This window comes from Argopecten irradians, chromosome 14 (assembly GCF_041381155.1).
Source record: "Argopecten irradians isolate NY chromosome 14, Ai_NY, whole genome shotgun sequence".
Classification (NCBI taxonomy): Eukaryota; Metazoa; Mollusca; class Bivalvia; order Pectinida; family Pectinidae; genus Argopecten; species Argopecten irradians.
The window spans coordinates 14,623,584-14,695,672 of record NC_091147.1 but is presented as its reverse complement, the minus strand read 5'-3'; the positions used below and the strand labels follow the sequence as shown (position 1 = coordinate 14,695,672).

Here is a 72,089-nt window from a genome sequence, read left to right as displayed (position 1 = left end):
AAGTACCCAGGGGACTCGAATATTTTTTCGTATTACGCAGGTTTTCATATTAATGGATTCGTACTAAAAGGGTAATAAAAAGCGATATTGATGTAATTTTGCAAGGGGTATTCTATTCGTATATAAACGGGGACATTGTACTGTCGGAGTTTTCGTATTGAGTGTGTTGAATTGGTGTATAAAATGATTAGGATCTTATTCATCTCTCTTTTTATCTTTGGTTTTGGTTTTTTATTAGTTTTAACAGTCAGGGTAATGTAAGAACGTGCCAGGTTTGTTGGTGGAGGAAAACCGAGTACCCCGAGAAATATTCGACTCGCAACCCCCCCGGAGGTGGAGGGCTTGTGATAAAATGTCGAGGCATCTTTACTACACGGCCACCGCAGCCCCATCCTCTTTTTATCTACAGTAGCTTACATAACCTATCCACTTGGTGGCTCATAATGTGTCATATGTAGTCTCCCTTTGAAATGTATTTCAGGATATTATGAGACATTGCCTACTCTTCAACCCTAGAAGTGAGGACCCTCTATATACCTTCCCTCACTGTCAGTCCAGGTAAAGATGGTGCGCTTTACATTAGTGGATACCACGCCTGAAAGCAGTCAATATGCAGCCTTCTTTGCACAGAACAAGAATTACATCAATCCAAATATAGTATTTCAGGATGGGAGACGAATCACTCCCAAACAAAGTAAAGACCCAGTAGTAAACCGGTATCGTTTGTTGGCGATTCCAAAGATTTTCTTTTTTATGTACCAATTAAATAATGAATCTAATCTTATGACAACGGTCTCCCGTTATTAAACTTTTTTATTTTAAAACGATCGATCTCTCCTGGCAGATATGTGGTAAAATGCAATAATTAGGAAAGTTGTTCAAATATCTAAGCCGAAGCCACAGATTGTCATCGTGACAATAAACTACGAGTTCTCTGATTGGATAGATTTGCATAACAACCGTGTTGCTAGCAACGAGTTGGAAGGGTTATAGCACCATGTTTTGTCAAAATCGACAATTCGTTCAGATGATACAATTATATACTTGTAACTTAAATTTCACAATTTATATACATGCACTATGAAAATAATTCCTTTTGAAATGACACTGGTATCTTTTAGATGATTGTTGAAGTGAACACATATGAAGACAATACAGCGTATATTCCATTCGTCACTCAAAGACTACACCAACAGATCTTTGATGCAGAAGATTCAACCGTTGTCAACTGGTTCAGATATGATAGGGCTTTGGATATAAGAACTGGGGCTCATTATTGAACTATCTATCACAAAGTTCCTAAGTATGTAAAATTGCATTTGCATAATACATAGTTATCTGCCCTTGTTGGAAGGTATTTAATTATGACGTCCACGTGTTTAGAGCGTTACATCATATATTTCGGAGAAAAGAAGCTTGAATTGGGCCAAAAAATAATGACGTCACAATGGGATACCTAACGTAAATATGCAATGACGGAAGTTTTACCGATTAAGCTATTTCTAATACGGCGGTTTCGAGATACAAAAGCGACGTGCTTAAAGGTACAATTTAACGTGGAAATAGTCCCAACTGCCCGTGATTATGACGTCCCATCATTTGATGTGAAATTTGTGACGTCATAATCACCGGAAGGTGGGACTAATCGACATTAAATTTGTACTTTACTCACTTCGTTTTGGGTTCTCGGAACCCCCGTTTTGATGTAACACAGAGTAAATAATTCACACTAAATTGACGAAATGTTTTTTTCAACTACAGCAAAAAGGTTTTAAATATATATACAATCTTTGACCTTCTGTGGAGGTAATGCATTTAGAATTGTCTCCCTGGAAAGGGTTATTTTCTCGAGGCCGAAACCAACGTATAAGGACAATTATTCTACATCATACCGAATAAAATTACAATAAACCCATAATTTTTTTATATTCAACTTAAACACGTGTAAAAGTAACTCATAAAGGATATTTCTAAACAATGATGCTAAAACCACCAGCCTGCAGTTAATAAGATCAATATTATGTTCTGACGCAATGGTCATAATGGCTTTTCGACACAATTTATACATCTTTTGTAGCATCTTAATCGTAAAAAAATATCAACACTTCTTTTTTGCTTGACTTGCGGAGGTTCCAAGGAGTTCTTTCCCCGGAGTTATCTCCTTCAGATCTTATTTTCCCGAGTTTATTTTTCCCATCTTCAAATTGCGACGCAATATCTAACTTGCTTAATGACTTCCTGATTCTAAATGAAAGTGAAGTATAAAAACGCGTCATTTAAACATAACACAGGTAGAATTAATGCATACGGATCTCCCTGATTGCCATGCCTCACACTAAACGTTTTATCGAAGTTTATATTTCGTTTAATCGAAAATGTATTTCGGTTTATTGAAATATGATAACGTTTCTAAATAAATAATGTTTAACATTATATGTATATTGTTATTGCAATACCAAAAATAAAATAAAAATAAAATATAAGCTAAAAACAATGACTGTTATTCATAAAATTGCATGATTTACAGAAACCGTATTAAGTGGTACGTGCGAAAGTTTTCAATAAAAATGACAGAAAAAACTCAAATTTCGTTACGTTTACGTTCATATAAACAGCCAGGTTCATTTTCAGTACGGCCTCTCGTGTATGTGATGTCTTTCGGGGGTGTAGTTCGAGGTGCGTGTTTTTGGAGACTATGATATATTAATGGTGTGTTTTTCTTATATAGTGAGACTTTTTTGATAGTGCTAATATCACAGAAGCCTGCCATCCCAGTCACATTAATGCTGATAAATGGACGAACCAGTCCTGTCCCACTCCATTAATGCTGAGTGCTAAGCGGGGAGCAGAAACTACCACTTTATATAAAAATGTAATTTATTTATTTTTACATCGATTACGAATCAAGTTATACAACTTATAGACATCACTTTTTTCGATGGCCCCGGTTGAAAGCACCTTGATATCAGCTTTTGGATCTTTGATTGATATATTGACCCTCAGCCTGATAAAAGATAAAAATACTTAAACTTCCATATAATGATATCTTACAATTTTTCCTTTAAACGAATCACCATTTCGATAAATAAAAATAACATTTCGATACAACAAAATAATATTTCAATAAATCAAAATACTATTTCGATAAAACGATACAACATTTCCATAATACGTAATTTTCGATAAAAATGATATAACAATTTCAATAAAACGAAATATATGTACCATTTCGATTAAACAAAACACTATTTCAATAAAACGATATAAAATGCGATAAAAAAATATAGCATTTCGAGGAAACGAAAATTTTCGATAAAGCGATGTAACATTCTGTTGAAACGAAATACATGTACGCTATTTCGATAAAAAAATAGCATTTCGATAAAACGATATAAACATTTCGATACACAAAATACTGTTTCGGTAAAACCGATATATCTCTTCATATCGAATAACGGTACGCCTATATGATTGACTGTGGATGACGTGTGTGTAATAAAAGGTAACAGGGAGTCTATGCATTAACCTTCCTTCAGTTTTGCTATGACATATTAAGAGTGAATGAATTACGACTTATGTCCATAGTAACCTCCTAATTATAGTGAATGTGTCTGTTACGGTCAGTTGTTCAGTAAGTAATAAAGTGAATTATCCTTTCAAACTTTTTTTTCTCACTAGTGATATATTTGCCTATGGCACTGAAGGTCTCAATGGTGAATTACGGCAGTGGGTGATATCCTTGCACACAAAGGATTTCCTTCAAAACAACGTACTTCTCAGCTCTAAATCCAATACCCCACCTGTTATTCGTGAGTAATATGCACCCAAAATGTCTATGTTATATATAAAAGGTTAGCTATCGAATATGATGCGTGGGTACAAGCATGAATAAGGTTGACTTTAACTTTACTCAATTTCCCATATCTTTAGTGTACAGTTTTGATGAAGCAACATTATGGTATAAAAACGTTTACCGCCAAGTGACACGTACAAATTAATGTCTCCATAAAATGTATCTATATACCGACAACACAATTTTGAATAGTTCGAAGAAATCCCCAACTGTAAGTCCATTCTCCATAGAAGAAAATCGCGTGAATTGATTTATTATCCTATTGTTTGTATATTTTATAGTAAGACCAGCCTAGCAACTGTAGAAATGTGAAAATCATTCCGGAAAATAGAAAATTTTGTTGACGCAACTAGTGACGTTTACGCGGCGATTTTATTGCGTGATATGCAAATAGAGAACACACCACATGAGATAAAACAATATTAGAACTAACAGGTATAAAAAGAACGCAATTCCTCACTCACGCTCTGTTAATTAGACCTTTAGAACCTATGCATATCTAAACGCTAATGTTCGAAAAATAGAACATTTTAAAATGTTTTCTGAGGTTAGTATTCCCCAACGTTTTCCGCCGACGTTTTAATAATTAGATATCATCGGAAGGAAACCATCGTTTCCAACACATCAAACATTATATTGAACCATACAGAACATATTGGCAGACGATTATAATACTTATGGTATCGGTATACAAAAAGAAGCAATCGCACATGATAAAAACAAAAGATGTACTTACCTAAAACCAATCTTTTTGACAGCAGGCGATATTAGTTGCTGTCACCCACCCTCTTTGGGAAGACATAACGCAGACAGCAGCGATTAAGACGTATGAGGTCCATTGAAGGTGAATGAGCTGGGATTAGTACAGCAATGCAAATACATAAGGAGAAATCAATAATAAGCTATTTTTATTTTACGTTTATATATGTTTTGGACATGAAATAGTGAACAGCCTGACGCGCTTACGCGCGACATTTTAAAAGTTAAGTACGTTCATTGTAAGAAATATCTGTACCCAACCAAATACATTTGACCACACCAGTAATCAACGAAAAATATAAATTAAATCCTTAATAATATATTATCTTATACATTATCAACCGAACTATTTCTTTTAAATTTAAAAAAATGTTACCGTAGTAAAAAAAACTTTCGTTTTTTCAACGGTATAAACGATTTGATGTAAAATACGGTCAATTGATGGAATCCCGGAACAGGCTTGCTCCAATTTGACGAGAAATTTTGTCAAATTCAGAAAGTACACACAAATATAGTTCCACAATAACACTAATCTTTTTTATAATCACATTGAATGCAAATAAATGTATTTTTCCTACCACAATGTGTCCGAATTTTATTCCAACTCTCAGGCCATTGGTTATATGTACACACCCTTGATTATATATATTGATATTCCACTATTTTCCTACATAGTGGAATATAACCTTCCGGCGTTTTGATTGTTGAGAAATATTGACCTTTGACCGGTACTACTTTTCCTACCCCACGTGATCAATGTTTTACGTTCGTCTGCTTCAACGTCAACATCATGGCTGCGATGGACGAAGATTTGGTCAATATATTTTGGTCAGATTTGGGCGACAGAGTGAAGTCTATGTTGACGGGGAAAGGGGAGTAATCAAGTCTATTTCAAAGGCAGACACTAATTATGGTTTCGATCGATTTGAAAAATCATTTGATTCAGGCAAAATAGCAACTGAAGCCCGGTATCGGTTCGACGTCATACCGTCCATGCCCGGGTCGCGACGTTTACAATATCACAAAACAACATTAGATCTGTCACGATATCGGAAACCATTCAGAGTACATTAACACCCCCAGTTGATAAGCCCCATGATCCATATTTGTCAGACAAAGATTCATTAGAATATTTTGATGTTGACAGATTCATTGCTTCAGAGGTCAACAAAAACACTAAGAAAAAAACTGATTTAGATATGAAAAAAGTACGAGATTTTTTTTCAGAGTGTTCTCAATAAAAGTGAAAACAAGGCCCAATAGCAGAATCGAATTCCGGCCAGTTCAGCTGAACAAGTTACTTTGAAATCTATTTTTTAAGAATGTTAGAAACAATCATGGTAAGGAATATGAACCTGTTACCCATTATAAACATGGCAATTATCAATGATCCGGATTTGTTTCACATCAGTTTCATTCCTCAGTCCAACAGTCATTGGGGAAGCCCACAAGCGCTTGTGGAGATGTAAAGTGATTATTAACAATAATGGTAAAAATGATTTTAAAAAGTGATTTGCTTAAAATCCTTAAATGTAGTAGGTCCTTGGTTTATGTATAATGATACTGTCTTTCCTAGGTTGGATGGTGAACAATTTCTAAGGACCGATGGTATTTCCCAGTGCTTGTTTTAGGCCTATATTTGTTGAAAGAATATTCCAGATGATTTTCAGCCTCCTATTGACCACATTCAACAGGAGTCGAGAAGAAATCCATGACAACCACTATTCAACATTGCCCGCCTCTACTCTCTGCCAAAAACATCTACTTGCCGCGAGACTGAGACTGAAAAGGCTTTCTTTGTAGAGTTTTTTTTTTTATTTTGACGTCTCTTGTTACTGTTTGATCTCATTGGCAGTACTACATGTTCTCTACTTAGTAAACACTATCTCGGATTTTGTATTGCAAATTTTTGAATGGTCCTCCCATCATATCGGCCTTCTCAGTCTTCAATTATTCACAGTGTTGGGATACCCATGGTCTTCTGTCGTTCCTGGGGATAGGAGAGATCTTTGAGGTTTTTACTATTTCTTTATTTGCCTCTACGTTGGAACATTTTCGATGGTTTTTTATATTCTTTTTTTAATCCATGGGAGACCAAATCGAAAGAACATTATTCCGCAAAAAGATGATCCTAACGCAGAGGTTATAATACATGTGTTTTGTTCGACAAAGAAGTCTTAAGGTTTGTTCAAGATACTTGAACAGTTCTAAAATTGATTACCCATGATTTGGTTTTTTCCCTTGTTGTTGGAAGCTTTATTCCACGTGAATTTGTATATTTCAAGGGTATTATCTCTATTGTGAACTTCCCTCATAATCTTCTTTTCTCTGTTGGTTTTTCCCAAGTCGTATTCTGCTTCGCCGTGCCTTTAATGGTGTATTATCTGTTCTAATTGGGGATATTTGTTCCAAAATTTCCATATGCTCGCATTTTTTCTTTGTTTTAGTATCATGACCAGAGGGATCCGTTCCAATCAGAGAGTTCCTGTCAATATTTGTCTGTTAGCTCTTCACAGTCCTGTAATGTGTTGATTTTGATTAATACAATTTGGTATCATCGCCGCTAATAGTTTTTTAAGACACACAATTCACTATCTCTGGGATGTCATTGACAAAAATTTGAAATAAGTATGGCCCGAGTACACTTCCCTTGAGAGATACACCGCTTTTTACTTTTTTTGGTTTTTGGAGCTTTGTTCCATTTTTTAATAACCTTTTGGTTGGTAGTCCTTTGACAGAAATTGTTTGAATTCCATGACAGGAATTTTGCCTCCAATATCCATAGGCATTTTAATTTGTATATGAGGAGTCTTATGGATCACTTTGTCAAAGGTCTTTACTAAAATTCAAATAAAATAACTCTCGAAAGTGTGTTGTTTGTTGTCAAAGGGCCTGTGTCCATGTTTCTAATACCTCCCAGACGAGCTGTTGTCGTGCTATAGAACTTGCCTGGCCGTAAATCCATGTTGTTCTGTCGGTAGACAGTAAATTGTTGATCTTATATGGTGGTCCATGATATTGTCAGTGTAATTATCCTCTGCAAGATTTTAGCAGGGTACAGATGACAGAACTAATAGGACGATAGTTTATTTGGATCCTTTGTTGATCCTTTCTTTGTGTATTGAGGCAAATAAACAGTTTGCTGTGGTCCATTGTGTAATATTGGCACTACACTTTTCTTCAATAGATTTTTTGTAAAAGTGAAGGTTAAAATGCTTTTACTAATGGGTGATCCTTTAGTTTGCTATGTAGAAGTTTCGTGATGAAATCCGTCCGGAACCAGGTGATTTTATTTTGGTTTTTGCTTAGATATAGTGCCTTATAGGACTTATTCCCTCTCCCCCCGCCTCCGCTCTCGCATTTCACACACTCTAATCAGTGCGACTCGTTATTATTCCACCTGGGTAACGTGGGGTAGAAGTTGGAATTCCCCGTTTTCCCAACAAAAACAACACTGACAAAAAAAATCGTTTCCATAACTTCGGCTGATTTCTTGTAACTGTATCTGATAGGTCTCCATTTGGTATTATTGTACTCCTTGTGATGATTGAGTTTGTGGGCTGATGGTTTTAATCTTACCAAGATTAGATTAATTTCCAGAAGAGTTGTGGGCTAAGTCCTTGTTAGTTGTGCAGATCATGGATTATATTTTCGGAAAATCTTGGTGATTAATCGCATACAGTCTTGGGCTTTTGGTCCTTTCAATGTTGAATGATTGAGAGTGTTAGTCTTTTTAGCAATGAGATACGTTGTCCATTCTTGGAGTTTCTTCTTACACTGCAGAGTATTGGCATTCTTTTATTAATATATGGTTTGACGCTCGATCATTGGATGTCGCCTCTTGGTAGTATGGAACAAGTTGCTTTCGAGACTGGGTTAAATGACATATTCTTAAGGTGTATCCATGGGTGTCCATTGCGCACGCCATTAGTTGGTAGTAACTTTCTGATGCATGTTCCCAGCCTAGTCCTTTTGTTAATAGATACGTAATTTACGCTTTAAGAAAGTTTGCGTTGTAACGTGGTATTGTTCCAGGAATATTCAGCATAAGAATAAAATGGTCCAAATGTCCCGTTAACAATTATGTGATCACTTTTTTGGGCCTATGACTTGGATATGAAGCTTTATGTGTTTGTAATCATTCCTTCTTTCCTTTGTTAGGATGAGGTCCCGAGTAAAGATGGAAATCTGGATCCTTCCTAATTCATGTCGGTCCCCTTTTGACATGTTGGGTGTAAAAGCCAGACCCCTAGTTACCTCCAGACCAACCACGAGGCGATATGTACATCAGCCTACAGAGGTTGTGTTGGTATTGAGCCCCCAGTCGATTCTTTACAATTTTAAATCACCCACCAGTAATAGTGTTAAGAGAGAATTTACCATGAGAGCTGTTTCCAGTATATTGTCTACTTTTCTTGTTTTTTATATTCATTACTGCTAGGCTTCGATTAACTGCTAGGAAATGGCTAAATATCTCCGTCCTTCTACTTAGGTTTAATATTCTACAAAATAACAATAAATTCATCGAGATGTGGGCTTAATTTTATAACTGGCGGCATGGGTAAGAATGACCTGACTAATATAGCACGAGGCCACAATGTGTAACACCCTAGTTATCAGCGAAACCCTCTCTAGTTTTGAAGATTTTTCCTAAAATGAACACTGTAGCTAGCGATTATAATATGACTTGTAGTTTTGATGACAACAGCCAGGGGATTGTTTCGGAATATATTTTCCGTTACACACATAATATGTCTCGTTTTTAGTCTTTAATTTCTACTTCCAGTTCCAGTTTTCTTTGATAGTGTTATTGTGTCCACATTACTGTATAAAACCTTTAAGGTTTGTCCCAATCCTTGAGTAAGCGGTTAAAAAGGTAAAATCTGGTATCCTAATGCCCCTCTCTACTGTATGGTGATGTGGTTCATCATCTGTGACCACAGTTTTACTGTTTTGTGTTTCCTGTTGTGTCCCCCCCGCAGGTTTAATGTTTTTACCGCATATGGTAAGGATAGGTCCATCTCCAATGAACAAGAGGGGTTCTCTTGCGAGTAAGATCATCTGACAATGAGGTATCATGGTTTAGAGAGACATGTCGCCATAAGTTGTATCTATATCTTCTATAGGTGCTGATTGAGGTGTCTAAGGATTCTTTGGTAATAATCCTTTTGGTAAGATGGAGGTGAAATAAATGGAAGTGGTAAGGTCCTGGCCCCTTTGTTGTGATGCTTGACTGTAGGTTTTTAGTCTATCTCTCACCTTGAAGTGGCCTATAGATTGACGTCTCGGTGTAAACAGTTCTGTATCTTTTTGTATTGTTTCAGCACTATTAGAGGGAGGGTGTTTAGGTGCTCCTATTTCTTCTCTCTTTTTCTTTCTTTCTTCTCGCTGTGTTTTTTGTTTGGTCACTTTTCAGGATAACCTTTTTCAAACGAGTCGGAGCCTTATCCGATATATGTCGAGCATTTTCAAGTAGTGCCTTCTTCTCTGACTTTTCTATCATTACTATAAGAAGAGGTCTAGTCTTGGCAGAATTGTACTTTCCCATTCTGAATTGAGTGGTAAGTCTGATGTTTTTACCGATTAGGCTTTGTGTCAGATCGTCTATATCCTTCTGGTCATTAGTTTTCCTGTCCATGTTGTTCTGGTCAGTCTTTTCCGGGACATTGAACAGTATGATATTTAGCCTCTTGTTCTTGCGCTCCTCTAACTTTTTGTGACGTTCATCAACGAACTCTTGTATCTGTGTTTTGAATTCCCTTGTAATGTCCGATGTCACAGTTTCTTTGATACTATTCATTCCAGATTCAAATTGATCCTTGCGGTCTATTTCAAGTTTATCAAACGAGACTCAATTTTGTTGAAACGGTGATTGGTATTGTCACAGAGTTTCCTTAGGTCTGAACCCATCCCTATCAATGTTGGTTGTAACCTGGCACATGTTGAGCACGTCCAAAGGAAATTTTCAAGTTCACCGTTTACTATACAGCTGTACATATTATCCGAGATACCTGAACAACGCTGACAAAAATACTGTTCACATAGATAACAGCGAAGGGCTTTTGAGTTGGTATCAAGCCTTGAATCACAGCGCCCACATATTTCATTCTCAGAGCCTTGTCGTGCCCTTTTGGGATTTTGTTTATCTGTTTTTGAAATCGAAAGATTACGGCAAACAACTAACAACAAGTGTAGAGTTTTCTAAGGTAATGGAGGTTATCAAATCTAAGCAAAAAAAAAAGATAAAACGAGAGGGAAAGGGAAATTTAGAAAAGAGGGCTGATGCTGTTTCAGACAAAGACATAGATAAATTGTATGATGTAGGTCAACTTGGTTCACACAACCCTGACAGTTTGTTAAGAACAGTTAGGTTTCTAAATACTGTGAATTTTGGCATGCGAGGTGTTACTGAACACACGGATATGTGTTTGGGGGGATGTTAAGCTATGTAAAGATTCAGATAATAATGAGTACATTGAATTTCGTGAACGGCAAACTAAAACAAGGCCTGGATCAAATCCTAAGAATGTAAGGGCCGTCCCCCCCCCCCCCCCCCCCCCCCCCCCCCCCCCCGCGCCTGGGCTACCCCTAAAACCCCATCACGCTGCCCTGTCGCCACTTAAAAGGTCTACCAATCTCGCCGTCCGCCAACATACTGCCATGATGATGCCCCCTATTATATCGTCACTAATACAAACATGGACAAATCTAGCAGGTGGTTTAAGTGCCAAGTCGTCGTCGTACTAAAAAGTGTTATATCCTCTGAAGTACCTATCAAAGCCGGAGTCCCCCAGGGCTCAGTTTTAGGACCACTTCTTTTTCTTGTTTACATTAACGATATTTCAAATACATTATTATCAATTACTAGACTTTTTGCAGACGACACAACATTAGCATACTCCTCTAAAAACGTACATGACATAACACAAGTAATAAACTATGACATGGAACAACTACACCTCTGGTCACAGAAATGGCTAATGAACTTTAATCCTAACAAAACAGAAATTACTCCTAGTCTCTAACATGCATATTCCTGCAAACCCCCAATTTATTTTCAATAACACATCTATACCTATTGTTAGAAATCACAAACACCTAGGAGTCATGATGAATGACAACGGTACATGGATCACCCATATTGAACACATACTATCAAATTCTATCAAGTATATTGCAACTCTAAGGAAACTAAAATACATCCTAAATAGAAAAAACATAGAAAAAATATTCCTTGTTTTTATAAGACCACTTTTTGAATATGCCTGCGAAGTGTGGGATAATTGTAATATAACACTCTCGAATAAATTAGAAAACATGCAGTACGAAGCTGGTCGAATCATAACCGGTTTACCAATATTTTCGAAAAAAGAATTTATTTACAGAGAGCTTGGATGGAAAACATTATCAGAAAGGCGTAAGGACAGAAAATTATCAATGTTTTACAATATTTATCATAATAACGCTCCTTCATATCTTAAATCTCTTCTCCCACCACTTGTGTCAAACTTCTCCAACTATAATCTTAGAAACAATAATAACTTCCAAAACCCACACTACAGACTGCAAATCACAAAATCATCCTTCATACCAAACACTTCAAACTCCTGGAACAACCTACCAACAGAAACAAAGTCATCTGATTCTATCAAACAATTCAAAACTCTCCTTCGACCTTAGAACACCATACTTCCTCACATTAAATGCTTTCTCGAATATGGCCCTAGAAAAACTAACATTTTACATTGTCAACTACGAAATCGCTGCAGCCCTCTACATTACGACCTCTATAAAGCTAATCTTCGAGACGACTCCTATTGCGACTGCGGACATTACCCAGAAGGTGCTTCCCACTTCTTACTATACTGTAAAAATCACGATCAGTCCCGCATCTTAATGCTCCTGTCTCTTAACTGGTACAAGGAAATCACTGTGGAACACCTTCTTTTTGGAGATACAAATCTAGACGCTAATCTAAATATTCAAATATGTAGATCTGTCCAACTTTTTATTTCTAACTCTAAACGGTTTAATATGTAACTCCCACCAACCATACCGGACGGCCAGGATACTCTCAACTTCATCTGCCCAAATCTAGGCCCTACTCCCCCTCCCCTCTCCTCTTCAGCACCAACGTCTCCCACTTTTAATTCAAGCTCGTAGATTACTTATTAAATGTAAATATAACAAATTTATTTATTTTCATAAATTTATCAAACAATAAAGAGCGTGTGCCTGGTTGATCTTATCTAGTCGGCTAAGTACGAAAGACAGGAATTCGTAAGGACCCGGAGTACCATGGTGAAAGGCAAACGCGGCACGGGATGTGACTGAACATTAGAAAAGCAGAAGGCTACGTGTGTGTAGACAAGGATTATACTTACGCCGACTAGATAGGAATAACCACTCACACGTTCTAAACAAAACCCTCTATAACAAACATAAATATGCGTTGGTGTCTCTCATCCCTCCTTTATCTCTTTAGCTATATCCTAATTTGTAACCTTTTGTTTTGTTTTGATATATAAAATAAACATATATAGACATATTTAAGCTATCACGTGACAAACTATCATTGTAATTATATATTTATTTGTTCGGAAAGGACGTCAGTAAGTTGTAATAACTTTTGTCCAATCCATTTGTCTTTTGTTACAATAAAATTAATTTAAACTAAAAACTAAGCCCCATCACTCACTTATTTAATGAACATGAGTATTCAATGTGGTGAATTTTCAAGTGATTTTAAGCTCTTGAAAGTCATGCCGTTTTATAAAAGTGGTAAGACTTCTAATGTTACCAACTACAGACCTATTTCCGTTCTCCCAGTAATCACTAAAATACTAGAGAGATATGTACATAGCTCTTTTTATAAGTATTAGGATTTGCTATGACACAGTCTTGGAGTGACAATGATAGTAACCCCTGAACTGTGTCAATATGTACACTGTATGTGCACAGGTCATCATAAGAAGAAAATACAACCCGAATGTGTATCAAGTGTTTAATTTTACATGACTGACACTTGTACAATATGTTTATAGGGAAATCACCATAATCATCACCACTCTGTCAAAAATATTATCACTAGATTATTTAAAAATCATTATCAATAACTCATCAAAAATATCATCTCTACGTGTATTTTAATATCATAATCAATGTTATCACATATTCCCTTATTATATATCAAAGATACCATTATATAAGATATCATCACCCATATCATCCATATTTTTTTTATAATTCATTTTTTATTTCATTTTCATGTGCGATATACTGCATGATAACTAAATACTTTCATTCTTATCCACATCATGTCATCATTATCATCATCATCATCGTCGCCGTCGTCGTCGTCGTCATCATCATCATCATTATCATTATCAACATTATCATCATCATTATTATCATCATCATCATGTCATTATCATCATCATCATCATCATGTCATCATCATCATCATCAAAGTAATTTTCAAACCTAAAATTTTTTAGTATTCGTCATATTCATTAATTGCCCCAGCCAAAGATTTTTCGGGTCCATCTAATATAAGTAATGTGTCGTCTGCATACTGTGATACTAGTATTGGACAATTATCGAGATCAATACCTGTAATATTATCATTATCTTTTAATCTAATGGCCAAAATTTCTGCACATAGTATAAACAAGGAAGGAGCGATTGGATCACCTTGACGACAGCCTCGTTTAATATTAAGAGAAGATTATCTACGGAGAAAGCATTTCTATGTAGAGTTTTAACCCAAGACAAAATACTGTTACCAAAACCGAAAATAAATAAATAAAAAAATCCCATAATACAGAATCAAAAGTCTAAAGCGTTTTCAAAGCCAATCATTAATAACATCCCGGGAATATCATGTTCTTCTGCATAATGCATTAAATCATAAATTAACCTGTATTTAGCCCTACATGTATGTATCTACCAGAAAGGAATCCTGTTTGATCGCTATCTATCAATTTATCCAGAACAGTTCTAATCTTATAATCATAAAAAAAAAAGATAATTAATCAAGGTCATAACTGTACTTGTAAACATCCACATCTGAACGAGTTATATTTGTAATAATATTTTAATTGAGTTGTGCACAAACAAACAGAACAAACGTACTGAATACTGAGGATAGAGAGACAGGCAACAGACAGACAACAGACAGACAGATAGAGACAATCAGATAGAGAAGGCAGATATGCAGACAGGGACAGACAGATAGACAGACAGACAGACAGACAGACAGGAAAACAGACAGAAATGCAGACAGACAGACACAGATAGACAGACAGACAGACAAAGAAAGATATGTAGACAGACAGCAGACAAACATACATGCAGAAAGACAGAGACAGATAGCAAGATATGAAGACAGACAGAGAGGTGGGGTGTAAATGACAGACATCAAATATTCAACATTGCAAGAAAAGCAATATTTGATTGATTGTGGCAATAACATTCCAGGTCAGGACGATAAATATACAGGAAGAGTGAAAAAATGAGTAAATAATGTATAAATCTACAACGCAATTTACAACACAATCAGTTTTTCTCACCTTTTCCAATTCTTAATATCAAACCTTTCTTTAGCAGCTTCACCTTTACAAGTTGCTATATATTTTTGTTTGCTATAGTTTTCCTTGATAGCGTTAATTAAAGAATTTACATTTATGGAGTAATGAAGACATCTCATCTTGCATATATAATGTTTAATTATAATGAGAAGTTCATTATCTATTCTATTACTTTTTCAGATTCTGTGAAATAAGACCAAATAGATATGATTCTTTATTAAAATTAATGGAATGAACAGTGCATCTAAAAGATTTTCAAAATTATACAGAAGGTTCTGAACCTCTTAGCATTCCCACAGCACATGTATAATAGTCTCAATCTCAGAATTACAGAGAACGCATAATGGAGAAATAACAGCATTGCTGTCCGTATCGTGAGTAAACAAACCTCCCCGTTCATGAAACTAAATTTTCAGTTGGATATCTAAAAATTAGCATTTAGCATTTACTACTAATTACTTGTATAAGACCAGAACTTGTACATGTTTGGAAATATCTGTTTGCTGTTTTGTTTATTGTTTTCATGTTAAATGTCATTCTTTATGTTATCTTCAAATTTGGAGGGGAAAAAAAGATAATAATATGAAGTACAGTAAACGAAAATATTTTAGGACAATCCCGTTATGTCCACCTTCTAACTTTTAATACAACGTATATTCATATGTTAATTTAATATTGATTAATCATATACAAACGCAAAAAAAAAGAAGATAATATTAAAATCGAGAGTGACAGATTTCAAAATAGCTTATATTACCTACGATTCCTACGTACGCAATACAAAATCCGGATTTACCAACAGAAATTGGCTTTTACTATTAGGTACTAACGTGTTGTTTCCGGTTACATTTTGTTGTTATTTTGATTTTGAGGAGATATTTTGAGATGATGCAGGTTGGTATTGAATGCTAATCAATGGCTTTTAATTTCAGAAATTCGACAGAGGAACGTCTTTAAACTGCATTTGACTTAACTTAACTGAATGCTTGTGAACGTGTTTTTGTTTCGATAGATTACAGAGTTCGTAATGCTTCCAACAGGTTGGGGACACTCCTGCATATGCAGGATAGTCCTGCATTTGAGTAATAGTCCTGTATTTGAGGGATAATTTTGTTACTCAAATGCAGGATTCTGTGAAATGCAAATGGATAAAAATGTTTTAAAAATTTATAACAAAAAAGGGCGTCATAGTTTTCAGATAGCCATATAACTAATTGAAGACTTAATGTTTTTGTGTATGAACTATTGAATTCTATTATCTCACTTTGTAATAAATTGACAGTTTAGGTGCTCTCCATAAACAACAGTGTATAGCCATCAGGAAAATTTAGTGCCAATGTCATGGTTGAATGACTTTTACCTGTGTTCTATTTTTAGCCCCATAGTAAGCAATAGAGGTGATTTTGTCTGTGACTTCTACAAACATTTAGATAATGAAATTTGTTTTCATTTGAGTAATAATGTGGAAAGTTGTATTAGTGATAATGCCATATAAAAAGTATGATGCCCTTTTTTGATGACAATGTTTAAAACAACTTTATCACTTTTCATTTCACAGAATCCTGCATTTGCGTAACAAAATTATCCCTCAAATACAGGACTATTACTCAAATGCAGGACTATCCTGCATATACGGGGGTGTCCCCAACCTGTCCAACACGGATCACAGGAGTTTGACGTTCTGTCAATAATATATTAGTATACATATATAAAAAATACCCCTATATACTATCTGCTTCTATTTCGGGAAAACATATAATAGCCTATCACCCCATCCTAGTAGAAGTAGGCTATTGTACATGTATTTATTTTTTCAAACCAGAAGCAAACGCCTGTGTGTAAATCAGTGTTTCCCCATAAGTATTTTTTCCACTAAGAGTTACTGGTCGTGACTGAAAGTTAATGGTCCTTACAAAGTTACAATTTATCCTTGTAACGTTAGTTTATATACTAGTAAAGTAATAGTTTTACTAACAAAAATATCCACATATTTGTTTTAGTATTGTGCGCTCTGAACAAAGTTGACTGAAAATCAGAATGTTAATAATTACGAAAAAAATTTCTGTAGAAGTTTGATTTTCAATCTTTCTAAAATGCTAGAGCTAGTTTTGTTTTGTATATCTTTAGTAATCTATATGGACCAGAAAGTTGCCAGTGAAAGGACCAGTTACATGGCAAAAAACTGTCTGCCCTGCTATAAATTAAAGTTGCTGGTCATTTTCACGGGCAGACGGACAGGTGTTTATTTCGAACGCTGACCATGCCAGTGTAAATGGATGTAAGCTTAAAAAAAAACCAGGATGCTGAATTGCCGATTTGGATGATTCATCATCAAGAAATCCATTATATTGAAACAGGATTTCAAAAGAGTATTAGGCCTAAACTGTAATTTTTGCAAGTTTTGAATTACACAATTTTAAAATGTATTTTTATTGAGAGTGTAATATTGTAAATATAGTATAATATGATTTATCGATAATTTATATGTAACATGAAATGTGTCTATCCCATATGTCATGAATTTGTACAACTGAGTCTAGATCTGGTATAGAGGACTTGTACACACAAGTCTTGATTCATAAATAAACTTATATTATTTTATCTTATCCTATCAACATGCTTAAATTATTCTTATTGTATTTACAAATGTTTTAAGGTATTTAGCATGCCGGTAATAAAAGTCGATGACTCACTACATCTGTATATCATATAAATACATGTACCAAAGATGTAAACTGTACATGTATAATTTATAAATCCTTTCTGCCTATATATGTATACTAAAAAAGCTAAAATACATGCATGAGCCCTACCATTTTTATGGAGGCGCAGCCTGCCATCATGTAATCACTCTGGTTTTCAATTATCACCGGAACACTATACCTTGGTAATCCTATCGACAGTTTCCGGAACTACGGGAGATAACTTTACACTGTGTATTGCAACGTACGTTGTGTATTATACAGCAGTCAGAGGTTCTCCGTTTATTACATTTTTCAGTCACATTATAATTTCCCAATTAATTACTTTAGACTTATTTTCAATGTTACAATTAGTTATTAGTTATTCTCACCGAAAGTGTGTCTCAATATCGGTACTTATACTAGTGAGTGCGCTGCATCTAGATCTGTTAGCCTTACTAACCTACGGCAGACTAACTTGCAAACCGCGAATCTAACAGTAATTGCATATAAACTTGTTTGTAAGTAAAAATAATTCAACTGACAATAAATGCCTTTTCAATTACGTGTATTTAATCGAATATTGGTAGGCCTATCCACTAATATTTTATAAAAATGAACTAGAATTCCCCAAACTAACGAACATGTCAACAAGAACAGTCCGTACAAAGGGAGACAACTGTTACAAACTCTGCCGACGCACTCCAATGCAGAGTGTTAAATCACACATGTGTTCACTGCTTCACTCATGTTACCGGGGACGCCATCATGGCTTCTGCTGTTGATATAGCGGTATATATTTGTAATTATAAGTACGATGTCATGATATTTAAATATCACAGGCCTAAAAGGATATAATCTGACAATGATTTTGACGATTTTTTATTCAATTTGACCGAACGAAAATCTGACGTACATGAAAAACGGCGAGGTCCCGTACTATCGCCATTACCTGACGCCGTGTTGGTCCTGGAATGGCTGGCGAGTTTACAGCCGTGAGTGTTGATAATTTTGTTAAAAACTTGCTGTCAAAACTTCAATAATCCTTTAATATGTTTCATTTACAGTTGATCAGATCATTTTCGTGCATTTTTCAACGGCAAATAATGTACTAACATCCTACAATAAACACATTACTCGGAACGATAGAAAGTGAAAGAAGCGGTGAACGGACGGTGAATCGGCACGGACAAAGCAGCAATAACAGTGTTTTACAGAGCAAATATATTGATGGAGCCACGATACAAATATTGATTAGTTTGTTTACGATATTTCAGGTAATTTGCGCATATATTGTGTTTAAGTTATAAAAAATCGGCAATATTTTGAGTATTTCCGACAGAAAATCGCCCATTTTCTGACATGTAAACGTTTTAATTAATTTTTGAAGTCCTCATGTCGAATAATATTTGGAAATGATAGCATCACTGTATAATTTGATTCATTCTGAAGCAACATTATTAACAAAACATTTCTCAAAAATAAACATAAAAGTACGGCGGCACAGAAGTGACACGAAAAATATTTTTTTTAATGTAGGACCCCCCCCAAAAAAAAAGATTTTATATAGGGTGAAAAATATTTTTTTCTTTTACGTGCTCACGTAAAACTTATTACGTGAGCACGTAAAAACGTTTACGTGCTCAAGTAAAACAGTTTGTGTAAGACAAGAAATATTTTTTATGTATGGTGAAAAATATGTTTTTATGTGGGACGAAAAATGTTTTTTTTTATGTAAGACAAAAAATATTTTTTTATGTAAGGTGAAATATATTTTTTCTTGTTTTAACAATATCTTGTTTATTTGCAGATGTTGTATATTCTATACAAAGGGATATTCCGTTAAGATTTTAAAGGATTTGTGCAGCCAAAATATTGTTTTGATAATACGTCAGGATATTGCTTTGGATGAATGAAAAATTAAGTCCCACCCAACGAATCGCCTAGCTTTTAGCGCTATCGGCTGGTTTTGGTCGTGATTTACGGGTAGTGTCGACTACGGTTCAGAGATAATGAGATACTGATGTAGATATTTTCAGTTTCAAAACATTCCATTTACACCATTTCAAACATTCAAATATCTAACTTTAGATTAGATAATCTGTCCAATTTGATAGCGATATCAAAATGATGTTCGAATCAGCCTGGACTGAGATTTAGATAGCATATTATATAAATTTCTGTGTAATAAAAAAACAGTATAATGTAACACTATCGTATTACTTATTATTGTTTTTTATTTCAAATTTCTACCATAACGATGCAAATACGTCACAGTTTTTGAGTAAAAGTAAAATGTGGACGGTTATTAGTTATGTGATATTGGAGTGACAATACCGAACTTATACCGAAAATAATATGTATATCTATATTGTTGCCTTTGAAACTTTATCCATAACGTTTACTAAAAAGCAGAAATACATCAATGATATTTCTGATATGTGTTTTCTAAATTACAGTATAAGTGTAGATTTAAATTCATAATTTCAAAATTATACTAAATCCTTAAAATAGTATATCTATTGTCGATCCTTTTGTATATCATACCGAGATTTAATAGTATGATATATGAACATTTATCGTATAATCCAAAAAGTAACCACACATAGTGTTCAAATGAAAAAATAAAATTACTTGTATACAGGCATCATAAATAGATATGAAATGTTGTACCTTTTCAAAATTATACTTGGTGATATTTATATAAGTATATTTAGTGTGGTAATGCTGTAACCCTTCTTGTATGACTATACATGTAGATTCGAAACAGTGAAAATACTATAACGAATATACGTACCCGGCCTACTATACCTTTCTAAAGACGACACCATTTTCTGTCAAAAAGTCTTTTGAGCTACAATATTGCAGCTATGAAAATACATGCTTAGAATTTTTCCTAAAACCTTAGAAATTACGGGTGATTGCTATATTCCACGATTCCGTAATTACAGTACTAGACTGGAATAATTTTTAAGGTTAAATCTTTAGTTGAAATAGTTCTTAGAACCATTTTTGTTTCTGAATAAGTCAACTTCCATTATTGTTTTACCTGTGTACGACATATATATATGTAATATATATTCCTAGGTACATGTATGATCAGGGATATTTTATTTCCATTTGCTTTTACATCTTCATTTTAAAAATGGAGGTGACAATAAAAAAACCTAGAGCATAGATGTACGGGATTTCCATAATTCAAGTCACAATCCAATTAACGGATGTCCTAACCTGATTGACAGTAAGACAATAGCAAATACCCGACATAGTCCACCGAATAGCAAATTGCCCGCGGCCAGGTACTTACAGGTGAGTTCGATGAATGGCGTTTGGTACAGATAAACAACATCCTGGCCCAGGTATTACATAACCATCAAACCAAAGACATGGCTAATTATATATCTATATAGGGGTATCTACTCGTATATCGATTAAAAATTGAAAGCGACCGCACAGTCTGAAAAAATAGTTTGTTTTGCTAATATCTCAATATTTAGATCTTTTATAATATCAAAAATAAATTCTTTCTACCACATGTTGAAACGTTTTACGGTATTGTAATAAATGTATCTCAATCTATTCGGTTAGCAACACACAACACAATGTTGGTAATGATCAATCATCGGTGTGTATGTACAGAAACATATACACCGTATACATATATGTATATATGTTTCTGGTATGTACGTCAATACTTTAATAAAGGATTTCTGAAATTGTTTCATAAAATTTCATTTTACAGTCACAAACTTTGTAATTCACAATGTATCAAAGATACAGACTACAGGAAAATATTATGTAATTAAAGCTTATTCGTTGCTGAACTCCTCGACAAAAAAAATCGAAACTTTTATTTCTGTGTGGATTTTCTTTCATAATTACATGAAGATACCTGTTATTAGAGCATAAATTAGAGTATTTGAAACATCGAATTTCACTCTTTTAGTTATTTACATTCGAGCCAAAGTTATTGTATGATTAACTTCACTCAAAAGTAATCATAAAGAAATCGTTGATCGGCTTTTCCTGTGACCGTCGATGTAAGTGATAGCACATCAGTTATAGTACAGCTATAAGCCACGGACTATTATGATGTCACACGGTTTAGAGCTAGAACATATGCATAATCGGGCGGTCAGAAGTTTGGACCTCGATATCGACGGTTTACAGGTTATTCCGGTCGCGCGCGGCACGGAGAGGTTTCTACACGTGCTAATAAAGCCATTTCCAGCATAAACTGAAATATAATTTTTGACTGCACAATTCCTTTAACTAGTACTTTCATTGCAACAAAATGTAATATTCCAATCCAGTATTAACTTCTGAAATTGAAATCAGGGGTATTAATGTTTATAATATCCTGAGTTGGGTTAAATGTTTTAATGGAATATCCCTTGAGAGGAAATTGGATATTGATTTCAACTTCACCTTACACTGTTGTTAACATTGACAGATTGACACTGGATTTGGCAATATTTGATTGTTGGGTTCATAAATGGCATGGACGGCCTCCAATGTATGTTGTGTGTAGCATGCACAGACTGCGCTGTATTTGTTGGGTCTTCTTGTATAGTGGAACTCTTGTCCTTTCATTGTGCTACATGTATTATGATATCACTGGAACATGCCGCTGAAGACACCCAAGCATCCCAACACACCTGGTCACATTAAACTGACAATGGGTCAGCCAGTCGTTCTACTGCCAGTATATGCTTAGCTCAGCAGGAGCATAACTACCACTTTCATACACTTTGCCCAGATGGTAGAAAGTTCAAACCATGATTGAAATTTCAAAACATGTAAAAACCAACACAAACTTTCAAAAGGAATATATATTAGTCTTGCATCATTTTTATTCTATATATCATTATTCATTGTTCATATTTATTTCGCATACAATATTTTCAAGATCTTTGGAGCATTTGTTTTTAACAACTTTATAAGATTTAACATATCCATGATTTAACCAATTTGCAAATATTTGATCCACATTATTCTATAATAAACAACAGTCATTATGCGAAAGCACAGAATTTTCAATCTGTTATTTCAATCCATATTGATTGAAAATAACCTGAACATGTACTATTACCTCTTTTATGATATATCTTTAATATTTCAATATATCATTACCCTGTCTAGAATCTGAGCTACGCCTCGTTCAGTACTTTCATTTTATTTGTAGCTGCAGTGGCACCTAAAGGTTTCTTTCAGCATGGGATAGAGACAACAGATAGAGATACAGTACTAGTCATGGCTGAACATTTTCTGACAATTGTCCTCACCATTCTTTTCATATTCGTAGAGCTATGTGAAGGTACATGTACATGTTTTTAACTTACATATAGTATGATAAGTACTAAGAGTCGAGTATTAGCTAATTAAATGTGAAATTAAAATTTACAACGTGATGTAATGCTCATCATTATGACTATGATGCAAATGATAACTGTAAACTTATATAATTAATTATTTTTCAGCAAGATTTGAGGCCAAAATTTGATCCCATTCCCAATGGAAAGCTTCAGCTAATATCTCCCAATCAAAGCCTTAAATTTCTCTAAAAATTTAAAGATGCTCCACCGCCGACAGAGTATTTTGAGAATTTTCAACTTTTTTTTAATGATCCATCCATCACTTGGTAATGTTGTAAAGAAAGTGACTTTGGTAACTGAAGAAAAAAAATAATTTGTTTGCTGCTGTTTTTAGAGAGAAAAATACCATTTGTCAGTGGTGGAGCATCATTAAAGATTACTGAGAATTATCCCAAAATTGCGTATGATGTTGGATGGTTAAGGCTTTTAATATTATTTGCTCCAGAAAAAGTGCATAAACTATATGCACACTGGAAATACATGTTAATAATCCTATTTATTATGTTTATATAATTATTAATTTATTACATGTTTCATTATTTTTTCCAAATTCAAAGTCATGGTACCATTCCCAAAGGGTGGAGGGGGGGGGGGGGGAGGGTGCTGTTTATCATGTGAACTTGATATGGAACTCTAATTTGGCCTTTAAAATTACTTGCTTTTGGAAAATTTTGAAGGGATGGTACAATATGTATATATGCAGGGGCAGGGGGGGGGGCAATGAACACTGTATTTTATTTAGGTATTGATCAACACACTTTCAATTTATTTCTAATTTTACAGGGCAGATTTGTAAATACCATCATCTCCATGCCGACTGTTACTACAGAATTGACGGTATCTGCCTCTCTCATATCACTGTTACCATAAACCAGTGTGATGACCCAGTCACCCTCGACTTGTCAATCAGTGTAAGTTATTTTACTGTAGTCTATACAAAAGAGTATGACTTTTAAAACTCTCATACATTGTATCATACATTGAGACATACATTTTTCCCCAGGTATTTATTATTAAACAGCTATTTTTATCTTCAAATCAAGATATAGATAAATTGAAGTCATAAATTGATTTGAATTACTAAAACGAGCATGAATTTCTGAGGGTTCAACTCATTCAAAAGTTCTATCATACCACTCAGTTTAGGTTTGGTTTTATTAGTTTAATGTCCAAGTGAAGCCAGTGTCATTTAAGGATGTTCCAGGTTTGTTGGAGGAGGAAATCCAGAGTACCTGGAAAAAACCACTTACTATCGATCAATACCTGGCAACCCAGTGGTGGAGGCCTCGCTTGTGGTAATCTGTCAGAACATCGTGACCACTCGGCCACTGCGGTCCCTATAAGTTATACCAGGATATATTTTTTATTTAGACTCAAACATATATGGTGTACTTATCATACTGCCATTTGTTTTTGTGTTGGTCATGGTCTGTTTGATAAAACATGTATGTCATATGAGTTTGTTTAATAAGTCCTGGGTGATGAATGAAAAATTCAAATCCAGGATGAAAATACATGTGCTGTATTTGAACAGTATTTTGTTGATTCCAAATTAAACTACAAATCCTATTTTTCCATTCAACATCCAAAAATTATTTTTTATCACTACTGATAGTGTGATGTTTAATTTCCTTTTAGTGCAAAAATCCATCTGTGGACTGGAAAGGGACATTTAGTCGAGAGGTAGACAGAAGAATGGTATCTGGATTCGACCAGGAAGTATTTATAACTGTACAACAAGGATACACAGCCGCCAAAAAATATCGGGTCAATGTAAGCATATATTGTTGTATATCTACTATTATATAACCTTTATAGTTATCTAGTTATGAATCTCTAGTCATATAAGTGCATTTCACTTTAAAAGTTGTCCTGTATGATGTCTAATTTATGTAATCATAAATGTTTTGTATGTAAATGCACCGTGCAGGACCTTGATTGGTTTAATAAACATTGTCTATTGTCTATAGACAGCCACTAGATGGTACATTACAATGTAATTGTGTGTAATTATTAGTATGTACATGTACAATATGACAGTTATTGTAATATGTGAGATACTAATTCTGAAAGGTTGGAACATTGTTCATCCTTTTTACCTCACCTAGTCCGAAGTGCCGGTGAGCTTATGTCATGTCCATTGTCAGTTCATCAACGTTTCCTTTAAATTGCTACTTGTCATAGAGGTCTACATGGGTTGTACCCAAATCTGGCCACAAAAATCCTTGGGGAAAGCTGATAAGAGTTTATATAAATTTTGGCTATGACCCCCGAGGGACAGGAGGGTGGGGCCTAATAGCTGAGTGATACAGGCCCTTTGGGCAACTTGTTTATGGGTCCCAGTTGGAACATTAGAGAGAGACCATCCTCAGTAACTCAGACTATATATATAGTGATATTATTTTCTGAACATAGACATGGTTTTAAATGGAACTTAACAAACAGCATGTCATTGCTGCTGGATATTTTTAATGCAGTTTATGCAAACTTACATATTTCAAATACAAAAATTAGTACTCTCTTAAGGTGTTTTTATGTAAACACATGGATTATTCAAATAAGCTAAATAAATGCCAATGAAATTATCTTAAAGTTGCTGGTGGTATCAAGTTTTGACTAAGGAAATTACAAATGATATGTTGAAAATTCTGTCATAATTCTGTAATTTTCAAATGCCTTTAAACAAAAACATATTTCATATTCCCAGAGCCAGAGCCCCGATCTCAACTTGATTTGCCTTCTTCTAAGAAGAGAAGTCTTCTCAGAAGATCTTCTATGTCATGGGTGGAATAGCTACAAGAAGCAAGTGCTACAAATTGAGTGTCTAGAAGTTATATTCTAGAAGTAGAAGAGGGCAAATCTAGTTAGGCTCAGGAAATTACTGGTACACATGCAGTACATTTGGCTGAATCAGAATGTAGGGCTCAGCCATATCACACTGATATTCTTGGTGTTGTAGCTTGATTTCATCTCAGAAAAAATTGGAAAAGTAGACTTTATGGATGAGACGGTGGACCTAATAACGGATGGATGCACAACATGTAAGTTGATTAACGTAATACAAACCCCCCAAGGGGGATAATAATTTTTCTCCTGCCCTGTTGATGATAATAGTATAAAAAATCTATATTTATCACATGACTGACTTGTTCAGCCATGTCATATGTGGCCATATCATCAATGTTGTAAGTAACATGTACAAATAATACTTTTGGAATGTCATATGCCATTATGACGTCATTACCAATTTAGGTGTCTTATGATGTCAGATGATTGTCTTGGTAGACGTAAGTGTGTTTTACCACTGAGTTATATTTATCAAGAAGATGAGGTTACCTCTACTGACAGAGGGAGAAGTATTTGCTGTTTAGCAGAAGACTTTGGCGAATGTTTATGGTTCAGCCAAAATATTAAGTGAACAGATGGGCAAAGGAAGGCCAAAGTTGCTAAAAATGTTGTTGATATATCCAGTATTATTTCTTATGAAATAGAAATAGAAAAATCAAATTTCCCTTCAAACTTGCTCTGCATGTGAAGAAATTCATTTATATATGATAGAAATCCTAAAAAGTCCTCACGACTGGCTGTATGTCCATGTTGGCATTTCCATGCCACTCGAGTTCGCTTCTAAGGAGTTGAACAAATTTATTTTTAGAACTGAACTAAATTGATATGAGGCTATTCCATAGTTTCAATGGTCAAAACTGGGCAATGTCAGCAGAACTTGATTGTCATTTTGATATTTAAGGACTTTTGAAAGGCCAGTTAACGCAATTAGACTGGTTTTCTTTGCCAACTATTCACTTTAAAGTCTATGTTTATTAACAAAATATTTCTTTATTTTAGTGAATGGTGCAGCTAAGGTTGCCGTGGGGGTTCTGGTTCCCTTACTTGTTCTAGCAATAGCTGCTCTGGTGGTCATAATCATAATCAGGAGGAGACAACTTAAGAAACAGCGACTGACACAGACAATGCTGGTCAATAACTTGGAATCTCCTCCCAGTCCTTCCGATCCACCGGAGACAGAGAGGACTTCCGAGTCTTCTACCAGTAATGGTGCCATCAACGGAGACACTGTGGTATTCTCACAGCTTCCGAGGATGCAGGTCGCTAACGAAAATCCAACATGTTAAAATCAACAGACAGCATTTATTGTTTTTATACAGAAAAAAATGTACACAGAGTCAAATGTATACTTGGAAGTGTACAATGTACATTAACAGGAGTTGTAAGTACTACTTATTGGCCCCAAGAATTATATCATTTTTTATTCAGGGAATTTGGACAAGTATTACTTTCACAAATTTCACTTGTCAATGAGTGATATACCCTAAATCAGAGATTGAGACCATATATTAAAAGAACAATAATTTCAAGTTATGTATATACATGTACAAAAAAATAATTATTGGATCTATTAAAAAATATACATTTTCCATTTAAACAAGCTATAACATTCCTAAATCCTAATTGCTCTTGATAAAAATTGAGATACAGAATGTAAAGGTTTTGGAACCAATTTTGTTCACTATTGTGAAATTGATGGTTGTGTATATATAATGAAGTTAAAATGTTGTCTAGAGATATTGTTCATCTTATTTAAGACAGAATTTCATGTGGTTTATCATGTTATTTTGTATACTGTAGATGTATCTACATCCTCTAACATATATTCTGTCTTTGCATATCATTAGAGTTACCTCCCTTGTGGGAATTATTAAGGTACATGTATATTGTGACCTCATTATTTTGTGAGAGAAACTTGTGTCGTTTTTTTCTGAAAAGAATGACGATACACTCGCGAACTCATGACATTACAATTAATACCTACCCATAAGGGCAGATAACTCTGCTGATAGGCAAATGCAGAATATAGGACTCCAGATTAGATATACCTGGAAAACATTGTGATCAGAATGACCTTATAATGTAAACCTCTGTGTATTACATGTTAGTGTTATTTAATATTTACATTATGTTTGTCTTTTACTTTAACGGAGAAGATCATACTATTATCACCTTACCAGACACTTCAATGACAAATAAATATGTGTTAACTCATGAATATGAACTGTACAAATCAACATACACTTATTAGACTCCTGGGATCATTTGGATAGTAATTGAAATATCATCTTTGCTATAGATATATAAATTCAAGCAAGTTACATGAAAATATTTTTAAGTTGGTAATAAGTTTTTTTTTTCTTTAAGTGTGAAAATCTTTTAAATTGAGGGGTTCTGAGGCTTGATAATATGTTGTCTCCAAACATGAGATAGGTTCTTGTTTACATGTACTGAACATGTACTGTATGGTTATAAGCTGTTTTACTTGGTGCATGTCTATGGTTGTGGCATTTATACTGTTTCATTGTCTGAAAAGCTTTGTCACATATCTTCCTGTAGCTTTTTACATCTTTTATTTGATATAAACTTTGATACAAAAATTGTATACCTTTTCATCATATTTTAACACTTGTAATCAACTCTGAAATACCAAACGAACTGATTTCTTGTTATGTACAATAACATTTTTTTGTCTATTTTTGTCAAGCAGAAGTTTTAAAAATTGAAATGACATATTTTCTGATATTTATAGATAAATATTTACATTTGTACCTGAACTATACATGCTGAAAACATACTGATCAGTGTTTTTTGCATAACGGAAAAAAACCTGCCTTAAATGTTATGATCTTTCTATACTTTTTGTCTGGGCCAAGCATGACTTAAAAGTGCTATGTTTTTATATTACCTATAAGAAATGTGAAATGCTTTACTGTTTGGTCACTTTGATGTTGGTTCAAAACTTATTTTTGTAACACCATGGTTTATGTTACGACCATAGCTGTCAAACCGTTACATATAAATGGATGTCAACACACTTAACTGTTACATGAATCTTTAGTAAATACCAATTAAAAGTGTTTTTATAATGTGTGAAAAAAGACATAATTCTAATAGAGGCCTCTATCATCTTTAATTGACCCCGGCGGCTGTTAATAGAATGTTAAACTAATCAAACCAATTTGTTGTTTCGTCGTTTGTATTTGACCTGTACGACATACACTGGGGTATATATGAATTATTTCTGGTGCTGTTTTAGAATCTCTACCCATATCAAGGCTAGTTATACATGTATATAGATATAACTTATTTTGAGACATGACTGAATGTTTCCATTTACCGTATTTGCCGTAATTATCTCTCCATGTTGTTACAATTTTTTAAGCAACCTGGGCTTAATTACGGCAAACTTTGTATCAGTAATCTGTTGCGTAACACTTTTGGGGTCATCACAAGTGGATTATTTCACTCTATCGTGCTTTCATGTCTTATCAAAATAAGATGAGATTCAGGTTAAGAAATTTTTTTTAAATATGACAGTTCATTGAAAGTTGCGTAGTTTGCAGATTCATAAACTATTTGAGAGTTTCTTGTGTGTTGTATTTCTCCTTGTTGACATTATATTGTAATTTAACCATATACAAAGCCACTGCTGGACAGGAGGAAGATTTTTGTACAGTTTGTTACAATATTTACCATTTGATAATCATTCATTTGAAACACATTGTTGTAAACTATTGAGTACAATATGCTCTAAATTGTATGATTATGAAAACATTAAAGGCCCACTACCTTTCCGAAACAAAAAATAATGTTTCTTAAAAACATTAATAACAAGAAATTATATATTGTTGACAAAAGATTTCCTGTGTAAACCATGTTAACAGTGAAGAGTCAGTTTTGCTGTCTGGTGCAATGATTATCAACTAATGCTCAGTAATTACAGTAGGACGATGGCTGGAAACAATAGGACAACCCACATTATGAAAATTAACATTTTATTTATTTTGATCAAATTGATTTACATTCCAAATTTAACAGTTAAAACCCGTTTTGGTAAGTTAGTGGGCCTTTAATCCATCACATTTCACAGACATTGACAATTACCGTATTTTACTCAATAAATGTCATTGTCCCTGTAAGCGCCCCTCCCCCTTTTTAGAGGTCTCAATTTCAATTGCCCAGGCATAAATTAACACCAACACTACACAAAACTGTATAGATTTGCAATAATTTCGTCTTATTAGCACATTTTCATTTTTTCACTATTTTAAACGCTCTGGGCGCTTATAGGGTCAAATACGGTACCATAAATACATTGAGTTTTCTGTCAACATTTAATATTACCGGTAACCTTTACCAAAGATTATTGAACTAAATGTTTTAGTCCTGTATTTTTTTTTGTCAAGGCTTGCAAATATTTATGAAAATTTCTATAGTAATATTTGTTAATTTGAATTTCATGTGAAAATTAAAATATATTTTTCATAGAATATTTAAATTGTGTCAGCATTGTTGGGCAAAGTCTATTCTGATAATTTCCTCAGATTAATTTGAAAATAAAATTTATGTACTAATGTATTTGATCCTATATGGTATTTGTAAGCTATTTACATTTGTGGAGATTTTCTTTATAATACAATTATCTTTTTAATTAATTATATGGAAATGTACATGTACAAAATATTGTACATTTGTAGAGACAAGGGCACACAATGGGTTCAAAATAGTACATGGTACTGTATGTTGTACAAATCATGACCTAAAACAACAGTACCAAAGTGTTCAATTGTAGTCTGTAAGATTTAGATAGGTTCATAATGTCAGATCAGAACACATAGTATGTAATTTTCATCAGTGAATTAATTATTCAGATCAATTCCATTTGTTACTAAGGACTGTGTATTATGTTATCAACCTGCAATGATTATAGATGTGGATTTTTTTTATTAAACATGAATTATTTTTATGTGATGTTGATTAAAATAAAAATATTATTTGGAAAAAAAATTCTGCAATCAGTTTGTTTTGTATTTGAATCATTACTCTTTATTAAAAATGACTACATACACCGTATGTCAAACGATCTCTGATTATTGATTGTTCTCTTTCAGTGTAAAAAGAAATGTAGTTCCTATAGGGTAATTGCTAATTATTAGGCTAACTTTGAGAAATATAGAGAACATTTTCAATGGACCAATTTTTAATATGTTTTATCTAAAACAATTAAACTTCAATAACTTTCTTCTTTGTAACACAAGATAATAGAAGTCTATGATACAGTATTCAAGATCTCAAAAATCAAGGGTGATATTATGCGTGTCGGTACAACTTAATTAACCACTCGATCATCGCGGCCCCGTAAGTTCCAGTAAACCTCAATAAACCAGTGAACACGTAATCGTGAGGAAATTCACTCCTGTATGTACAATCTAGCCTGTTAATGTCCATTATTTATAATAATATATTATTCTTTTATTAATGGTACATGCATTATAATAACGCGTCAGAAAAGCAGCGTCAAAACGTCATCATTTTGTGTTACGCAACATGTCACCAATATCGAGCGCTACGTCAATAACTTCGATAAAACTGGAAAAGCTATTAAATGATTTATTTTTAAATGAATTCTTGGCGGGATTATCACACCAAGGATTTATAAGCGAGACGTCATATACGTCCTTGGTCACACAGACTTCTTTATTCATCGTTGAGATAAAAAAAAAAAATAATAATCTAATCTCCTTTTTTTGTTGCTGTTGACGACATGAGGTCGCTCGTTTACATACATTGTTTTAGATATCGTAAGTATTTTGTTTGCATTTAAAAGTACTATGCTCGTTTAATAAAATGATGTATCGTGCATTAAATTGACCATGTAGTACTATCTATGTGTGGATACACCTTTTCTTAATGTACCATTAAAGTTTTGTCTTTATGGTGTTTTTTTATTTTTTTTTTTGTATTTTTTTTTTTTTTGTATTGGGAGCTTTTGGAAACAAACAAGAAATATATGTAAGGCATGTCCCCGCATCCATATAGGGATTTAATGTATTTTTCCAATTTTCATCGTTAGCGCTCCTCGGAAGATATGTAGATAGCTTCTGCTATTCATAGCCGCTATGAAAATTAGAAAAATACGTTCAATCCGTATATTTACATTAGAATAATTTATGAAAATAAAAAAATATATATTTAAAGGCTATTATATTATATTTAAAATTATGACACCCATGTACGACGAGAAACGAGATTAATGGATCAGCTCCCAGGTTACCAAAGGTAAATTGAAACATATAGGGCCTCGTCTGATCAGAAACATATATATATGTATATATGTTTCTGGTCTAATTGACGCCAGAATTTTTGTTTACCAAATTTAGCCTTTTTTATGACCATGCAATGGGGCATCCTCGATTTTACGATCTCTACACCTCTGGATTACCTCATAGTAAAACTGAAAGCAACAGAATAGAACAGGTAATTTAGTCATTTGATGTACATCAAAAGAGCCGTATAACGGTGCACTGTGGTTGACTGTACGTGTGGCTTTGATATGATGTTAGGCGCCGTTCAAAGGAAATCTTTGCTAGGCTGTGATTGGTCAAATGTTTTCCGCTGAGCTGCCTTCAATCGTAAGTGATCGTAACCCCTGGAATATCGAGGATGGCAATGGGGATAGTAGGTGCAATTCTAACGCTGACAACATTACTGGTCCTCTGTCACAATAGGCGGAGGATACATTCTGTTGTAGTTGATTTATTAATATTGTGTTTATACAATACAGTTTCTATAATTGTTTTATGGCCGATTGTGTATACATCTGGTGTAAAATCACAACTTTCAGCATTATGTGTCCCGCTCTTTCAAAATGGATAGGTAAATATAAGTTTATGATGATAATTTCAAGATTTGGTGGAAATGCGCATCTGATCATTTTGTACTATGTAGGCAGAAATATATGTTTCTGATGTAGGTAACAAAATTAAACTTACCTCCAAAACGATAACACAAATGAGATCAATAAAAAAAACCTCGCATATTTAGATTTATGTTAAATTAATTCCGTTATATAATTGCCTTGATATGTATAATATTCACTCACATATATGTATACATAGACTCTATCTGCCTATAAAAAATGGGACTGTTTTCACTGGGGCCGTTTTAACTGGGGTCCGTTATTGCAGTGGGGCCGCTGTCCATCTTAGCCATGCCTCGTGATTTAAAGAAGAGGTCTGCACCAGTCGTACAAAACCCCGACCCAAAGTTACCCAAACTACACTTGGTAATGCTGATATTAGCAGTGATAATCAGAAACATTAACTTAATAATAATAGCGTTGGTACATGTACTCAGAAACATGTTTCAGATGCACCAAAGGAGTTTGACGTTCTGTCAATAATATATAGTACACATATCTAAAAATACCCCTATATACTATATAAAATATAGTATATAGGGATATTTTTTTATATATGTATACTATATATTATTGACAGAACGTCAAACTCCTGTGGATGCACTCAGCCCCTGTGCACTGAATCAGTTATTTAGCAGTCGTTCCATACACCAAACCAGACTAAACGTGAATGCATTTAGTTAAAAGAATATGCCAAAACTCTGTAATAACACCAAAATTATATTCCAATATCCGGAATTACACTGTATAGGCGTATATACCTAGTCATGAAAGCAGAAACAGAATAAGGGGCACAACTCTTCCATGCTTATTTGTTTTACATATAAAATGATATTTAAATGACTAGGCTTAGAAGGTGAAAGCACGTGGAATATTACAAAAAAAAAAAAAATAAATAAAAAAATAAAGCAGACAAAACATTTGTTCATTTAAACTGTTCTCAGCAGACATACTTTAGGTAAAGTGGATTTGTATATATAAGTGAATAACTAGGATGTTCTCAATGACATTGGGTAATTAATTACAGATAATATAAAAATGGCTTAAATAAATTGCATGATAGAAATTAGTGAGAGAAAGTATGAGATTTTGTATTAATTTATTGCCAATAAGATATCTGAATTGTTAGAATAAAATTATATTTTAAAGAATTGCTACACCGCTGACAAATGGTATTTTTTCACTATCAAAAACAGCAGCAGACGATTTGGTATTTTTCTTCAGTTACAAAAGTTATTTACTTAACACCAATTACCCCCATTGAAAAGTTTGAGACCTTTCCGAAACGGCTTTTAATTTTTAAAATAGGAATGTAAAACGAGATCGATAATTTTGTAGAGTCGCAGAAGTTATTAACTATACGTTTACTAGCACACTTATCATCACTTTCAGAACTGTTTCATTAGAATAAATAAAATGTTAATTTTCATAACGCGGGTCGTTTTATGTTTCCCGCCGTCGTCCTAAATGCCACGCGGTAGTTGATTATCACTGCGCCAGACGGCAAAACAGCGAAATGCATCTCCACTGACATCGTACATTAGATAGGAAATCTTGCATATGTTTGGTGTTGTAACCTCATTTTAAGCCATCGACATATATATTCTTTTGTTATTACTGTTTTTAAGAAACCTTTAAATTTTGCTCCGGAAAGGTAGTGGGCCTTTAACACTATTACCGCCATTGAAAAGTTTGAGCTTTAATTTTACTTGTTAAAAATACAAAATATGATTAATTGCATCCCGAAAAAATTCCGTGGCACTATATCCTATATGGAATGAAGTACTGTTTGCGCACATCCAAAGGCAAAATAAATTATTTTATATTATTTTTTGTGATAATTAGACTTATTTATAAACAGATTAAAAACTAATTATTGTTCAAATGATGAATATCATTTATGCTCTGTCGGTAGTGAAGCATCTTTAAAAGAGATAACATGATTCGTCAGCTGATTGCAGAATATTACAAATGCCATTACATCTTTATATAAAAATGACATCAATGGAAAAACAAAGATAACACAGAGATCAATCTTACATTTGTTTGGTGTTGCAACCTCATCTTAGGCAACAATATATATATTTCTGATGTTACTATTGTTTTTAAGAAAATTTTCATTTTGTTTCGGAAAAGTAGTGTGCCATTTAATGACAGCCTCCCGCATGCATGCAATGTCATGTATGTGAGGTACATGTACATATTTTTAGGAGAGTGTGGTATATATTACTCGGTACTACTTTCCTAATTGTAAGGCACAATAAGCGAGGCCCTTTCTACTGTGTCAAGTGTTCTGTAGTTTATTCATAGAATTCCTGGTTCTGGTTGTTTTGGGCTATCTGGATTTCGTCCATAAGTAGAAAGAGCTTCAATGTAGTCTTTTTAGTAACCCAAATGCTGGATTCTGTTAAAAAAGGTGCCCTAATTTTCAGATTGTCTTACAATTAGACTCAGCTTCATGTAGGCCTATCAAAAAATAAAAACAATAACGACCGACTAACATGAGTGCTTTCGCTCTATCGAAGGGAGCTCTTCATACTTTCAGAAGAGCTCTCTTCGATAGAGTGAAAGCGCGAACGTTAGTCGTTATTGTTTTATTTTTTGTATATATATATATGTATATTTTTTTCGTCCATAAGAATATATAGTTCCAGTTTATTATGAAATTTCAGGGTTGAATGAGTAAATATGAAGTTCTTCCAATCAAATTTTCTCTTATTGTTTGTTAAAAAAATCTGGGAAAATTTTTGTTAGGAAAACTCGAAAACTGGGAAAATACTTGCTTAATTTTGGGTTGTAGTGACAAAAGAATCATTCTTAAAAAGTTTATATAACTTGAGATGAAACTTTTTGGACCATTAGATGATGATTTGGTTTGCACAATTTAGCCATGTATCACTGTCTTTGTGTTTCAGCAATGGTTGCTTAAGTTAGAGAACCGTGAAAATCTTGTCAGGGTCGAAATACCAAATGAGGATGATGGATCTCGTAAGGAGAATGTGTTCCCCAGAAGCATTACCCAGCAACGACCGACTGCCTCACACTTCACCTTGAAAAACAGTATCAAAGATCTTGTTGATGTCAACCATCAGTTACAGGAAAAGTTTCCCACCTGGACTTCTGTAACAAAGGACTTGTATATTGACTGGACAGATCTGGAAAGTATGCTAAAAGACGCAGACTACAGGAAGGATTTGAACATGGTAGACAAGACAAAGTGGACAGCTCATGGTCCTGAAAGAGAATTTTTGCAAGGTTTGTATAGCATGGGGTAAATTCTGATCAGTTTTTGGTTTACATCAGAGCAATACCGTAAAATGGGATGTTTTGGCGTCAGAAAAATTTGTATTTTTGTATCAAAATAAGGTAGTTAAATTCTGGTGTGCTTAAATTTTGTGTTTCCTGCAACTATGAAAAGCTGATGCGATTAGTTTTTAAGCCTTATGGATACAAAGACATCCCTTCATTAGATATGATTAATAGTCATACATCAAATGATAGACATGATTGTTTGCACAAAAGAAAGACTTCCACAGGTAACATTGTTTTGTTCCGGTTGACAGAACATACCTTAAATGTATGTTTACGTCACAAGATCGAGTAACTTACCAGAGAGTGTGTTCACACACCTAATAAATGGCATGTTGATGTATTGATTGTTATATAATAAATAAATACAATGTCAAATTTTGGTGTATTAATTAAATTTTGGCACTTTCTTGTCAAACACCAAATAAGCCAAAATATGACCAAATCCAAAGTATCCCCATTTACTGTACTTGCTAAATTGCATACAATGTACATTAGAGCCAAACGTCAATTACGACATATTTACAATAACAAATACATGTACTACCTCATCGAGGATGAGAGTAGAGATTGCAAGTGATCAGCACCCCTGGAGTATTGAGGATGAGTGTAGAGATTGTAAGTGATCAGAACCCCTGGAGTATCGAGGATGGGTGTAGAGATTGTAAGTGATCAGAACCCCTGGAGTATCGAGGATGAGTGTAGAGATTGTAAGTGATTGAAACCACTGGAGTATCAAGGATGAGTGTAGAGATCGTCACTGATTTGAACCCCTGGAGTATCAAGGATGAGTTGAGATCGTAAGTGATTGGAACCCCTGGAGTAACAAGGATGAGTTTAGAGATCGTAAGTGATCAGGACCCCTGGAGTACGCGGATGACTATAGAGATTGTAAGTGATTGGAACCCCTGGAGTATCAAGGATGAGTGTAGAGATCGTAAGTGATCAGGACCCCTGGAGTACGCGGATGACTATAGAGATTGTAAGTGATTGGAACCCCTGGAGTATCAAGGATGAGTTGAGATCGTAAGTGATTGGAACCCCTGGAGTATCAAGGATGAGTGTAGAGATCGTAAGTGATCAGAACCCCTGGAGTATCGAGGATGAGTGTAGAGATCGTAAGTGATTGGAACCCCTGGAGTATCAAGGATGAGTTTAGAGATCGTAAGTGATCAGAACCCCTGGAGTACGCGGATGACTATAGAGATTGTAAGTGATTGGAACCCCTGGAGTATCAAGGATGAGTGTAGAGATCGTAAGTGATTGGAACCCCTGGAGTATCGAGGATGAGTGTAGAGATCGTAAGTGATCAGAACCCCTGGAGTATCGAGGATGAGTGTAGAGATCGTAAGTGATTGGAACCCCTGGAGTATCAAGGATGAGTTTAGAGATCGTAAGTGATCAGAACCCCTGGAGTATCGAGGATGAGTGTAGAGATTGTAAGTGATCAGAACCCCTGGAGTATCAAGGATGAGTTTAGAGATCGTAAGTGATCAGAACCCCTGGAGTATCGAGGATGAGTGTAGAGATCGTAAGTGATTGGAACCCCTGGAGTATCGAGGATGAGTGTAGAGATTGTAAGTGATCAGAACCCCTGGAGTATCGAGGATGAGTGTAGAGATTGTAAGTGATTGAAACCCCTGGAGTATCAAGAATGAGTGTAGAGATCATCACTGATTTGAACCCCTGGAGTATCAAGTATAAGTTGAGATCGTAAGTGATTGGAACCCCTGGAGTAACAAGGATGAGTTTAGAGATCGTAAGTGATCAGGACCCCTGGAGTACGCGGATGACTATAGAGATTGTTAGTGATTGGAACCCCTGGAGTATCAAGGATGAGTGTAGAGATCGTAAGTGATCAGGACCCCTGGAGTACACGGATGACTATAGAGATTGTAAGTGATTGGAACCCCTGGAGTATCGAGGATGACTATAGAGATTGTAAGTGATCAGAACCCCTGGAGTACGCGGATGACTATAGAGATTGTAAGTGATCAGAACCCCTGGAGTATCGAGGATGAGTGTAGAGATCGTAAGTGATTGGAACCCCTGGAGTATCAAGGATGAGTTTAGAGATCATAAGTGATCAGAACCCCTGTAGTATGCGGATGACTATAGAGATTGTAAGTGATTGGAACCCCTGGAGTATCAAGGATGACTATAGAGATTGTAAGTGATCAGGACCCCTGGAGTACGCGGATGACTATAGAGATTGTAAGTGATCAGAACCCCTGGAGTACGCGGATGACTATAGAGATTGTAAGTGATCAGAACCCCTGGAGTATCGAGGATGAGTGTAGAGATCGTAAGTGATCGGAACCCCTGGAGTATCAAGGATGAGTTTAGAGATCGTAAGTGATCAGAACCCCTGGAGTATCGAGGATGAGTGTAGAGATCGTAAGTGATCAGAACCCCTGGAGTATGCGGATGACTATAGAGATTGTAAGTGATCAGAACCCCTGGAGTATCGAGGATGACTATAGAGATTGTAAGTGATCAGAACCCCTGGAGTATCGAGGATGAGTGTAGAGATTGTAAGTGATCAGAACCCCTGGAGTATCGAGGATGAGTGTAGAGATTGTAAGTGATTGGAACCCCTGGAGTATCAAGGATGAGTTTAGAGATCGTCACTGATTTGAACCCCTGGAGTATCAAGGATGAGTTGAGATCGTAAGTGATCAGAACCCCTGGAGTAACAAGGATGAGTTAAGAGATCGTAAGTGATCAGGACCCCTGGAGTACGCGGATGACTATAGAGATTGTAAGTGATTGGAACCCCTGGAGTATCAAGGATGAGTGTAGAGATCGTAAGTGATCAGGACCCCTGGAGTACACGGATGACTATAGAGATTGTAAGTGATTGGAACCCCTGGAGTATCGAGGATGAGTTGAGATCGTAAGTGATTGGAACCCCTGGAGTATCAAGGATGAATGTAGAGATCGTAAGTGATCAGAACCCCTGGAGTATCGAGGATGAGTGTAGAGATCGTAAGTGATTGGAACCCCTGGAGTATCAAGGATGAGTTTAGAGATCATAAGTGATCAGAACCCCTGGAGTATCGAGGATGAGTGTAGAGATTGTAAGTGATTGGAACCCCTGGAGTATCAAGGATGAGTGTAGAGATCGTAAGTGATCAGGACCCCTGGAGTACGCGGATGACTATAGAGATCGTAAGTGATCAGAACCCCTGGAGTATCGAGGATGAGTGTAGAGATTGTAAGTGATCAGAACCCCTGGAGTATCGAGGATGAGTGTAGAGATCGTAAGTGATTGGAACTCCTGGAGTATCGAGGATGAGTGTAGAGATCGTAAGTGATTGGAACCCCTGGAGTATCAAGGATGAGTTTAGAGATCGTAAGTGATCAGAACCCCTGGAGTATCGAGGATGAGTGTAGAGATCGTAAGTGATTGGAACCCCTGGAGTATCAAGGATGAGTTTAGAGATCGTAAGTGATCAGAACCCCTGGAGTATCAAGGATGAGTTTAGAGATCGTAAGTGATCAGAACCCCTGGAGTACGCGGATGACTATAGAGATTGTAAGTGATCAGAACCCCTGGAGTACGTGGATGACTATAGAGATTGTAAGTGATCAGGACCCCTGGAGTACGTGGATGACTATAGAGATTGTAAGTGATCAGAACCCCTGGAGTACGTGGATGACTATAGAGATTGTAAGTGATCAGAGTGATCAGAACCCCTGGAGTACGCGGATGACTATAGAGATTGTAAGTGATTGGAACCCCTGGAGTATCAAGGATGAGTGTAGAGATCGTAAGTGATCAGAACCCCTGGAGTATCGAGGATGAGTGTAGAGATTGTAAGTGATCAGAACCCCTGGAGTATCGAGGATGACTATAGAGATTGTAAGTGATCAGAACCCCTGGAGTACGCGGATGACTATAGAGATTGTAAGTGATCAGAACCCCTGGAGTACGCGGATGACTATAGAGATTGTAAGTGATCAGAACCCCTGGAGTACGTGGATGACTATAGAGATTGTAAGTGATCAGAACCCCTGGAGTATCAAGGATGAGTTTAGAGATCGTAAGTGATCAGAACCCTGGGTACTGGAGTAGAGATCAAGGAATGAGTGTAGAGATCGTAAGTGATTGGAAACCCCTGGAGTATCAAGAATGAGTGTAGAGATCGTATGTGATTGGAACTCCTGGAGTATCGAGGATGAGTGTAGAGATCGTAAGTGATTGGAACCCCTGGAGTATCAAGGATGAGGTTAGAGATCGTAAGTGATCAGAACCCCTGGAGTATCGAGGATGAGTGTAGAGATCGTAAGTGATTGGAACCCCTGGAGTATCAAGGATGAGTTTAGAGATCGTAAGTGATCAGAACCCCTGGAGTATCGAGGATGAGTTTAGAGATCGTAAGTGATCAGAACCCCTGGAGTACGCGGATGACTATAGAGATTGTAAGTGATCAGGACCCCTGGAGTATCAAGGATGAGTTTAGAGATCGTAAGTGATCAGAACCCCTGGAGTACGTGGATGACTATAGAGATTGTAAGTGATCAGAACCCCTGGAGTACGTGGATGACTATAGAGATTATAAGTGATCAGAACCCCTGGAGTACGCGGATGACTATAGAGATTGTAAGTGATTGGAACCCCTGGAGTACCATATGAGGATGAGTGTAGAGATCGTAAGTGATCAGAACCCCTGGAGTATCGAGGATGAGTGTAGAGATTGTAAGTGATCAGGACCCCTGGAGTACGTGGATGACTATAGAGATTGTAAGTGATCAGGACCCCTGGAGTACGTGGATGACTATAGAGATTGTAAGTGATCAGGACCCCTGGAGTACGTGGATGACTATAGAGATTGTAAGTGATCAGAACCCCTGGAGTACGTGGATGACTATAGAGATTGTAAGTGATCAGGACCCCTGGAGTACGAGGATGACTATAGAGATTGTAAGTGATCAGAACCCCTGGAGTATCGAGGATGAGTGTAGAGATTGTAAGTGATCAGAACCCCTGGAGTATCGAGGATGAGTGTAGAGATTGTAAGTGATCAGAACCCCTGGAGTACGCGGATGACTATAGAGATTGTAAGTGATCAGAACCCCTGGAGTATCGAGGATGAGTGTAGAGATTGTAAGTGATTGAAACTACTGGAGTGTCAAGGATGGGTGCACAAGATGTCTGTGCTGCAGTGTGTGCACAATGTATGTGTGATTTGTATGGTATAGATCATGCATGCAGGATGTGAGATAGAAATGGTATCTGTCCTTTTTCTGTCTTGTCTTCTTGAAAACACATTTTGAACAACTTCTCAAGTTCTACCACTGTGATTTTGACTCAAATTTGCCTGAAATGATCCGGACATGGTCCTGACCAAGTGTTGTTATTTTTCGAGTTGATCCAAAATCTAAGATGGCCACCATGACACCATATCTATTCTAATGAATTTCCTCTATGACTATATATATGTTGACAATTAAGGTTGTCAGATGAGTGTTGAGGCCCTTGGGCCTTTTGATTAATTTTCTTCAAATTTAAAGTTTACTTTTAATCAATATCTTATATTCTATTTTGTTCCTTTAACATGTTAAAGCTGAATAAATTGATGGGAAAATAATCAATATCATGGATTATCTCAAAGGAAAGTTATCAGAAAGGAAAAATGACAATATATGATAATGACTCATATGCAAGTACTTGGTTGGTAGCATATTCACCATAAGATTAATATTTAGATCAATTGCGTACATAGTAATTCAATACATTGTACATGTATTTGGTAAAAAATAACAGATAACATTAATTTATGAAACCATTGGGTATTGATTAAAATTAAAGTTTAACATATTTGTAAAGAATTAGGACCCAGTTGTTCAAATTATAATATATACAATTACATGTATTTCTTTTCTTAAATTGGAAGATAGGTAATATTTCGAAATTTTATGAAGCTAGTTATAAGTTTTCAAGAAAGACTTTAATCTTCAATTGAAAATTGTCATCAAATTTTGATTAGTGTAATCACTAAACTTTGAATCACCAACAATTTGCTGTGTTTATTACCTTAAATGCTGCCATTGGTTGTATTGCTATATAAATGATTTCTCTGAGAGTTATGAATTGATATCACTCATAGTTTGTTTGCATAGCACTATTATGGGTTGTGGATTCAAAATTGTGAAAAATGGTTTGGCTGACCCTCCTTGGGGGCCCAAGGTAATTGACCAAAACTGGGTAAATTTGGCCATATTGTTGTAAACAACTTCTCTGACTGTTTGATACCTCATATTTTGTATTTACAATGTAGCATCCTTATGAATAAAGTTTCTGATAAATTTGTTTTCTTTCAGATATGGGCCACATGAATGATATTTGGGGCTTCCTTAGACTAGCATTTGCTACAGGTTTTGAGAATGGCGAAATAAAGTCCTTGATACGGAGTGTCTGCAATCATGTGATAAAAGAGATGAATTCTGTGAGACTACTAGTGGAATCACCTCCTCCTAATTCACTTTTGGTTTCCCGTGTTCTTCTTGAGGAAAATGATTTCGAGGAGGAAGGATCGTCACTTGATTCAAATGCCTACGCAGAGGAATCTGAGAAAAGTGGTGGTGTAATACCAGATGTAGTTGTTTACCACCCAACAATGCCATTATTTCTGTTGTCTGTGGATTGTGAAAAAGCTTCTGATGACGATGACAAAGGCATTGTACAGTGCCTTTATAAATTACTTTCACACATACACCATCAGAAACTACATTTTGGTTTCTGGATAAATCCACACAAGTGGCGATTAATGGTGGTCTATAAGAATGAAGAAAACCATACAATCTCAGTCATGCAGGAAGAAGAATCACTTCTCATCAGATCTAAGTGTAGTACGTACAATTCATTCAATGTAGATTCATTGTTTAGAATGTTCAAATGGATTCATAAGGCTCTTGTCTTTGAATGTTCTCGCATTACCTAACAATGTTAAGGAATATATGTACATACCTATATTTAGTTACTGATTGTGAATCATTACTGGATATTGTTCCTTAATCTGTTGACTTGCAATATTCTGGATACAAAAAATAATTTATTTCAGTTCACTTTAATGTGCATTTCGATGTCAGAGATTTATGGTTGTCATTAGGTAGGTGAAGGCCAATGTTACTATTACTACTCTAAAAACATATTATCAATTATCATTTCAATTGCAGGGGTGCATGAGTTTTACTATTATCAAACAGCTCTTGTTTAAAAGTTACAGAAGACACAAGCATAAGCAAATGTCTTTGTAACGTTTTTTTGAGAAATAACTAAGAACATAATATGAATTCTATATTGAATAACCCTGAGTTGTGTGAACTGTTTCTACAATACATGTAATTAAATCATCTATCAGAAGGCCAGATTAGATAAAAACAGAGATCATCTATCAGAAGGCCAGATTAGATTAAAACAGAGAATACACAGAATCTGTATTAGTCCAATATTTATTATACAATTTTCAAGAATCTGACATACAGTTGTAGGAGAATAAACAACAGCATCTTTCTGGTTTCTCAAAGATTTGTTAGACATGCACACAGAACCAGATAATACTAAAATTGTATATTAGTCCAATATAATAATTTATTAGACAAAATCACATTTGTAAGACTTGTACCTTATCAAATTAAAATGCTGTGTTCTACCCAACGAGCACCCTCCCCCACACCCTCTCTCACCCCTTTTTGAAGTTGTATTTTATCTTACCTCAAATTAAATCCAGATTGAAAATATGAAAGCCATGCAAAATTTCTTTAAGGCTTACTTTGTGTAATAATTTTGTTACAAGCCAGTCTAATATGCACCCTTTCATTTTTTTTGAATTTTTTAATGCCCTTTGTATTTATTTTCAAATATGGTACATGTACATGAAACTCTTGTTCAAAGACATTAAAAGTGATATGAAACACAATTGAAATTTAATTGTAGTTAGAGCAACCAAGATTCTTTGATTAACCGATTAATAGAATAACCATGACAATAACCATATTCGACCAAATAAGCACCCATGGCGATTAAAAAATAGGAAAAAAAATGAAAATGTGCTGAATAGGATGAAAGTGCAATTTAATCTTTATTCATGTCTGGACAATTGGAATTGAGGTTTCAAAAGGGGGAGTGGCGCTAATAGGGACATAGGCGCTTATTGGGTCAAATACGGTACATTTATATGTCAACTGTATACATAACACTGTCAACTTTTTATCCAAACATGATATTTATAAGCAAACATTAACGAGCTTATAATTAAGCAAATTATTGTAAAACAGTATAACAATGACAGATTCACTTTAAAGTGAATGAAATAAAAAATATGAAAACAAAAGACACTCAATGTTTGTTTTTGTTTCTTTTCTTAAAGTGTACACGGAATGGTTTGGTATATATATAATGCTTGATAAATGCGTCATTGGATGAAATTTAGAGTGGCGAAAGTACGAGTTTCATAGCGAATACGGTATAAGAGATAATGCACCTTTTCTCTACAACACACCTGAAGCCCAAAGCCATTGACCCCGATTCGGGACCTCTGACCTGTGACGTCTCGAGGACAACGGGATCGAATCTACTCGCATAAATTAGAGTGATAATTTTCGGTGACTGCCATCTAATATAAACTGTTTGTAAATATCTATTTTGAAGACTCAAATGCATGTGTACATGTCCGATACATGTTTAATTCTATCCCCAATCACAGATAGAGTTTGGAATACGCTTGGAAATAGGGATTTATACCATACATATATATTGATGTACCTATCGTAGATAAATGAAAATCTCTGTGCGATTACTGCATAATTATACACAATAAAATGTACATAATAACATATATACGTTGTAGTTCCGCAGTGTTTGGAACCAAATATACATGTACACGAATATTTTATCAAGGACGTTTATATATATATGTTCTTGATAATTTCATCCAAAACCCGACTTGGGTCGTCTAATGTCTACTGGTCAAACCCACTTTACTAATTTCTGACTTTTTCATAAAATTTGCCCATACGAATTAAGGTATGATCGATTCTTAACCAAGGATTTGTAAGTCCTTGTTCAGATTTTGTTTTTGCATATATGCAAATGCATCTACTAACTGCTTTATGTCTGAAATCGATTGTGTGACTTAATTACTGTACATTTGATACCATTGCTTATAATTATCAGTATGTAGGCTATATGTTTGTCATTTAATTCTACTGTGATTTGGCGGATTTAATTCTATATACCAAGTTTTGAGAACCGTCACATCACAAATATTTACTATTTAGCAGACGTGATATTTTTTGATCAATTTGTTTTTTTACGAAATACATTCAGCTTTCATATAGAATCTTCTACAGTGCATCCGACGACTTGTTGATATTTCGCTCAAGGTCATTCATTATAGTGTCTTTACTTGAAAAATAAATCATGCACGGGCCAGACGATAAAAATGAGACTGAAGATGTCTAATCCAAACAGCAGATATCATGCAAGTATCAAAATCAGAATACTTCCGAATAGCCAATGTCGTGCTGTGTTACCTAATCTCTTTACCTGTTTACTACAGTAACTAAAACGCGTGGCTAATTAGGGGGCTAATGAGTTACGTAGGAAAGGTGTATATAATTAGTGACCTATCAGGCTGTGTTAAATAACACATTTCATGTGTCAAAATATCTCTCCACAGATAAGTTAGACGGACCATCATGTAATTGTTGTATAATGTCATATATACAGTAAAATATACTGTTCGTACATAATATATAACAAGTGTATCACACTTGCGAATTTTGGTCAATTTCGATCATTATATGATACCAATAATGATAATCTATATAACCAATAAATGTACTGTTGAAGATTGTTTGAATAACACATGTTGACATAGGAAGTATTTGTTGTTTTTTAACCCACCCCCCCTCCAAATAAAAATAAAATATAATAAAATAAAATATGTCAATGATATCTACGTGTAACATACGGTACTTTCTTTTTGTTATGTTGGTTCTTAATTTATACAGAAACATATTCAAATGGATAATTATATATATGACCATCATTTTCCAAAATCGTCTCCTTTTAGATTACATAGTGAAAATTAAATATCGTCATCATAACTATATATACTTGTAAAATTCTCATAACCCCATTTCAGGATTATATATATGTCCACCTTTGTGCCATAACCCCACTACCAAACACCTCACTGCCGTTGTCCTCGTGACGTCACATCCGGCTATTCCCCAAATCAGGGTGAGTGGCCGATACCCTGATTAGCAGTCGATATACAGGTAAAAATCGGGCACTTCGGAGGGCGGTATCTCAGAACTGAAGTGGCCGATTTTGATGCGGTTTTCAAGATTCTTGTCAGGAGATCAAACAGAATAACATATCAAAATATAATTTTCCGTTCCGTGTACATTTTAAGAATTTATCAAGTATTATTATTTCATCAATATTCATCACTAATTGTTAATTCTAAAACAATTTTTCTCGTATTAAACTGGTGTTATGCTTGTAAAGTAAGAAGATCAATTACTACATGAGGAACATCTAATCTCTCACAGCCCCATATCAGATTACGATTTGATGACATCAACAATTTTCGACATCGTCTTCGAGCCAAGTATTGCAGTGAAGGGGGAGAGTTCTTTGCAGATTTGTGAGCTTTTGTTGCACTCCGATGAAGATCCATGAACGGTTTTTGCAAGTCCTTATGAAAAGACTGAGTCACCAGTTGATGGATGCTTTTCATCATCTTTTCCCTAACAGGTAGTCCGCTAGCCACAATCAAAAGCCGTAAACACTCCAGACTGTCACAAGCACGCTGATGACTTGCCCAGCTACCATTGCTTTCCTGCTTTGTCACTTCATTGCGATAAATGTTCACTCTTTTGATAGCAATCTTCAGAGCTATGTCAATGATGCCAGGAGCGGCAGCCATGTTTTTGGGCTGCACATTAAAGCACGCTCCTGATTTCAGAAGAAGCGATAAGACCTTGACATTGCACTTTGTAACAGAGAGTTGTAAAGGTGACCCCCATCCAAGGTCGTACAAGTTGACCTCACAACCATGCTGTATGAGGTATTCTGTAACTTCTTCGTGACCTCCAAGAATTGCAAAATACACAGGCGTTCTGCCTCGCTGATCTTGAGCATTGTTGTTTGCACGATTGTCCAGCAAGGTTTTCACGAGGCCAATGTTACCATAGCTGGCTGCAACATGTAATGGCGTAGTTCCATTCTCGTCAGAAATGGACACGTCTGCTCCTTCCCTGATTAAGTAGTTAGCAGCAGGAATTCTAAAGTTGACGATTGCCTTCATCAGAGGAGTCCTTCTCCAAACGTTTAATGCATTTATGTCAGCTTTGGCTTTGAAAATCAGAGATAGACAGTCACGCCACCGCTGTGATTTCGTCACAACAGCACTGTGCAAAACGGACTCTCGACTCGAATCTAAATCATGTATATTGGATCCGAGATCAAGCAGAAACTGGATGCAATCAGGATGTCCATAGGTGGCAGCCAAGTGGAGAGCTGTGGTTTGGGAGTGGCTAAGTTTTAGATAGCCTGTAAGATTTGTCGAGCGTGACAAGACTTGAAGAAGTGATACATCACCATCTTGTATCGCCTTCATAGTCTGAGACATTTGTTCCACCTTCGGAAAGCTTGCTCCCATTGTCCTTATTCCTGTCTGAAAAAAAGAACAAACAAAATATAATAGTTAATTGGCAAAAAGTCTTTTAAAGATGCTAGCTAATTTTAACCTTAACAGTGACTTTGAATGAAGTTTAAGATAACTTGGTTACCCTTCATCTCAGCATACTACAGGTCCAATATCAGTGTCCTTGACCTTTTGCATGGCTAGTCAGAAGAAGTTGTTTAAGTGCACAGCGATTTGGTTTTATTATAGTTTAACATCCAATTAACAGCTATAGAGTCATTTAAGGCATAGTTTGTTGGCGGATGAAAGCTGGATTAACGGGAGAAAATACACTTGCAAACTGCCAGTGCATGGCAACTGCTCCACACGGGATTTAAACTAGCAGAGGTGAAGGGCTTGTGGTAATATTGTTTTTACACATGTACATCAAAATCAGTTGATTATCAATATTGCCGCCCGTAGCTGCGATGATGTAGCTCAGAATAAGAGACGGAAGACTTGTGACAGATGTTTGTCATGGCCAGTAGGCAGCTACAAGTAGATCATGACTATTCTTTTTACTGCGGCTCCATGCACAGCAGACGGTCACCAAGATCAAAAGACTTATAACTTCATGTCATTCAGTGTCACAAGTGCGAATACCATAACCCGATATGGGACGACAGTTGTCATGCATTGTAGCCCGTTACAAGTAGGCCTACTTACATATTGCCTTCAATATTACATGTAGGTTGGTGGCTTTTCTCCTGGTACTCCGGTTTTCCTACACCTCCTAAATTATACACATACATTTATTAAAACACACTGGCAGTTAATTTGGACGTTAAGTAAAATTCAATCAAATTGACAACAACTAGAATTGATTGAGAGAGATTTGGTGCTCCCGGATCCGTTATGTATGCATATGGTGTAAGGTAATGAAATGTATTCTACCTTCTTGGGTCGAGCTGCGACAATTATTTGAGATCTCTCTCAATCTCTGACCATTCCGTTATCTGACTACTATCACCGAAACGCATGACATGTCTTGGCTTTTAGTCGCTTTATCCATTTGTCATTCGGTTCAGTCAGCTGTGTTGACACTTTTGGCGAACAAGATGTCGGAATCTCAATACTCGGAAACTCTCGAAATGGTACATTCTCAGCTATGTAAAGTCAAGAAACTAGTCGAGCGAGGTCAAGGGTCAAATGTATCTCGGTACAGGGAAGATATTAGCACTCTTTCGTATCGCATTAATTACTGATGGAAGGTCATTGATAAAAGTTTGAAAATTTATGTGATGACACGCAACAAATGATCAAACCTTCAACAGGATGGTAGGCCTAGATCTAGGAAAAATATATTTTTTTACCATCAATATGCGCATGCTCACAATGTAGTAGAATGCGATTACTTCCGGTGCACGTGTGGAGATGTAAACGGAGTCAATGTCATCTGAAACAGGACAATAATATCACAACATTGAATGAAAATGAAGTTATTATCGATTTCCAAAACATGCTCAAGTTTACACAGGATCGGGTGCTCCAGGCTGCCCAAGGTGAGAACTCATCAACAGGTTGAAAACATAAAAAACACTTGAGCCTCAAATGCAGTTGAGATCACTTTCAGGAACCGGCTTACGTAAACAGCTGATATTTTGATGAAAATCGGATATAGTCTAATATCACAGTTCAAATAACAATATTAAAATATCTTATTCCCATATACCCTTTGCAACGATTCACTCTTCAATGAAGTGACAGATACGAAGTCACGTAGCTCTAGACAGGCATGTGGTTTCTTGAAACAATTAACACATTATGCAGTGCACACGGGCATATTGCAAACAGACGTTAGATGAATCAGTCTTACATTTTTGAGTATATTTTGCTATCGTGTTAAACAAAGTATATTCACTATATAATGCACATAATTTAGGATGACATCAGGAAACATAATTTACTTGTATATGGACCGGACCCACATTATGATAATTTGGCATTTTATTAGCTCATCTGGTCCAAAGGACCATTAAAGGTGAGCTTATGCCATACCATGGCATCCGGCGTCCGTCCGTCTGTCAACAATAGACTTCTTCTCCATAGCTGCTGGTCAGAATTCAACAAAATTTTACTGGTGGCATGGGTTACTGACTGAAAATTATACAAGTGATGGGGTTGACCCCGCCAGGGGATTGAGGGGTGGGGCCAAAAGGGGTCAATTTGGCCATTACCATGTAAACGACTTCTCTGAAACTAAGCATGGTATCGTAGCAATCATATGCAATGGTAGCCAATGGTAGCATCCTTATAGGGTGGGGATTCAAAATTGTACAAATGATGGGACTGACCCCCAGGGGCCTAAGGGGCAGGGTCACAAGGGGTCAATTTAGCTATTTCCTTATAAATGACTTTTTCTCTGAAACTGAGCATGGCATAGCACCCATAATGCAATGGTAGCATCCCTATAAGGTGGGGATTCAAAATTGTACAAATGATGGGGCTGACCCTTCGGGGGCCTGAGGGGTGGGGTCAAAAAGGGTCAATTTTGCTTTTTCCATATAAAAGATTTTTTCTCTGCGACTGAGCATGGGATAGCACTCAAAATGCAATGGTAGCATCTGTATAGGGCAGGGATTCAAAATTGTACAAATGGTAGGCTTACCTCTGGGGGCCTGAGGGGCGGGGTCAGAAGGGGTGAATTTGGCTTTTTCCATTTAAACAACTTCTTCTCAGAAACTGGTCATGGGATAGCACTCATAATGTAATGGTAGCATCATATAGGATTGAAAATCAAAATTGTACAAATGATGGGGCTACAATGTAACTCCCCATGGGCAAAGGGGTAGGGTCAAAAGAGATCAATTTGGCTGTTACCATATTAAGAACTTCTCTGCAACTGAGCATGGGATAGCACTCATAATGCAATGGTAGCATCTTTATAAAATGGGGATTTCAAATTGTAAAACTGATATGGCTGACACCTTGGGGCCTTAGGCGTGGGGCGAAAAATGTTAATTAGGCTACTATTTTCATATAAATTACTTCCTCTCTGAAACTATGTATCAGATAGCATATTCGTATTGTATCTTATAGCATCATTATATGGTTGGGATTCAAAATTAAACAAATTTTGGGGTCAATTTGTCTGTGATTTTTTAGTCACTAATTACTAAATAACAGAATTACTAAAGAAAGAAAAACAACAACAAAAAAGAGTGAGCGATACAGGCCCTCTAAGCCACTTGTTAATTTTATATGAACTGTTCATACGGTGATGATGAGCGTCTTAGTGGTAAGCTAATAAATGTTGCCACTATACAAAATAACAATTTTATTTTATGTTTCCATTTAAAAAAATAAAATTTGAAAAATTTTTGGTTTACTATATAGGTATGTGTATAGGTACATGTATGTACACTCTGTGTACTTAAGTACTAAATATGATATCCAGTTAGATGCATTTAAGTTAAATGATATAATCAGATTGCATTTAGAATTTATAGATAGTTTTTGAACATCCCTGAAAGACAATTGAAACAAATATTTTTTCATTATTTTGTTTTATTATATACTTTTAAAAAATAAATAAAACTTTTTTGTTGTAGGGCAACTACATGCAAGTGGCTTGCTATGCTGGAGGAAGAACATTTGGAGTAAGTAGCATATGTAGCAGACCCATGTAAAAGTATCACTACATGAAAGAATATTCATAAAAAAATTATCATAGAGTGAGAGAGAAAGACTATCTGAATCTGTTAAGACACATACTCAATACTCATTGTAATATATAATGCATGTGATTGTTTGCAACGGTAAAATCTCAAACTTTTGATACAAGACATCCCCGTGTGATCGTATTCGACCCAATAAGTGCCCAGGGCGCTTAAAAAATTGAAGCAACTCAGGTTATTGCACTTACTAGAAACAAATTTGGACTTGTCTTTCATAAAATTAGAGCCGTAAAAAAATTTGAAAAAGAAATTTATAAAAAAAAAAAACCAACAAAGTTTTCAGTCTGCATTTAATTCAAAGTAAGTGGAATTTCAGTCTGAAAAATGGGGAGGGATTTAAGCACTTATTGGGTTGATAATGGTAATTAAGTTTGTATCATGATCAAAATTCTTCCTTATACATACATGTATTGTTATATTTATTTTGCCAAACTAAAACATTAATTCATTCTTTTAATTTTAGGATGTTATGGAGGATGTAACCAAAATCAGAAATATCGGAATCTCTGCTCACATTGACTCGGGGAAAACAACTTTGACAGAACGACTTCTTTTCTATACTGGAAAACTGGCAGAAATGCATGAGGTATATATATGAATGAAATTAGAAACTTTTTCAACTGTGACAAGACTTATTTTAAATGATAGCAAGTTATTAGTAAATATTTTAATCATGTTTCTCTCTTTCACAAAGGAGCAGATTTTGAATTAACATTAATTTGATTTTTCGCATGTAAAAATAGCACACAAATTTTTAGGTCATCCTGACTCTAAGGGTCAGCATGACCTATTGTCATCATGCACTGGCCGTCGTCGTGCGCCGTGCGTAAACTTTTAATTCAAACGACTTCTCAATAACCAAAAGGCCCAGGGTACTAATATTTGGCCTGTAGCATGCTGGGATGAAGGGCTACCAAGTTTGTCAAGTGAATGACCTTGACCTTCATTTAAGGTCACAGGGGTCAAATCGGCTAAAAATCCTTTAAACAACTTCTTGTGAATAACTAGGAGGCCTAGAGACCTGATATAGGGCCAGTAACATGCTTGGATGAAGGGATTTCAAGTTTGTTCAAATGAATGGCCTTGATCTTCATTCAAGGTCACAGAGGTCAAAAAGGCTAAAATCTTTAAACAACTTCTTCTCGAGAACCAGAAGGCCCAGGGTACTGATATTCGGCATGTAATATGCTTGGATGAAGGGCTACCAAGTTTGTTCAAATAAATGACCTTGATCTTTATTTAAGGTCACAGGGGTCAAATAGGCTAAAAATCCTATAAGCAACGTATTGTGAATAACTGAGACGCCTACCCAGTTGAGAGACCTGAAATTGGGCTTGTGACATGCCTGGATGAAGGGCTATCAAGTTTGTTCAAATGAATGACCTTGGTCTTAATTGAAGGTCACAGGGGTCAAATAGGCTTAAACAACTTTTTCTCAAGAACCAAAATGCCCAGCATACTCATATTGGACATGTAGTATGCTGCGATGAAGGGCTACTAACTTTTTTCAAATGAACGACCTTTACCTTCATTCAAGGTCGCAGGGGTCAAATAGGCTAAAATCTTTAAAAACTCTTCTCAAGAACCGAAATGCCTGGGATACTCATATTGGGCCTGCAGCAGGCTGAGATGAAGGGCTACCAAATTTGTTCAAATGAATGACCTTGACCTTCATTCAAGATCACATGGGTCAAATTGGTTTAAATCTTTAAACAGTTTCTTTAGAATAACTAGGAGGCCTAGAGACCTGATATTGGACCTGTGACATGCTGGGATGAAGAGCTACCAAGTTTGTTCAAATGAATGACCTTGATCTTCATTCAAGATCACAGAGGTCAAATATGCTAAAATCATTAAACAACTACGTTGTATTGTGCTAATAGGCAGATGACCGTTAAGGCCCATGGGCCTCTTGTTTCTAACATTATTATTAACATTGAAGAAAGAAACATCTGATTATAATATGTTATGTACTCTTACTGTGCATGTACATTTTGTATGTAACTGAAGGTCATATACTGTAGGTAACTGAAAGCCATATATTGTTGGTAACTGAAGGCCATATATTGTTGGTAACTGAAGGATACACTGTAGGTAACTGAAGGTCATATACTGTAAGTAACTGAAGGTCATATACTGTAGGTAACTGAAGGCCATATACTGTAGGTAACTGAAGGTCATATACTATAAGTAACTGAATGCCATATATTGTTGGTAACTGAAGGCCATATATTGCTTGTTACTGAAGGATACACTGTAGGTAACTGAAGGTCATATACTGTAAGTAACTGAAGGTCATATACTGTAGGTAACTGAAGGCCATATACTGTAGGTAACTGAAGGCCATATACTGTAGGTTACTGAAGTGAAGGTCATACACTGTAAGTAAGTGAATGCCATATATTGTTGGTAACTGAAGGCCATATATTGTTTGTTACTGAAGGATACACTGTAGGTAACTGAAGGTCATATACTGTAAGTAACTGAAGGTCATATACTGTAGGTAACTGAAGGCCATATACTGTAGGTAACTGACAGTCATACTGTAAGTAACTGAATGCCATATATTGTTGGTAACTGAAGGCCATATATTGCTTGTTACTGAAGGATACACTGTAGGTAACTGAAGGTCATATACTGTAAGTAACTGAAGGTCATATACTGTAGGTAAACTGAAGGCCATATACTGTAGGTAACTGAAGGCCATATACTGTAGGTTTGTGAAGTGAAGGTCATATACTGTAAGTACACTGTAGAAGGCCATATACTGTAAGTAACTGAAGGTCATAATGTAGGTAACTGAAGGCATATACTGTAGGTAACTGAAGGTATACACTGTAAGTAACTGAAGGTCATATACTGTAGTAACTTAAGGCCATATACTGTAGGTAACTGAAGGCCAACTGTAGGTAACTGAAGTCATATACTGTAAGTAACTGAATGCCATATATTGTAGGTAACTGAAGGCCATATATTGCTTGTTACTGAAGTATACACTGTAGGTAACTGAAGGTCATATACTGTAAGTAACTGAAGGTCATATACTGTTGGTAACTGAAGGCCATATACTGTAGGTAACTGAAGGCCATATACTGTAGGTTGCTGAAGTGAAGGTCATACACTGTAAGTAAGTGAAGGCCATATATTGTAGGTACTGAAGGCATATATTGTTGGTAACCATGAATGGTACACTGTAGGTAAATGAAGAAGTATACTGTAAGTAACTTAAGGTCATATACTGTAGGTAACTGAAGGCCATATACTGTAGGTTACTGAAGTGAAGGTCATATACTGTAAGTCACTGAAGGCTATATACTGTAGGTAACTGGAGGCTGGATATTGTATGTAACTGAAGGCCATATACTGCAGGTAACTGAAGGCCAAATATTGTAGGTACAATGTAACTGAAGGCGATTACTGTACATATATATAACTGGAGGCCAAATATTGTAGGTAACTGAAGGCCATATACTGTAGGTAACTGGAGGCCGAATATTGTAGGTAACTGAAGGTCATATTCTGTAGGTCACTGGAGGCTGAATATTTTAAGTAAGTGAATGCCATATATTGTTGTTAACTGAAGGCCATATAATACTTGTTACCGAAGGATACACTGTAGGTAACTGAAGGTCATATACTGTAAGTAACTGAAGGCCATATGCTGTAGGTAACGGAAGGCCATATACTGTAGGTAACTGGAGGTCATATACTGTAGGAAACTGAAGACCAAATATTTGTAATGTGATGGTCCTGATGGATAAATATACATGTATAGTTTATTCTCTGTACATGATTATACCTTAAATCGGTAATTTTACACATTCAGGTTAAGGGCAAAGATAATGTTGGAGCTAAGATGGATTTTATGGAGTTAGAAAGACAACGGGGTATTACCATCCAGTCTGCTGCAACTTATGTGAACTGGCAAGGCCACAACATAAACATCATAGACACGCCCGGCCACATAGACTTCACAGTGGAAGTGGAGCGTGCACTACGTGTCCTTGATGGGGCCGTCCTTGTCCTGTGTGGGGTTGGTGGGGTCCAGTCTCAGACACTCACGGTACACAGACAGATGAAGAGATACGGAGTCCCATGTCTGGCATTTGTCAATAAACTGGACCGAACGGGAGCCAATCCATATAGAGTTCTCAACCAGCTAAGGTTAGGCCCAGGGACATTATATTACATGTATTCTAACTTATATGTACTTTACAGGAGAATCGCGATCCTTTGGTTTGTCATTTTCAATATCGAAAGGGTTACTATTATATATATTTAGAGGATGGTGGTTGGTTGGGCAACAGACAGACTTTCAACCATTAGGGAGTGCTCAAAACACGAGAATATCTATACGTCAATGGTAAGAATCTTGAACTGAGTCTGTAAAAACTCTTCATGTCTTGTGATTGGCAGTTAAAAATTATACTCTGATGGTTGAAATATGTTAATTAATTTTCTCATGTTTTCTTAATTCTGTATCTGATATACTATAGATTAGCCCGAGATACTCTGGCCCTGACACCAGACTTAGACATTATGACAGATAGATGTCTGGTGTAGGGCCAGAGCGCAGTAGTACTCGAAAACCTGGAATAAGCCGACACCGTTTGGTATTGGGCCAGGTACTCTCTGATTCAGACTGACCACCGAGAAGCACCACTAAACTTAGTCTATACAACAAATGAAAGTCTATACAACAAATGAATATCATATCTACCCAAATATAGCAATCCGTCGAGATTAAAGATGATTTGCATAATACGAGAAAATGGCGACGACGACGAGGGAAATTTAAAGTTGCGGAAAAGAAACTACTGTGTTGACACAATAGAACGTGCATGCGTTATGAAATGGATGGCAATGAGTAGATAAATTATTCATTTGTTGAAAAGACCAAGGTAAGTGGCGATTCTCGGTGGTAATATTTTGTAAGTAGTCTGAATCGGAGAGTACCTGGCCCGATACCAAACGGTGTCGGCTTATTCCAGGTTTTCGAGTACTACTGCGCTCTGGCCCTAAACCAGACATCTATCTGTCATAATGTCCAAGTCTGGTGTCAGGGCCAGAGTATCTCGGGCTAACTATAGATGTGTAAGAAATACAAGACAATACAGTTGTTGATTTAATGAAAGAATGATGCAGAGTATAATTTGGTTTTTGGTCTATACAACGAAAGACCAAATTATTATCGCAATCAATGCTTAATGTTAATTGGTAATAATGTTGCGGATGATGATCATCATGGAAGTTTGCATGTGTTTTTTTGAATGATGATTTTACAGATCAAAGTTAAAACACAATGCTGCCTTGCTACATCTGCCAGTTGGGCTTGAAAAGGACCACGAAGGTATCATTGATGTTATTGGGAGGAAGGCAGTCTATTTTGACGGTCCAATGGGGTGAGTGAACGTATGAAAGTTAATTTAAGTACGAGTGTACTCGTACTATAATTTTCCTTGTCTGATGTAGAGTCTGTGTACATCCGCTATGCGCAGATTCAAACTGCGCAGGCGATACGGAAAGTCAGTGTCTTTTAGCGTTTAATAGATTTTGCCTTGATTTAGTGACACAAAACTTTTAAAAACATATATTAAGATATACTTGTCAGCGATAATCTACTATACACTAACAACAGTGACATTTCACAGTGCTAAACACATTTGTTTTGTGTAAACTTCATGCAGCGTATCACACAAACTCTTACATTGGTCACGATATTCTAAGCATCTGATCAAAGCTTCCGGAACAATACAATGCAATTCAGGTTTATATAGTGGATAAAAGAAAGTGACGAAACGGATAACTTTAAGTACCAGCCATATTTTTAATTTATTTCACATCATCCTAGGTCCTAGGTGTACGTTGCACTATCGCTTACTAAACCCTTTGACCATAAACCGCATTTGCTGCAATTCTAATTAGTATTTATAAAACTACACAGCTTTGCGTGAGAGAAACAGAATAAAAAAACACATTATAAAATATCAGTCTGAGTGTCTGAGCTCTAGATCTAATATACCCCAGAAAGACGTTCAAGCATGACACAGGTAAGTCACCACGTGCACAGAGACTGGACGGTGTTCTAGCGGACGACTATTTTGAACAACGAAACAAGTATCAATATCACTATGATAATCAACACATTTTTATGTAACAAAGAACTTCAAAGTAATTTCACATTGAAAGTTCTGATGAAGTAACGGAAAGTATTTATTACAATGCACCAAGGGCGTAAACCATCTCCTTGCAATAGTCCCAAGGATAATGAGCGAAAGTGATACGTACACCTGTTGCAGAGGATGATTTCATAGCGGAAATTAAGGTTAGGAAGTATTTAGTGAGCACTAACAGACATATTTCTAGTTACTTTTATAATACATGTTGGAATAAATGTGTGATTTAAAATTAATTAATTGATCACCATCCATGAAGAACATTTGGAATTAAATGCAGAACCCTATTTCTGCCTCACATAATTTGAAGCACCAAATTCAAAGAGCATTTTCATTTCTGATTTTTCTGATTCATGAATTCCAAAGCAAATCACATCTATACTTCAATATGCATGTATGAAATGATAAAACATGGAAATATGAAGTCACAGCATGCTAATATCAATAGAAGTTCACTATATCAGATTTTAGAATAACCAATTAAAAAGGCACCTATCCCTATTTTTCAGACCTAAGAACAAGCGTTATTTCATATGTAGTAATTTATATAATTAGTAAACTATAGTGGGTGTTAACCCAAAGTTATAGTCTTGAGTAGATGTTTGGAATGCCTGGTCCTATACATTTTTCTTTGAATATACTGTTCCTAATTTTTCAGTCTTAAAGTTGTGGAGGAAGAAATTCCCCAGGACATGAGGACACAAGCTGAGGAGACTAGACAGGAGCTTATAGGTAAGGTCTGAGGGAAGTTTGGAGTTGTAAGGTTACTAGACAGGAGCCTATAGGTAAGGTCTGAGGGAAGTTTGGAGTTGTAAGGTTACTAGACAGGAGCCTATAGGTAAGGTCTGAGGGAAGTTTGGAGTTGTAAGGTTACTAGACAGGAGCCTATAGGTAAGGTCTGAGGGAAGTTTGGAGTTGTAAGGTTACTAGACAGGAGCCTATAGGTAAGGTCTGAGGGAAGTTTGGAGTTGTAAGGTTACTAGACAGGAGCCTATAGGTAAGGTCTGAGGGAAGTTTGGAGTTGTAAGGTTACTAGACAGGAGCCTATAGGAGATTTCAGAAAAGATGGCGATGACGTCACACAAAGGTACATCCGGGCGCTCAAAGGTACAACTCTTATATCTGTACACATAAACATTGTGGGAACACAGCGGCTTGCGATGTTTGTTTACATTTTATTGTAATAAATAGTACGCCAATCCGAGAACTATTGCGTTATTTGCATTTCAAAAAGTGTAAATAAAAATATTTTATAATACTATACAAATTTAAACATATAGTATTCATATATTTTACTCTGTTTATACTCCATTTTCGACGGCTACGAGAAAACACGGTCGCCATTACGTATAAACATTAACAGATATATTGCAAATATCAACTTGAAATTACAAATTAAATTCAAAGTCCCTCAAAATGTAATTATAAGCAATTACTGCTTTCGAAGTGTTTCTTGATAAAACACTTTACGTTGTGTGATTAGTGCAAAATTAAACATTTGCTTTCGTAGATTACCCCAAGCCCACGGCAGCCATTACAGTACAGCCGAGAACCCGAATTTCGTCCATTTTCAGTGTCATTAAATTACGTATTCTGGTTATTTTTTGTCATCAACTTTGGGATTTAGTTTATAACATACAAATGAGTCAGTACACCTGTTGCAGAGGATGATTTCATAGCGGAAATTAAGGTTAGGAAGTATTTAGTGAGCACTAACAGACATATTTCTAGTTACTTTTATAATACATGTTGGAATAAATGTGTGATTTTAAAATTAATTAATTTATCACCATCCATGAAGAACATTTGGAATTAAATGCAGAACCCTATTTCTGCCTCGCATAATTTGAAACACCAAATTCAAAGAGCATTTTCATTTATGATTTTTCTGATTCATGAATTCCAAAGCAAATCACATCTATACTTCATTATGCATGTATGAAATGATTAATAAAACACGGAAATATGAAGTCACAGCATTTTTGCTAATATCAATAGAAGTTCACTATATCAGATTTTAGAATAACCAATTAAAAAGGCACCTATCCCTATTTTTCAGACCTAAGAACAAGCGTTATTTCATATGTAGTAATTTATATGATTAGTAAACTATAGTGGGTTTTAACCAAAAGTTATAGCCCTGGGTAGATGTTTGGAATGCCTGGTCCTGTACATTTTTCTTTAAATATACTGTTCCTAATTTTTCAGTCTTAAAGTTGTGGAGGAAGAAATTCCCCAGGACATGAGGACACAAGCTGAGGAGACAAGACAGGAGCTTATAGGTAAGGTCTGAGTGGAGTTGTAAGGTTACTAGACAGGAGCCTATAGGTAAGGTCTGAGGGAAGTTTGGAGTTGTAAGGTTACTAGACAGGAGCCTATAGGTAAGGTCTGAGGGAAGTTTGGAGTTGTAAGGTTACTAGACAGGAGCCTATAGGTAAGGTCTGAGGGAAGTTTGGAGTTGTAAGGTTACTAGACAGGAGCCTATAGGTAAGGTCTGAGGGAAGTTTGGAGTTGTAAGGTTACTAGACAGGAGCCTATAGGTAAGGTCTGAGGGAAGTTTGGAGTTGTAAGGTTACTAGACAGGAGCCTATAGGTAAGGTCTGAGGGAAGTTTGGAGTTGTAAGGTTACTAGACAGGAGCCTATAGGTAAGGTCTGAGGGAAGTTTGGAGTTGTAAGGTTACTAGACAGGAGCCTATAGGTAAGGTCTGAGGGAAGTTTAGAGTTGTAAGGTTACTAGACAGGAGCCTATAGGTAAGGTCTGAGGGAAGTTTGGAGTTGTAAGGTTACTAGACAGGAGCCTATAGGTAAGGTCTGAGGGAAGTTTAGAGTTGTAAGGTTACTAGACAGGAGCCTATAGGTAAGGTCTGAGGGAAGTTTGGAGTTGTAAGGTTACTAGACAGGAGCCTATAGGTAAGGTCTGAGGGAAGTTTGGAGTTGTAAGATTATAGACAGGAGCCTATAGGTAAGGTCTGAGGGAAGTTTGGAGTTGTAAGGTTACTAGACAGGAGCCTATAGGTAAGGTCTGAGGGAAGTTTGGAGTTGTAAGGTTACTAGACAGGAGCCTATAGGTAAGGTCTGAGGGAAGTTTGGAGTTGTAAGGTTACTAGACAGGAGCCTATAGTTAAGGTCTGAGGGAAGTTTAGAGTTGTAAGGTTACTAGACAGGAGCCTATAGGTAAGGTCTGAGGGAAGTTTGGAGTTGTAAGGTTACTAGACAGGAGCCTATAGGTAAGGTCTGAGGGAAGTTTGGAGTTGTAAGGTTACTAGACAGGAGCCTATATGTAAGGTCTTAGGGAAGTTTGGAGTTGTAAGGTTACTAGACAGGAGCCTATAGGTAAGGTCTGAGGGAAGTTTGGAGTTGTAAGGTTACTAGCCGCCTATAGTTAAGGTCTGAGGGAAGTTTGGAGTTGTAAGGTTACTAGACAGGAGCTTATAGTTAAGGTCTGAGGGAAGTTTGGAGTTGTGAGGTTACTAGCCTATAGTTAAGGTCTGAGGGAAGTTTGGAGTTGTGAGGTTACTAGCCTATAGTTAAGGTCTGAGGGAAGTTTGGAGTTTGTGTTCTGTTTTGCAAAATCAATGTTACATTTTCTATCAGTATCAAAAGAGGTACCAAATCAAGATAAGGTTATAAAGGATGTAGAAATTGTACAAAAAAAGGATTCTTTTTCTCTTTGTTTTCATTGTCTTGTCTTTGTTAGGGATGAGTGCTGCAAGCAGTTTTGAATTTATATTGCATATACATGTATTACAATACTTGAAATGGATGTTGTGATGTAATAATGAAATCAGTATTGTAGAACGAGAGCAACATTTTAGTTATCTTTCATTATGCATGTATATTGAAAATAAAATGATAATTAAGTCATAAATACTCCATTAGTCAAATAACTCATGAGACAGTAACAGGTATTGCAGTTAGAATAAAACATTTCTGCAGTTGCTCCATTTAATTACAAAATTGATAATCAAAATACAATATACATGTATTGACTTCATGTATTGGGGCTGTTGTTTACATGTGGTTAAAATGTCTAAAATACTATCACAAGTCCTCTACCTCTAGGTAGCGAGTTCTTATCCCATGTGGGGCCGTTGCCAGATACTGGTTGGTGGTTTTTCTCCGGGTACTCCAGCATACCCTCATCAACAAACCCTGCACGTCCTTACATGACCCTGGCTGTTAATAGGACATTGAACTAATGAAACCCTAATGTATTGACTTCAGTGGTACTAATATATAGTCCAATACAGTGTATGTATATATATATATATATATATACCAAGAAAAAAGTACGTGTCCATGTAGAGTTGAATATATAAAAAATAAAAGTCAACGACTTTCCTCTTGTACATTCACCATTTCATGATGGCTCTTCAGGAGTAGAAATGTTTTCCAAAGCAAACTATCACAAGTCTTTATATAAACATTTCTACTCCTGAAGAGCCATCATGAAATGGTGAATGTACAAGAGGAAAGTCGTTGACTTTTATTTTATATATACATATATATATATATACATGTATATTGAAATTTAGTGGTATCAATAAATAATACTACATATGACGATCAAGTTGTGACAGCCCACACCTAGTCTTTAATTGTGGAATGAACAAACATAGGCCATTACATTGTATTAATTTAAATCTTTACAGAAATGGTAGCAGATGGTGATGAGTACCTAGCGGACATTTTCCTCGAAGAGAAGGTTCCAACAGATGAAGAAATTCATGTCAGTATATTCAAGATGTTTTTCTTGTTATAATAATTACAATGAAAAAATCTGCATATTAATATAGTCTCCATAGAACATCTTGGAATGAAAAAAATAAATGTATATTTCAGAAACTCTTACTATAATAAAGGGAGACCAAAGAAAGTTTATTAGAAATATTGTTCTGTTATTAAGTGTTGTACGTTAGTTTGAAGAAAAGAAATTAAAACTAAACATGTCATGTTTTGACACTATTTTTCATATTTGTATATAAATCTAAAACATGTCATGTTTTGACACTAATTTTCATATTTGTTTATAAATCTAAAAAATGTCATGTTTTGACACTAATTTTCATATTTATATACAAAATTAATCTATTATTTTTAAAAATGAAAATTTAATATTTAAGCATTATATGAGCCAAATTGAATGTTTTACATGATTTAAAATAAAGCCTGACGGAAAATGTTATAATGGTATGTTACAGGATGCCATTAGAAGGTCTTGCCTAAAAAGGAAATTTACCCCAGTGATGTTGGGATCTGCTCTGAAGAACAAAGGGGTACAACCCTTGTTAGATGCTGTGGTGCGATACCTACCTAATCCTACGGAGGTAGACAACTTCTGCATAGACAATACCGTGGAAGGGTAAGGCTTCATATTTACCCCTAAAGACACATATGGACTGGTCTTATTCAAGGACCGGAACAATCCATAACGAAATTTCAGGGGTGACTTGGTTAAAGTAATAAGAGAATGGGTTAAGATAATAAGACTGTTTTCTAAGGGAATAATGAGTGTAGAGCAGTATAGTAGTAAAATGTTAATGAATATCTGTTTGAATCTCAACCTGAATACCAGTAATTTAAAAATAATCCTCTTCAGTATTTGTAAACCAATTTATCTTGTGTTCAAGTTAATTTCTTGTATTTTATGGGCAAATTGAAATCGCAAAAATTAAAAGCTACAAAAAAGTGTTAAACATATAGTTGCAGTTAAACTGTATGATTTGTAATAGCAAAATTCAATTGTTGTGGAAAAGTGGTCAAGCAAAAGATTGGGAAATTAAATCACTGTGGAAATAAGTTTTTACAGAAAATGTACTGGTATGTACTTGTCAGATATGTGTTAAAGACATTTAATGTCTACATTCGATTTTTGGATGTTTTTGTAATCAATTTTATGTTGTATAAAAAATAATTCAAAATGAATTAATCATAATTATAGATTACATGCATGCATTGATATTGACTAACATACTAGTATGTTTATAGAATTTCTTAGCTAATTTTATATATAAAAATGGAAATGTTAGTTTAATTTAGCTAGAAAAATATTTATTTTTTCAATTATATGATATTTGGATAATTTTCTGATTCAGGAAAGAAGTCAAAGTGCTTATGAAGCCAGAAAGAACAAACGAAAATCCATTCATTGGACTGGCATTTAAATTAGAGGTTTGTTTACATTTCAAATTAAGAATACTTTCAAATAAAATAATTCTTTTAATATTGAAATATCGGAAGTCAAATATTTTCTATTTTATATGTAGAAAACCATCTGCCTATAGTACATGTATAACTGTTTTTTTTTGTTTGTTTTTTTTTTGCAGGTATATGTGATATTTTTGCGATATTTGGGGAATATGATATGATTGCAAAAATTAAAACCTCCAAATAAATTTTGAACTTTTTGTCACATAAAAAGCAGGCTCAGCAGTGTATTTAGATTAACTCAGTACCTGTTGTTTTGTCTTACTATAGGCCGGTAGGTTTGGACAGCTGACTTACATGAGGTGTTACCAGGGAATGTTAAACAGGGGAGACACTCTGTACAATACCAGGACGGGCAAGAAAGTCCGTGTACCACGACTTGGCCGCATGAATGCTGATGAACTGGAGGTACAAAAAAATGGTCACAATTATTAATACAACTTCTTTTATTGACATTGATATCCACTCTGTATAATCAGAAACAAAATATACATATATTTCTGGTATGATATAAAAGATTAAGCAGTTCTAGATTGGTTCCTAGCTGGTTAGGTGAATCAACCTAATCTCGTGTAGTTTTATCAGTGGATATTCCACCAATAGAGATTTCAAGGCTCTTAGCCTTATTGGTTAGTCTAACTTTAAGGCAATAGTTGCATTGCTATATAAGCTCCACATCAGAATTGATATAGATCAGAATCCCTAATACCATTTCAGGGCTTTTTTCAGCATGATTTGGGGTCAAAAATTGGCCCCATTCCCCATGGCAAACCTCTAAATTTTTCCCAGTTCAACAGTAAATTTCCCAAAATCAAAGTTTCTTGAAAACTATCCAAAAATGAACTTAGTTGGTTAAAGCTTTAAATATTTGTGAATTGGCTTCAAAAAAGTAAATGAATTACACTGGAAATAAAAAATCTTAATTGTTATGTTTTATTTCATATTTCATAATTTTCCCAAATTTTGGTTTTGGCACTCCATTTTCCCAAATTCAAAGCCACAGGCCCCATTCCCAAAGCAGTGTAGAAAAAGCCCTGCATTTCTTCACTAACACAAGTAGATCTGTTCTTGGAAGTTCTCTATTCTTATATTGGTTATGTTTTTATGAACCATTTTTTCATTGGTGCATTTTTTCAGCCTACTGAGTATTGGTTTATTTACAAAGCTACACCCTTTTAATTACAAAATGTAGCAGCAGCTCAGACATCCTTAATAAAAAAAAACTGTATGCAAACAAAGTCAATAACATTTAATTTGTAGGATCTGTCAATAACATTTAATTTGTAGGATCTGACCTTGATGTTAAATCTATAATATTTTTGTAGGATCTGAACTATACGTACGCTGGTGATATATCTGCCCTGTTTGGAATAGACTGTGCAAGTGGTGATACTTTTGTTACCAAGGGCAACACCCATCTCTCCATGGTAAGTTGTAAATAAATATCTAGTGAAGTATATGGGGGTATACTGACACTTGAAGCGTGACCATTATGATGCCATATTGACATGGTAACATCAACTGATCACCATCAAAATGGCTGTCCCATCTTGTGGATTTGATTGTCGTTGATAAACGACATCCTGGTCTAACTTAAACAATGTTGATGCAGAGACCCCGAAAATGAGTTAACAATTTAAATATATGTATTAAACTATCTCAAAGAGCTTTGCAGTGAGCTCTTCAAAGCTCTGGCATATATAAAGACTAAAGATTCTGTAGTGAGCTCTTCAAAGCTCTGGCATATATAAAGACTATAGAGATTCAATAGGAAGATAGTTAAATGCTTAAATATCTATAGCATATAGTCTTTACACAGCTGTCATGATAATAGATTGAAATTCTTCATGATATATTAAAAGTAGCCTTTTTAGAGAAATAAGTCTTTTACCAGAAACTTAATTTTAGTGTATTTGTACCTGATTTCCTGAAGAAGTGTATTGTAAGTGATTTCCTAAAGAAGTGTATTGTAACTGATTTCCTGAAGAAGTGTATTGTAACTGATTTCCTGAAGAAGTGTATTGTAACTGATTTCTTGAAGAAGTGCATTGTAACTGATTTCTTTTCCAGGAAAGTATGCATGTACCAGACCCTGTGATATCGATGTCAATCAAACCTGTCGACAAAAAGTCCAATGAGAATTTCTCCAAAGGAATTAGTCGGTTCACGAAGGAGGACCCAACATTTCGTGTTGAATGGGATGATGAGAATAAAGAGACTATAGCCTCAGGAATGGGAGAACTACATCTAGATATTTATGCCCAGGTATATTGTACATCTGTTAACAATAGATTCATCAATATTTAGATTTACTTGATGGCTAATACTAGTCACTTCCTTTCTTGGTTTTTGATCTTTTTATTCTTAACACCTTGTGAATGTACATATTTTAAGTTTTGTTGTACATGTACACAAATTCTGAAATTATATGCTAGAAATTTTGCACATAATGTAATTGCACCAAACCATGGTTGTGTTTACTTAATTATAGTTCATAATGTTGTTATAACAACTAAAGAAATATAAATTATTATTAAAATTTAAATTTAAATCAGTTAAAATTTCATGAATTCGTAATTAAGAATTTTTCAACACAAAAACTGTCTTTTAACTATCTATTTTTTCAGGCTCTGATGTTTCAAAATTAATATTGAAACTTATCTTACAGCTAGCTTCTGTTAACTGCCGGTGCTCATGACAATTTGTGATAATTTGTACTTTCAGAGATTAGAAAGGGAATTTAATGCAAAGTGTGTATTAGGCAAACCCAGAGTTGCATTCATAGAAACAATTACCAACAAAGTCGAGTAAGTATTTTCTGATTAGAATATATTTATTTTCATCTGTCCCCATTTTAGGATATTTCTGTAACTCTGCAGGATACCATGTTTTAGATGAGTTCATAGGATGATTTTAATGGTACCATACTATCAGGTACATTAATGTAATTATTAAAGAATAATTAAACTGTCTTCCTATGGAATCTATGGTCTATATAGATTTCAAAGCTTTGCAGACAATCTTCATAATGAACTAGCGCATTATGGAGATGATTGTTTGCAAGCTATGACATCTATATAGACCATAGATGCCATAGGAAGATAGTTTAATGCTTATATTTACATTATCAACTCATTTTAGGGTCTCTGCATTAACATATAACATTGTTTAAGCTAGACCAGGAAAACCGTTTATCAACGATGATTTAATCCACAAGATGGAACAGCCATTTTGACGGTGATCATTTGATGTCACCATGTCAACATTAGTGACGTCATAATGGTCACGTTTTGGGTGTCAGTTATACAGTCATATACTTCACTTTGCCTTGGTTAGTTTATATAGTAGAAGTGACAATGTAAATAGAGGTATAATGAATATTATTTGTTCCTGACAGAAACTATTTTGATAGGGCATTTTCATCAACAACTAATTTTCACTTTGACTACAAATTCCTATAAATATTTATTAAATATGAATAATATGAATACTATAGGTAAGTTAATAGTCATTTTCAAAAAAAAAAGAAAAACTTGAAACCCACATCTCCAGGCCAATTTTTAGGTCATTTGATGCAAAGGGTCAGGATGACCTATAGGCATTATCGTCTTGCCTGAAACTTGCCTGAAATGATTCTGACATGGTCCCGACAAAGTGTTGTTATTTTTCAGGTCAATCCATAATCCAAGATGGCCGCCACAGCCGTCATCATGAAAACACATTTTGAACTTCTTCTCAAGTTCTACCAGTGCAATTTGGCCAAAACTTGCATAAATTGATCTTGACATTGTCCCGACAAAGTGTTGTTACATCTCTGGTTTTTATAAAAGTCAGTATATGTTCAGCACAGATCAGTGATCTGTTACAGAAACGTTGAGCAATATGGGTCACCCATTCATGTTAACATTTTTCTTCAGATTTGAGCATTTACACAAAAAGCAGTCAGGAGGCCGAGGAGAGTATGCTAAAGTCATAGGCTCAGTAGAGGTGGGTACACGTTGGTGTTAGTCTGAGGACCGACTATTCATAATGTTTACATTCCTGTTATGATCTGAATTAGTCAATGTTTACATTTGATATGTGTATCATAAAAAAATCACTAACTTAAAGTTCAAACGTTGATATATATTTGAAATCATATGATAATAAATTTAGAATTACATGTATATGTTTTTGTAGTAATTATGGAAATTTTTGTTATTTTTTTTCACTCTTGAATGAAAATTTGAAATTTGCAAAATATTTCAAAATTGTGATGTCAGATTTTGTTTCTCTTTTTTAAAAAGAAAAAAAAACAAACTAAAAATCTTAGCTGTCATTTGCAGTTCCTGATGTCATTTCATTTTCTATATTACTTTGTAATTGATGTCACCATCTGGTCTAAACATATATTGTGTAACTTGCAAAATTATTACATGGGTGGGAAAATTAACTATAAGCACTTTAGACAACTATTTCAACGTCTTCTGCTGCAATGATTGTGAGATTCATGAGCTTTGATAGGGAGAGTGTGTGAATAGGCATGTTGTCTGTTGCCCAAATTCCATTGTCTATAACATTTGGTAATAAAATATTCTGATGTGAAAATGAGATTATTGTTATAATATTATCATCTTTATGATTTTTAGCCTCTACCTCCACATGAAAATACCAAGATTGTATTTCAAGACGAAACTATGGGAACAGCTATACCCAAGAATTTTATTTTTGCCATTGAAAAGGTAAGTAAATTAACATTGTGAAGTGTATCAACTTTTTAGCCCACCATCATCAGATGGTTGGCTATTCAAATCCCTTGTCGTCCGTGGTCCCTCATCCGTCTGTCCTTTCGTCCGTTAACATTCTTGTTATTGCTATTTCTCAGAGAATGTTGAAGGGATCAGTCTGAAATTTCACAATTAGGTTTCCTTAGGGCCCTTGTTGTGCATATTTCATTTTGGGACTGATCGGTGTACAAGATGGCCGATAGGCCGCCATCTTGGATTATGATAGTTGAAGTTTGTTACCACTATTTCTTAGAAAGTATTGAAGTGATCTGTCTCAAACTTTACATATAGGTTGCCCTAGGGCCTTAGTTGTGCATCATGTGTTTTGGGACCGATCGGTGAACAATATGGCCGACAAGCCGCCATCTTGGGTTTTGATAGTTGAAGTTTGTTTCTGCTATTTCGCAGAAAGAACTGAACGGATCTGTCTTATATTTATGTGCATGTTAACGTTGCTCTAGGTCCTTAGTTGCACATATTGCATTTTGGGACAATTTGGTGAACAAAGTGGCCGACAGGCTGCGATCTTGAATGTTGATTGTTCAAGTTTGTTACCGCTATTTCTCAGAAATTGTTAAAGGGATTTGTCTTAAAATTCAAGTGCATGTTGCCGTAGGACCCTAGTTGTGCATATTGCATTTGGGGACCATTTGGTGAACACGATAGCCGACAGGCTGCCATCTGGAATTTTGATAAATGAACTTTGTTTCCGCTATTTTTCAGAAAATACTAAAGCAATCTGTCTCAACTTTTATATTTTGGATGTAGCCAAAGTTTGAAAAGCAGAGAAAAGATCCGTCTTTCCATTGTCAAACATAGATCATTCTTTGGTGGGCGCCAAGATCCGGCTGGGATCTCTTGTTATCTTTCTGTTGCTACTATATGTATGATACATTTTGCATAAATTTCGTCATATTCATGAATACATTAACTTGTGATCATGAGTATGTTATAAGAACATTCAATTTGATGTTTATTAATGGGCAAGCTAATAACTTTGGATATTTAATAGATACGATAATCAAACTCATTTCACAGTGTTATATTTTAAAAATTAAAATCTGTTTCTGTTTAGACATGTATCATAGTTTAAATGATTCTATGAGAACAAATTTTTTTTCACACATTTAAAAAAACTCTTTTCTATTTACAGGGTTTCAGAGAAGCTTGTAAGAAAGGACTACTAAGTGGTTACAAAGCGTCTGGAATAATGATCCGGTTAACTGATGGTTAGTAATATATTGTATATATGATAGCGTTATTTGATTTTGGAGGAGAGCATCTAGTCGTCTAGACCTGTTTGTAATCTTTGTTCAGAAAAGGCAGAATTAGAACAAGATTATTTTCTTGCAATATGATCTATCTATGGATTTCAATATTTTCTAAAAAAAAATTATGCCCCCATCATGAAATGACGTGAATGGGAAATAGTTTTGTTGCGTACCATTCTTCTCCAATTTTCTCAAAGCTTCACTCAGAGCCTTTGAGACAGGGACATTTATATTTCACAAAAAATCTCAAGTTGTCTCTAGATAGACAAGATATGATTATAGAACTAGAAATGTGAAAGGTGTTTCTGGAAAAGGCCAAGCATGGATGTGATAAAATGTTGATTGTTTAGCAACAAAATGTAAAACTATTGATATGCTAAGGGTAGTAATTGTTAATTGTTACACCTGTCCACAGGTATGGCTCATCAGGTGGATTCTAGTGACTGGGCTTTCCAACAGGCTGGAGAGGCTGCCATGAAAACTGGTGAGTTAAATTCTTCATTATCATCCCCTGTATAGCTTGAAAATTTGTTAAATATTATTTCTTATGACCTACAGAAACACGCAATATTAGTCTTTTGTCAAAAAGATATTACTTTGTACTGTTTGTGTTTTATTAACAAAGACTCATGTTTTGATTCATATGAAATTCTGGTCAATTTCAGGTTAGGAAAATTTGCCTGGGATATAATCAAGCATTAATTACATTTTATGACATTCACATAGACCACCTGATGCGTAGATTAATGATATGTATATGTCAAGCTATCTTGCAATCTTTGTGTATTTAGTTATGGAAGAGGGGATTTGGCAAATGGTCTTTTGAGGACTTAATTTAATTTTTACGTATGATAAATGAAGACTAAAAAATGAAAATAATGTACTGTATGTTTCTTTATTGATTTCTTATGCATATTGATCACTTTATCTTACTACATTTGTACATATGTAATAATGAGATGAATCCAGAAAACTTAGTCTGACAATGTTGAGCATCTTTGATTAAAGATTGTTTTCATAGTTTCTTTATAATGAGAACTTTCTGTGAATTTAATTCATTCCAAGTACATTTTGTTTCAATTTTCATTCTTTTGTAGACTCCGCTCAATAACATGTTTGGGTACATGACAGAGTTGCGAGCGAAGACCCAGGGCCGAGGGGAGTTTACTATGGAATACAGTCGCTACTGTCCGATGAAGCCAGAGGTAGAAGAACAATTAATTCAGGCTTATCAGCAGGAACAAGAGCAACAAAACAAACAGCTCAAACGCAAGAAAAATTGACCCTAGTCATTATAGTTTTACCAAGCTGGAAATTAGAACAATTATTTATTATTTGAAAACTTTGTTGGATGACAACAGAACTGTGTGTCTAAGACAGTTGGAACAGTGATAGAGTGTTTAAAAGAGTTTGAAGTGAGCAATACAGTTGTACAGATTTTCATTATTACTAATGAATGTAGACACGTGGACATTAGTGTGATTCTGCTGACCGGGTTGTAATGTGACCAAAGGTTATGATGGCGGGGGGGGGGGTGGGGGGGGGGGGGGGGGGGGTGGGGGGGGGGGGGGGGGGGGGGGGTGGGGGGTGGGGGGGGGGAGGGGGGGGGGGGGGGGGGGGGGGGCTGGGGGGGGGGGGGGGGGGGGGGGGGGGGGGGGGGGGGGGGGGGGGGGGGGGGGGGGGGGGGGGGGGGGTTTTTGGTTTTTTAGATCCTAAAACGATGTTGGTTGAGTACGATTTTAATGTCGATTGTTGGACTAATCGATGGTAAATCGTACTTTACACACGTCCTTCTGGGATCTCGAAACCCACGCCGTATTGGCAGTGTATATTCTGTTAGGACGTCGGTGCATAAAGCTGCATATTGGCTAGGCAAATATCATACTGCTCTTTATATTTGAGGCCTGATGTATTGTTAAATGATAAAGAGGTAGCCACCAGCTACTACACAGAT

The 72,089-nt window shown here is 35.5% G+C and overlaps 4 protein-coding genes across 7 annotated transcripts; 3 read left to right on the top strand and 1 right to left on the bottom strand.

Moving 5' to 3' along the window:
- Positions 1-16,017: 16,017 nt before the first annotated feature.
- On the top strand, positions 16,018-31,114 carry LOC138307413 (uncharacterized). Of its 3 annotated transcripts, XM_069248155.1 has the most exons (7): positions 16,029-16,095; positions 18,950-19,159; positions 23,068-23,199; positions 24,041-24,168; positions 24,896-25,030; positions 26,217-26,298; positions 27,104-31,114. In XM_069248155.1, exons 3-7 carry the CDS (start codon positions 23,136-23,138, stop codon positions 27,388-27,390), a joined length of 696 nt encoding a protein of 231 aa, XP_069104256.1. In that variant the 5' UTR covers positions 16,029-16,095; positions 18,950-19,159; positions 23,068-23,135; the 3' UTR covers positions 27,391-31,114. The 3 variants fall into 3 exon arrangements, with proteins under 3 accessions (XP_069104254.1, XP_069104256.1, XP_069104255.1); XM_069248153.1 differs by lacking the exon at positions 18,950-19,159 and having other exon boundaries at positions 16,018-16,095; XM_069248154.1 differs by lacking the exon at positions 16,029-16,095 and having other exon boundaries at positions 17,969-19,159.
- Positions 31,115-33,281: 2,167 nt separating this feature from the next.
- On the top strand, positions 33,282-43,858 carry LOC138307412 (uncharacterized). Its single transcript, XM_069248152.1, has 4 exons — positions 33,282-33,392; positions 35,942-36,281; positions 42,663-43,705; positions 43,743-43,858. Exons 1-3 carry the CDS (start codon positions 33,318-33,320, stop codon positions 43,280-43,282), a joined length of 1,035 nt encoding a protein of 344 aa, XP_069104253.1. The 5' UTR covers positions 33,282-33,317; the 3' UTR covers positions 43,283-43,705; positions 43,743-43,858.
- A 1,700-nt stretch (positions 43,859-45,558) lies between these two features.
- Positions 45,559-49,119, bottom strand: LOC138307411 (poly [ADP-ribose] polymerase tankyrase-1-like). 2 transcript variants are annotated; one of them, XM_069248151.1, is made up of 3 exons: positions 48,932-49,119; positions 48,704-48,770; positions 45,559-48,028 (listed from the first exon to the last, which is right to left on the bottom strand). In XM_069248151.1, exon 3 carries the CDS (start codon positions 48,011-48,013, stop codon positions 46,844-46,846), a length of 1,170 nt encoding a protein of 389 aa, XP_069104252.1. In that variant the 5' UTR covers positions 48,014-48,028; positions 48,704-48,770; positions 48,932-49,119; the 3' UTR covers positions 45,559-46,843. The 2 variants fall into 2 exon arrangements, with proteins under 2 accessions (XP_069104252.1, XP_069104251.1); XM_069248150.1 differs by lacking the exon at positions 48,704-48,770.
- Positions 49,120-49,278: 159 nt separating this feature from the next.
- Positions 49,279-71,418, top strand: LOC138307050 (elongation factor G, mitochondrial-like). The gene is made up of 19 exons (XM_069247674.1): positions 49,279-49,539; positions 51,589-51,636; positions 52,178-52,300; positions 55,541-55,878; positions 57,000-57,116; positions 60,099-60,172; positions 62,544-62,620; positions 63,093-63,253; positions 63,987-64,062; positions 64,369-64,506; positions 65,424-65,525; positions 66,169-66,363; positions 66,823-66,905; positions 68,016-68,085; positions 68,727-68,819; positions 70,018-70,093; positions 70,551-70,619; positions 70,927-70,952; positions 71,233-71,418. The coding sequence occupies exons 1-19, from the start codon at positions 49,465-49,467 to the stop codon at positions 71,416-71,418; spliced, it is 2,127 nt and encodes a 708-aa protein (XP_069103775.1). The 5' UTR covers positions 49,279-49,464.
- Positions 71,419-72,089: the final 671 nt, after the last annotated feature.

Excerpts from the sequence above, each read along its gene's own strand:
- LOC138307413 (XM_069248153.1), top strand. The coding sequence starts at position 23,136 with ATGGCTGAACATTTTCTGACAATTGTCCTCACCATTCTTTTCATATTC. Across the intron at positions 23,200-24,040 it reads ATTCGTAGAGCTATGTGAAG|GGCAGATTTGTAAATACCAT; the intron begins GTACATGTACAT and ends CTAATTTTACAG. Across the intron at positions 26,299-27,103 it reads AACGGATGGATGCACAACAT|TGAATGGTGCAGCTAAGGTT; the intron begins GTAAGTTGATTA and ends TCTTTATTTTAG.
- LOC138307412 (XM_069248152.1), top strand. The coding sequence starts at position 33,318 with ATGCCTCGTGATTTAAAGAAGAGGTCTGCACCAGTCGTACAAAACCCC. Across the intron at positions 33,393-35,941 it reads AGTTACCCAAACTACACTTG|CAATGGTTGCTTAAGTTAGA; the intron begins GTAATGCTGATA and ends TTTGTGTTTCAG. Across the intron at positions 36,282-42,662 it reads TGAAAGAGAATTTTTGCAAG|ATATGGGCCACATGAATGAT; the intron begins GTTTGTATAGCA and ends GTTTTCTTTCAG.
- LOC138307411 (XM_069248151.1), bottom strand. The coding sequence starts at position 48,013 with ATGGGAGCAAGCTTTCCGAAGGTGGAACAAATGTCTCAGACTATGAAG.
- LOC138307050 (XM_069247674.1), top strand. The coding sequence starts at position 49,465 with ATGAAAATGAAGTTATTATCGATTTCCAAAACATGCTCAAGTTTACAC. Across the intron at positions 60,173-62,543 it reads GACAAGACAGGAGCTTATAG|AAATGGTAGCAGATGGTGAT; the intron begins GTAAGGTCTGAG and ends AAATCTTTACAG. Across the intron at positions 70,094-70,550 it reads AATGATCCGGTTAACTGATG|GTATGGCTCATCAGGTGGAT; the intron begins GTTAGTAATATA and ends ACCTGTCCACAG.